The 60,048-nt window shown below is 48.7% G+C and overlaps 1 protein-coding gene across 2 annotated transcripts; it reads left to right on the top strand.

Moving 5' to 3' along the window:
* The first annotated feature begins 4,780 nt into the window (after nt 1–4,780).
* On the top strand, nt 4,781–54,451 carry EPRS1 (glutamyl-prolyl-tRNA synthetase 1). Of its 2 annotated transcripts, XM_055144310.1 has the most exons (33): nt 4,781–4,968; nt 8,827–8,911; nt 11,633–11,732; nt 12,486–12,642; nt 14,282–14,421; nt 15,836–15,930; nt 20,660–20,786; nt 21,610–21,802; nt 23,519–23,690; nt 25,339–25,572; nt 26,921–27,005; nt 27,772–27,831; nt 28,124–28,144; nt 32,219–32,329; nt 33,803–33,939; nt 34,686–34,893; nt 35,556–35,668; nt 36,333–36,450; nt 36,848–37,207; nt 38,717–38,953; nt 40,259–40,521; nt 40,615–40,666; nt 41,367–41,576; nt 42,052–42,124; nt 43,872–43,951; nt 44,556–44,657; nt 45,607–45,762; nt 46,293–46,490; nt 46,765–46,938; nt 48,128–48,288; nt 50,527–50,605; nt 53,967–54,031; nt 54,109–54,451. In XM_055144310.1, the coding sequence occupies exons 1-33, from the start codon at nt 4,923–4,925 to the stop codon at nt 54,257–54,259; spliced, it is 4,563 nt and encodes a 1,520-aa protein (XP_055000285.1). In that variant the 5' UTR covers nt 4,781–4,922; the 3' UTR covers nt 54,260–54,451. The 2 variants fall into 2 exon arrangements, with proteins under 2 accessions (XP_055000285.1, XP_004613070.2); XM_004613013.2 differs by lacking the exon at nt 28,124–28,144.
* The last annotated feature ends 5,597 nt before the right edge of the window (nt 54,452–60,048 follow it).

The following is a 60,048-nucleotide window of genomic DNA, read 5'->3' as shown; positions in this document are numbered from 1 at the left end:
AAGCCAACATAAAATAAGTGAGCGTACTGCATGTGGCGTGAATGACGCTGCAATTAACTCCGGGAGATGGAAGACTAGCAGCACACCCAGTGCCAGCCCATTGCACAGCACAGCTCTGTGGCCTCCTGTGTCAGCTCAGCTGAGTAGGGGCCAGACTCTCTGGTGAGACACTTCAGCTGAGCCCAGATGTTCTGCAGCCTTTCCTGGAAGACTCAGACATCACAGAAATCACACCTGCTTTCCCTCCTGCTTTCCCACCCCCAAAGATGATACCATTTTTAGAGCCTGGTGTCCAGAAGATCACACAAAGCAATGAGCTTTGTAGTATAAGATTTTATTTGGTACAAGTCAAGCAAGCATTGCGTTTTAAAAACACAGTATCGAGTATAGAAAGCTGACTGCTCAGGGCTCCTCTAGTAGAAGAGCGACCCCTCCTTTGTTCTTGCACCCTCTTTGTCCCTGATTTCTGCAAGGTGCCCAATCCTTGGTGGTCTGGCTAATTTTCTAGTGACTTTCACTTGATTGGCCGCCTCTTGTTTTGGGCAAGAGCCATGTCAAACTCCTATTGGTTGGTACCATGGGGGGGGGGCTTCATGACTCATGTCTTTTCGAGGACTGACTGACCGCAGGTTTCCACATCCTGCTGTGCATCAGGGTTTCTAGCTGACTCTGATCCTGAGATACGCTTCGCCCATGGGCATGGCTGTACACATTTCCCACTAAGCAAGCTTTGGGTGCAGAATGATTGCTACTTAAAGATGGGGGTGCTTGTGCTATGCTGAATAACACCTATTTTCCCTTGTAGTAGAGGGGACGGCCCCACAGTCACCAGTCTGAACTCCAGCAGTAACACTGGACCCACCCATTCCTCTCTCCCTACCTCCACCCCTCCATCAGCATCTCTTCAGTCACCCAGGCTTTCTACTCTCAAACGCATCAGCTTCCTGTGCTCAGTTCTCATGTACGTTCCACTCCCTCAGGTTAGGTGCTCATCTTTCATCTCTCACAGACTACTGCTGAAACATCTTTAGGGGCCGGGGGGAGGGCAACCTGGCAGTGCTCATGGCTTACTCTTGGCGCTGTGCTCTAGGATCACTTCTGACGGGACTCTGGGGACCCGGGGTGCCAGGACTGAACCCAGCTTGTCCACATGTAAGGTAGGTGACCTATCCACTCTACTGCCTCCAGGCCTGCTGTCACATCTTAACTGGGTTCCGGTGGTGTGGCCCACACCAATCCACCTGCTTTACCACTGGTGAAGCACTTTCCAAAATGCCATCTTGAGACCAGAGAGCTAGCTGGATAGGCTGCTAAGTAGTGTGTGAGGGCCAGCTTCAATCCCAGAACTGTCTGGTTCCTATCCCCAGCACCATCTGGATCAACCCCTGAGCAATGAGCCAGGAATAGCCCTAAATACTTCCCAGGGTAGCTCATCACCTAGAGCCCCTTTGGCCTGCTGGTTAAAAAAATATCCAAACACTTCTTGCTACCTCTTTCCTGGAAACAGGTTACTGTGTGCTGTGGTACCACAGCTTTGTTATTTTTATTGATGACTTTCATTTCCTTGATGATTCCATGCTTCTCAAAATCAACACTGATATGTATGAAGGCTGGTAAGATTAAGATCGACAAATTCTATGCAAATGGAAAGGTTGCCACCACTGCCTAGCTGTAATCACTGACCTGGACAGTAAAACCCTGTTCTGAACTCCTAAAACATGTATGTACTAAGCCAGTCAGTCACACAGCAGAAATTCTGCTTCTCCTCATTGCAAAATTCAGAATCTCCTGTATCATATGAGCTAGGCAAATGTCATTGTAATGAATGACAAAGATTAAAGGAAAAAGTTCTCAAAAGTATCACCTAGCAGCGATATTTCAAATGAGAAAATGAGCTCGATCAAATCCACTATGGAATGAGACATACTTTGTCACGGTCACTGTCATCCCGTTGCTCATCGATTTGTTCGAGTGGGCACCATTAATGTCTCTCATTGAGAGACTTATTGTTACTGTTTTTGGCATATCCAATACGCACGGGTAGCTTGCCAGCGCGGGCTTGATACTCTTGGTAGCTTGCCGGGCTCTCCGAGAGGGGCGGAGGAATCGAACTTGGGTCAGCCGCATGAAAGGCGAATGCCAAACCACTGTGCTATCTCTCCAACCCTTTATCGCTTCATTACTAAAGAGACATACTTTAGTAATGCTTATTTCCGAGTAGATAACCAGCGCTGGCCAAGTAGTTGGCCAACAGTGGAATACTTGCCTTATATCTGCAAAGCCCTGGGTCAATTCCTGGCTTGAAAATCAGTGTTCCTTGAAGTGCTCAGACCCACATGGTGCTGGGGACCAAATCTGCCTCTCCCCAGCCCTCTTAGCTAAGTCTCCAGTCTGTAGGGAGCTGCTTTACAAGTCTGGCTCTTATTTCCTAGTAAGACAGCCTGGCTCTTCTGATTCAAACAGAGGCTTGTAGCAAGGTTGCCACTATGGTCGCCATTTGTTTCTCAATAGCCTATGCCTGTAACAAAAGGACATGTCAATCTGCATTTGTATGGGGGTCGAGACACCATTTCCTCCCAGCAGGGAGGTATAAGTATTATAACTGCCAGTAGAATAAACTCTCTTCCTCCTTGCTGCCTTCTGGCTCTGTGTCTGTTCATTTGGCTGAGTCCCCTCTTCAGCCCCACTAAGGGTCCTCCCTGCTGGACAGGACGGGACCCCACACCAGTCTGAGTTTAATGGTCAAAAAGGTAGTACAGTGAATTGCTAATAATAACGTTGTTAATAATAGCATTGCGGGGGCTGGAGCGATAGCACAGCGGGTAGGGCGTTTGCCTTGCATGTGGCCAACCCAGGTTTGATTCCCAGCATCCCATATGGTCCCCTGAGCACCGCCAGGGCTAATTCCTGAGTGCAGAGCCAGGAGTAACTCCTGTGCATGGCCGGGTGTGACCCAAAAAGCAAATAATAATAATAAAAATAAAAATAATAATAATAATTGCATTGCAAGTGGGCAAAAGTAAAGAAATACTGCATTTGACTCCAGTCTGCCCTCCACACACCTCACCCAGATCATTCTGCTAGTTCTGAGGATCAGAGTTTATAAGCCACATTAACAGGAAGATGTTTGGAAGAAAGCAGAAATTAGATTTTGCAGGGTTGTTAAAAGGAAATTCAACAAGGCATTAACCTAGAGAATAAAGGCACGAGAGAGATTTTGGCGTACCAGATTATGGCAGCCTTCATACATGAGACTTTCCTGTGGGGGCCCCTAGTTCTAAACAACCATAGGAGCTAGGGACAGAGGAACAGAACAGCAGAGCTACGCTTGGTAAATCTCTGGAAACCAAGAGGTTGTAAGCTGCATTAAGTTCATCGGTGTAGGTGATAAAGCAAATCTGAATATTTACTTGCTGAATAAAATATGCCTGGATTCTCTGTATCCCTAGTGTATGACATGGCAGATAGAAGACAATATAGAGTTTTTCAAAAGAGGTCCAAGGGTGCTCAGCAAACAACAACTTTCACTCTGTACTACAGGGGATGCAATTGCTCAGTATTCTTTGAGGTCACTGTTGCAGTCTCGAAGTTTCTTAAAGGGCCTAGCACTTTCTTACACATTGTAGAAGTATGCTCACAAAATGTTACTGAGTTACTCCAAACCCACGGAACTAGCTTCTCTGGCACTGGCTGCTGCCGGTGGTGGTGATGTTGCCGGGGTAGGGGCAGGGAGGGGGACTGAATGTTTTTTTCTTCTTAAGCTCAGAAAGTGAGGGATCATCTGTGTAGCCAGTTCCATCCAAGACATGGCCAAGACCCCAGACTGGATAGCACTGGCAAATCTTCGCGCATCCTTAGGTACCCAGCACTTTGGTGTATATGTGTTTCCAGGACTTTCCCGGTAAAGACCCACTTTTAAAAATTTTTTAATTTTTTAATGACTCACCGTGAGGTAGTTACAGACTTACAAACTTCCGTGCTTACAGTACAATGATCGAGCACTCATCCCTCCACCAGTGCCTATTTTCCACCACCAATGTTCCCAGTATTCCCCCCACCCCCCACCCTGCCTCTATGGCAGGGCATTCCCTTTTACTCTCTCCTTTAGGGTGTTGTGGTTTGCAATGCAGGTATTAAGTAGCCATCATATAGTCTACTTTCAGCACACATCCCCATCCCAAGCCAGCCCTGCAATTATCCTTTGCTTGACGGTCCCTTCTCTATCCGAGCTGCCTTTTCCCGTCACATGTGAGGCCGGCTTCCAAGCCGTGGAGCAATCCTCCTGGTCCTCATCCCTACTATCCTTGGGCGTTAGTTTTCCATCCTGTTACTTCATACTCCACAAACGAGCGCATCCCTCTATGCCTGTCCCTCTCGGGAAGACCCATTTTGTGTGGAGGTTCCCAGGAGCGTCCAGGTCCGTAGGAATGCTCCTGCATGTGCCCTCCTCATAGAAGGGTGGTAGAGCCTCCTCCACTTCATCTCCATGAATGAGAACGAACCCGCAGGAGGCCCCGGGGAAGTTCGCCGGGAAATACAGGCAGCCAAAGCCCAGAAGCGCTCCCTATGCCAGGGCGACGCGCGGCGATGACGCACACGGTGTGGCCGAGCCGGCACCCACGGCTCACTGGCCCAGCGAAGGCGCCGGGGCCCTCCGGCGCGACGTGATGACGCCATCGGTGCGCGCGATGCCCCGGTCACGGGCAGGGGAGGGGCTGGGGCCCGGAAGTTGAGCGATGGGGCAGCGCCGAGTGATGACGCGCTAGGTGTGCGCGTGCGACGGCGGCCGCGGCGACAGCGGCGCAGGGGCGGGCCGAGGGCCGCGGCGGCGTCAGTGGCGCGCACACGTTGCAGCTTGTGGCTTTCGGCGTGGCTGGTGTGGAGCCGGCGCTCGGGCGGGAGCACGGACGGCCGGGTCGGCGATGGCGACGCTCTGTCTGACCGTGAACGCGGGCGACCCTCCGCTGGGTGAGGTGCCGCGGCCGTGTCAGGACGGTTGCGTCAGCCGGGCGGGGGCGGGGCGGGGCAGCGCGGGGGTCCCCGGTGCCCCTCGGGCCCCCGCTCACTCTCCTCTCGGTGGAGGCGCGGGTGCCCCCCCTCGTTAAGTTTCCCTCTCTGGGGCGGGCAGGCGGCGCCGCGCACTCCGCGCCCGCCCCGTCCCGCTCCCCCGCCTGGAGAGCGTCGTCTGGGAGCCACGTTGCGTCCGGAGCCGGGAGCCGGGGACCCGGCGGACGGGCGGGGTCGCCCCCGAAATTCCAGCGGGGGGCGCGTTTCCCTGTCCACCGAAGGCGGCGGAGTACCCCGCGTCCCGGGCCTTGGCCCGGCCGCCTCCGCGTGCAGCTGCCGTGCGGCGGGGAGCGGACTGCCAGAGTGAACTGACTTGTCACGCAGGCGGTCTAGAAAGCGACTTGGGGAGTTGCACGGGGTGGCTGAACGGCGTGCCGACTCCGTATTCCTGCGTGGGTCCGAATAGCGTCGATGCAGCAGTACTGCCTTCTCAGCCTCTGTGCTGTCGGAGACCGCGGCAGCGGCAGCTCCGGTGGGCTAGCCGTTCCGGGGATGGCACTTTTTGTTGTGTGTTTTGATTTTGGTAACATGCATCCGTTGTCACCGCCGGGAGTAACTCCGAGTGGCGTGGAAGATCGGAGCTACACCTCCCCTTGTAAATATTTCTTTAAATGACAGTGTTCTGCTAGTTTCTGGGCAGCCGCACACAATTCATTGAACTTTCATTAAAGAAACGGGTTTGGTAGGTTATAGTACTGGAAGTGTGGCCTCGTGGTGAAGAGCGAACGTAAGTGAGTTCTGGAGATCAGAAGCCAGTATATACTAGGTGCGGAATTTTTGATTGTTCCTTGTTAAGACGTTTCTTTCGCTTAGAGTTTGGTGTGAGATTTGCACTGTAGATAGTTTCTAGCTCTGTGGCTGTTACTGTATTAGAAAAATCTTCCTGAACAGGGCAGATATGTTTCCTTAATGAATTAGAGACCTCAGAACCACATTTTGCCTATGTTCTTGGGAAGGATCTTAAATTTGTTGTTACTTAGAAAATGTTGATTGGTTCACATTTTCCCCTCTTTCGCATTTCATTCTGGCTTATTTCAGTGACTTTTGTGGTCTTAATATGCAGTGCCATGAACTGTTTAGGAAAAATGTAGCACTGTAGCACCGTCATCCCGTTGTTCATCGATTTGCTCGAGCGGGCACCAGTAACGCCTCCATTGTGAGACTTGTTACTGTTTTTAGCATATGGAATATGCCAGGGGGTGCTTGCCATGCTCTGCCGTGCGGGCGGGATACTCTCAGTAGCTTGTCGGGCTCTCCGAGAGGGACGGAGGAATCGAACCTGGGTTGGCCGCGTGTAAGGCAAACGCCCTACCCGCTGCCCTATCACTCCAGCCCATTTAGGAAAAATGGCATTGCTAAATTGCCCCGTTTTATAGATTTTCTTTGTTGTTTTGGGGAGCACACCTTGAGGTGCTCAGAACCATTCCCAGGAGTGCTTTGCAGACCATGTGGTGCCCATGGAATGGGGGCTTCTAACATTCAGACTGCACTGGCCCTGATTGGTGTGTTGTTTGCTTGTTTTTGTTTATGTTAAATTAAAATTGTATTTAAAGTGGCTCAAGAACAGAACAGAACACTCTGCCCAGTGCCAGTGGACAGCATGCTTCAGATCCTGCCTTTTTGTGTTTGGGTTATTGTTTGTGATGGTTTTTGTGGGGAGGGGCCCACATTTGTTGGTGCCCAAGAACTACTCCTTGCTCTCTGTCCCTGGGGCCCTGGCAGTGCTGGGGGTCAAATTCAGACCTCTCACATGCATCATATGGATTCAGCACTTTGAGCTGTCTCTGCCCCCACCTTTTCTCCTTTTATTTATAGGGGTGCAGTGCTCAATGAGCACTAGGGACTCCCAGTGGTGCTTTGTCTGGGGGGTGTTCAGGGGCCATGTGAAGTCGGGGATTGAACTCCGACCCTGTGTGTGCTAGATTATGTGTTCCCACTGGAGCTCATCCCTGGCCTACAGTGCTCCCAGGACCATTTCTCCCAGGTCAGAATACTTACAGCTCAGTGGACCTCAACGCAGGCAGCCCACAGTGGTACACACACCTTCCCAGATGCCACCATGATGGCGGTGGTGCCTGCAGGGGGCGCTTGGGAATTGGGAATGGACAGCAGCCTGTTGGCCCCTCCTTGTGGCTCCCAGCCCGGAGACCTTTTCTCTCTTCCCTTGGCTTGGACACTTCTGACCGTGAGAGACTGCTTGGAGAATGTCTCCCAGCACGTGGTTTGCCGTTCCTTGTGCTTGCCTCAGCTGGGTCTCTGGCTGGAGTATGTTTTGCTCTCACTGCACCTAATCATTAGTGTGTGGGCTGAGTCTCCTCATGAGCATGATTCTAACCTCCATTACTTAAGGTAATGTCTGTGAGCCTTCTACGAATTTTCTTTTTGTAATTAACAGACATCTGTGGGGTGGGGCCATGTGACCATTCTCCATCCTGTCAGAATTGACCCCCTGGTTTCGTCATCCAGGGTGATCTCCTGCCTCATGAGAGATGCCAAACAGTACCCTGTGACCTTTTGGTTCTGTTACTCCTATTTATACTGGCACTTTTCTGGGGTGTGTGTTTGTGTGTGTATGTGTGTTTTAAGGCTCTTTCCCATTCAGAAATTCCTAGCCAGTGTTCTTAAGAGTAATTTTGTTGTTGTAGTGATCATGGGAAATGGCCCGCTCTCTGCAGGTAGTTGTTGCCTCCCCCACTTCCTTCTTCTGCCATGCACCCCCCTCCTGCCCACCGCTTTTGCTCTGCTTTCTGTCACTGGATTTGCTTTTCCCTAGAATGGCCTAATGGCCTCTGTGGAACCACATGGATTCCTTAGTCTCTTACTGATTCTTTGGTCTTCACCTCTTTATTGCCTCTGTCAGCCACTTATTCTTTTCATTTGCTAAAATAGAGTATATATGAATACACGAAAATGGGCCCTCTTGCCAGGGTACCTTTTTTGAGCCCAGTCTTTGTAACCTTTTAGCATTTTGCTCATTTTTCTTTGTGCGCGTCTTTGTCACCCAACAGATGTTCCAGGTTTGTCTTGCACCTACTTTCTCTGCCTTCTCTCCACCGCCTTGTTTCTCATGAAGCTAGGGACTTAGACACATCGTCTGGCTGCCATCTGAAGTCAGATTGAGGGTGGGGAGAGATAGTTCATGAGGAGGCTGCTTGGCAGGGCGTTTATCTTGCACACAGCTGACCTGGGTTCCATCACTGGTGCTGCATATGAACTCCTGAGCACTGCCAGGAGTAAACCCTGCTTACGCTGCTGCCCAAAACCAAAAAAAGAAAAATGACGAATCAATCTAGAAAACATAATGTAGTGGGAGGCAGATTGTTCTAGACCATCTGAGGCCGCAGTCAGATCCTACCTCTAATTCACACATTTTGGACTTGGACCTTCTGCCGTAGTTTTCTGTCTCTAAAATGGTGTCTACCTCTTTAGAGGATTTCAGAGATGAGTAAAGCATCTGGTAAGATGTGTGTCTACAGACACTAATAACTGTGGTGTTTGTGCCAGGAAGGGGGAGGCTAATCACAGCACCTGAAAGGGAGCTGCACATATCCAGAAGTGGTCACACTCTGCCATGGCTGCAGTCGGGGTTCCTTCTGTCACCAAGACCAGAGGGCCCTGCTGCTTACAGACCAGTGAGAACTGCTTGCTGGACTTTTTATTGGTTTGTTGACTCATCCCTACCTGTGCTTTATGATTCAGCTTTTAAATACTACGTTGTTTGCGAAGGGAAATAAGATCTTTTCATCTTACTATTTTTAGGAGCTTTGCTGGCAGTGGAGCATGTGAAAGACAATGTCAGCATTTCCATTGAAGAAGGGAAAGAGAATATTCTCCGTGTATCAGAGTAAGTCCTTTGACTTTTTCTTTCTTTTTTTTTTAGTGCTGAGCAACATTTTAAAAAATACTGAAGATAAATGATGCTCTTACTTTACTTGCTAATTAGTATAGTGTCTTGAGATTTCCTTCGCTTGTGAAAGAACTAGACTCAGATTTATGTCTGTCAACGTACTATCTGGTCCCACTTGTTTCAGAGAAACTAGCAGTGTGAAGGAAGATTTATACATACTGGGGTTTTGTTTGTGTTTGTTTTTTTTTTTTTGCTATGGTGGTCCCCACTGTCTGTCTGTATGCAACAAATCAGAGAGAAATATATGTATATGCCTGACTGGGAACACCTGTAAAGGCAATTAAAGGCTGCCTCAAAAACCTCCATCCCTCTCGGAGAGCTTGGCAAGCTACCCTTGGCATACTCGATATGCCAAAAACAGTTAACAAGGACGATCCTCATTCCCTTGACCCTGAAAGAGCCCCCAATACACCTGTAGCACACGACAGGGATGAATGGAGACGTTACTGGCGCCCACTTGAGCAAATCAATGAACAGCGGGATGACAATGATATAGTGATATGATGGACCCCAGGACCTCACCTCGGCGAAGCTGGGGCCTTGCCCCTGAGCTCCATCTCCCAACCCCTGGTTTTTGGTTTTTGTTTAATTGAATCACCATGAGATAGAGCATTACAAAGCTCTTCATGATTGGGTTTCGGTCATGCAATGATCCAACACCCATCCATCCACCAGCATCCATTTCCCACCACCAGGGTCCTCCATTTCCCTCACCATCCCCCACTGTCTCCTGGCCTGCCTCTATGGCAGGCACTTTCTTTCTTTCTCTCTCCTTTTGTGTGTTACGGTTTTCAATACAGGTACTAAGAGGTCATAATGTTTGTTCAGGGCATTCAGTATTTTTACCAGGAAGGTAATGCTGGAGTAGCTTTTTAACGGAGTGGCAGCTTTGGGGTTTGAATGTGACCGCCGAGGCTTCCAAAAGTACAGGAAGGTAGGGGGAGGTGGCACATTCTGACCCCGAGAAAGCCTAGAGATTTCAGTCACAAAATTCGCATACTCAAATTTTCAGTAGATTTGATCTTGGTGGGGTCCATCTTGAGACAGTGGAGTCCAGCCGGGGTCATGGCAGCAATTTTGGATTGTGGGAGCAAGAGTCTTGGGGGTAGTCTACTTGGGTGGCATCAAGTTGACCCACCCTCCTCTAATTTACCCGAGGCAGTTCAGCATGTGTGTGTCCAAGATTAACTGTGGCTTTTGATCTCTTGAGATTTATTTGTCTCTGAAGCAAGGTTGGTAGAAGAGATTACATGGTGGTGCTGGAGTTGGTTCGTGAGGGTGACTGCCAGTACTTCTAGGAGTGTAGGGAAGTGGGGGGAGGTAGCCCATCCCAACTCACAAGAAAGCCTGGAGATTTCAATAACAAAACCTGCCTATCTGAATTTTCAACATATTGTTGTCTCTTTGAGGTCCCTCCTGAGACAGTGGAGTCCGGCCAGGGGCAGGTGATTTGGGTTGTGGGACCAAGCGGCTACTAGGAGCTCTGCTTGGGCAAGCACCAGGCTGACCTGCCCCTGCCTCCCCTCCAATATAACCTGGTCTGTTCAGTTTTGCATGGGTCCAAGATTAACTGTGGCTTTTGATCTCTTTTGAGATTTATTTATAGGTCTCTGAAGCAAGGCCAATAAATTAGCTTGTATAGCTGAGCCAGAGATGGTTTGTGGGCATGGCTCCCACATCCCTAACTTTTGGCCATTTAATTTCTTGGGAAACTTGGTCCCAAGTTATTGGGGTGCAGCCAGAATCACAGTGGCAATTTTGAAGTATCAGGAAGCCTTGAAGGCATCTTCAGGCTGCTGATAATCCTCGCCTGGAGGCACCATACCCCTTCCCAGCTCTTGTTGGTGAGGGTTTTAGTGTTATTACAATCTGATGGCAAGTTGGAACCTGTTAAATAGGAATTTAGTGGGAATTAAATATGCTGAATCCCATGAAAAGTCCAAGCTTGGCATATTAGACACATGAAACAGGCTTCTGAAGAATTTTTAATGTTGGAAATGTATTTACCCAGTGATCATGGAAAATGAGGACATAAATGTGAAATTCTGTATTTGCCTAGAAAAAATGTGTTTGGGAAGTATGCAAGTTTTAAAGTATTTGTGTCAGGGCCATGGGCTTGTGGGTGATGATTGGTCCCTTCGGTGTCATCATTTCCTGTCCTTTTTATTGTTTGCTCTTTAGCTTGGTCATCCCGCTTTTCTCTCCCCCACACCTGTCTATATCTGCTGCTGTATAATATCTGAAAGCCTTGGTTTGGTCTGACTTGCTCTCATGCTTGAATGGGCCACACCGGGTGGAGGGGTGGGAAATGGGGTACTGAACTAGGAGTTTTTACAAAGCAGTTTTGCCATTTCATTCTCACCTGTAAACAGGCCAAACTGACCTCTGTGACATATTCTCGGCAGCTGTAATTCAACATATTTTCAGTCTGTCCTCAACACCTGACAGTTATTTCATAGATGGATGTAGAAAATTACAAAGGGATGAAATGTCAGGGTGCCTCCTGAAGTGAATTGTTAGGATTAGTTGAACACTTCTGAATAAATCAGTATTTGATCGACCTAAACACTTCTTTGGTCGACAGTTATGAAAGGCTTCTTTTGTCCCATGTGCCAGCACAGTGTCTCATTTTACGTTCATCTCATGTTTCTGTTCCAGAAACGTGGCGTTCACAGACATCAATTCCATACTTCGCTACCTGGCCAGGGTGGCCACCTCCGCTGGGCTGTACGGCTCAAACCAGCTGGAACACACCGAGGTGAGACCCATGCTCTTCTTCACTGTGCTTGAGACTTGCTTCCGCTTTTGAGAAGTTCTGTTGCTGGCTCACATACTTGGTCCTGCACAAGGGGGTTATCACCGTCAGCCAGACCTGGTGACAGGATAGTCACTGGATCTCAGTAGGGAAAACTCATGGGCACGAAGTTTGAATTTTGACTCAGGTCAGTTGTCCTGTTGGGGTCAGTGGGGGGTTGTCTTTTAGCTGAGCAGGACGGTGTTTGTATATGGACACATTTTATTGGCCTCCTAGGCCATGCTCAGGGGCTCAGGATCACTTCCGGCAACACATGACCCACCAGCCTGTCAGTTCAGCATGAGATACTGCAGATGTGGTGCTATGAGGGCCTGGCAGTGTCTGGGACTCCTGGTACCCACCCCCGGGCCAGCCAGATGGGCACCCCAAATCCTGTGCCCCCTCCCTCTTCTGCAGGTTGCTTGTGAGAACTCAGAGTCTAGAAAAAACTTTTTTTTTTTTAAAGTTTTTTTTCCCAAGGTCATGCCTGTGGTTTGGGTCCATTTTCTTTTACAACTATGTCTTAGTTCCTTAATGACAAACAGTAGATTAGCTTCCAGTACTCTGTGCAGATGATGGGAAGAGGGGGGCGCAGTGGGGAGATAACATGGTTGCATGTACCCCAAGCCTCAGAGAACTCGTTCTCTGGGTCCCTGGGTCCCTCAATTCTTAATTTTTTTTGTTTCCTTCCCTGAAGTGCTTTTCATTTCATTCTAGATTGATCACTGGTTGGAGTTCAGTGTGACAAAATTATCTTCGTGTGATTTGTTTCCTTCTGCACTCAACGAACTCAATCTTGGCCTGTCTCTGAGGACTTACTTAGTAGGAAACACCTTGAGCTTAGCAGATTTATGTGTTTGGGCCACGCTGAAAGGTAGTGGAATGTTCTGATCATACTAAAGAGTGTCTTTGGGGCTGGAGAATGCTTTTGCCTTGCATGGGCCAATCCCTAGCACCCCATATGGTCCCCTAAGTACCACCAGTTGTGATTCCTGAGTGTAGACAGGATAAACCCTGAGCACCTCCGAGTGTGGCCTCACAACAAAACAGAAAAGAATGTCCTATGAAGTGTATGCTGTTTTAGTAATTGTACATTCACTAGATTAGAATGTAGGATGACATTACTTTGTCCTCTCCCCCCCTTGCCTCTCTTCCCCCTCCCCCCCTTGTCCCGGTTTTTCCCCGGAGTTTAGGCTTACCCCAGTCTCACCCATAAAGGTGTTCCCGAATCTCTCCCATCCCTTTGTTTAGCTATAATCACTTCTCTATGCTCTCTTCCCCAAAACAGTTAATCCATGGCTTTCCCTTAATCTGACTCTGCTAATTTGTAAGGTCAGACCTTCCTAGGACACTGAATATTATAACATTGCCTTTCTCCCCTCTTTATGCCTTTTGAATAATTTACTTTAAAGCTATGTCTTTTTTGTATATACACAAGAAGACAATATTATGTTTTTGTAACTTGGGACTTAATTGGCTTCGAATATTATTCCCTCCCGGGCATCTGCTTTCTCCACTTAAGCCTCAGTTGCCCTCAGTTCCTAGCACCCTAAAAGCAGGGTCCCGACGAGGGACGGGACGGATCCAGGGCAAGCGGTGAGTTGTGTGCTACTCTGGCATCGAGATGGGCCTGGGCAAAGTGCCTAATTCTTAACTATAAGTTAAGAGCTTGATCATAGACAAATGCTCTCATGATCCAAAAGTAATGATGAGACTAGGACCCTGCTAGGGATAGGAAAGACCGATCTGGGCTGAGCACTGTAGTCTGAGATTGAGATGGCCCCAGGAGAGCAATTCCATAAGCTTTAATGCATCTCTTATTGTGTCCATACAAAATGACTAATATTATGAATTCTTATATGTTTGCTGGCTGAGGAGAAGAGAAACACACTCATGGGACTCTGCCCTTGGGTGGATCCTCCTGCTAAAAGAGAATTAAGTCCTAGGAGAAGCATCCCCTAAGGGAAAGAAACCTCAACCCTATTGATGGTGACCACACCTATGTGTACACCTCAACCCCCTCATGCTGGGGAGATTTAACTAGGCTGTAAGAGTGGGTTGGGGGGCCCAGATCCAGAGATCCAGAGAGAGATCCAGAGCTGGGAGAGAAGCAGAGAGAGAGAATGAAATAAACTGATTGAGCAACCAGTTTGGCCTTCTTCCTTCCGTCGCCTGCACACACAGCAGTTCTAGGGCACTGAACGCAGGCGGTGAGACAGAGCCGCCCGGACAGCCCGCGAGTGCACGCACCCCTTGGCGTGCTTTAGTTTTTTACATTAGAAGACCCAACTTCACATTGATGATTGTGTTTGTCTGTCTGTCACGGCAGTCACAGTGGCTGATCTTACAAAGACCCATGCTGCTTCTTGATTTCCTGTCTCATCACAGGAATTCCCTTGGAACATTTCATCACGGAGCACAGCAGTTTCATATTTATTTAAACTGCCCATAAAATAGATTTGCTTTTGAAATTGCAGGTTTGTCATACGATTTTATACTGTGTTTGCTAATAGGAAGTGCTGCATGGCAGGAGGAGTTGAGGCAGAGCAAGGCCCCAGTGCACGTGAAGCGCTGGTTTGGCTTCCTGGAAGCCCAGCAACCCTTTCGGTCAGTCGGCGCCAAGTGGAACATTTCCCCAGTGAGAGCTAAAGTGGTGAGTTACAATTTCTCAGACCCACATCTCAAATCTCAGGGTTTTTTTTTTTTTTTCTTTTTTGGGGGTTACAGCAGCTGTGCTTGGGGTGACTCTTGGCCCTGCACTCATGATCACTACTGGTGGTGCTTGGGGAACCATATGCAATGCTAGTGATGGAATCCAGGTCTACTACGTGCAAAGCAACCTGATCCATGTATAGCCAAGTAATTATTTCAAGGCTCCAAGGGTAGGCTGTGGGGTGGCGCTTGGCTGAATGTAGGTTCACTTCCTGCACTGCACTGTGGCCTCAGCACTGTGCTTAGAGTCCCCAAGGACTGCTGGAAATTACCCAGAAACAGTCAAGAAAAGACAAAGGCCCAGAGGACTGTAGTACTTTCTGTTCCAGTAGGAGCCCAGGTCTACCCCCACCCACAGAATCCCCAAGACCACCAGGAGCAGCCCTGGCACTTCTCTTATCACCAGTTCCCCCCTCCTCCCACCAGAAATGCTTATTTCCAATGACATGGGAAGTCACTCATTACTGGGTTCAGACTCGTCACTCCACTTGGTTGTTCCGGATGGAATCTTCCTCACCTTTCATTGCTCTGCTCATTGTCTCGCTCAGTGGGGTCTAGCATTCTCCTAGCTGTAGATTTTTGTTCTGTTTCCATTGTTCCAATTCATAATTGCATTCCTTAACTTCCTCCGTGTGGAAAGGTGGGGGGAGGGTTGCTGATGAGCAGGGCATGGTTGGGGCCACACAGTCTGCCGACGTTGGACCCAGCACTCCTGCTCCAGCCCTTGGAGCTTTCCCCCAACCTCTTTCGTTCTTTGTAGTTTTTGGTTGGGGTCATGCATGCCGTGCCAGGGATCTAACTCTGGGCCTTAGACATGCTGTCATTTGCTCTGACGCTTGAGCCCTGTGCCCAGCCCCAAACTTCTTGGATCTCTTTCTAGTTCCTCTCAGTGTGAATATGGCCATCAATCTTAGGAAATCCAAATAAATGGTTGCTTTATCCCTCTCTGTTGCCCAGAACACAGAAACCAAGCTTCCCGTTTCTGAGTAACCCATCTGTTTCTGCTCCCTTGCCCTTCCTGCCCTCATGCTTTTCTTGCTTTGCTTTACCTGCTCTTCCCTGCCTTTGAGGCTCACACGTGCTGTGCTCCCTGACTGAATGAACATTCTCCATCAGACACTTTCCCCCTTGGTTTTCCAAGTTCCCTGTGGCTCTCACTGCTTCTGACGGCTGTCCGCTGGATTGATCCCCGTGTGTATGTATCTCCCTCCTGCTGAGCTGATGGATATCCTTGAGGCCGCCAGTGCATAGATGTTCACCTTCCTCTCTCACAGCTCTGCCTGGCACACAGTGGGTTATGAGTAAACGTTGCTATTTAAGCATTTGACCATGTGAGTTTCTGTTCTGCATTTCAGGCGTCCGAGAAGAAGCAAGATGTTGGGAAGTTCATTGAGCTCCCAGGTGCCGAGATGGGGAAGGTTACCGTCCGCTTTCCTCCAGAAGCCAGTGGGTAAGACAGTGGGGCTCACACTTGGGCTTATTTAATGGAGAACTTTAAGGGTGGTTACGAGATGCTTTGCTTATTTGTAGGTTTTTAAATATAGAAGGAAGAATCATTGTGGGAATTAAAATTTTCACAGCATCTTGATCATTTTTTTTTTTTTTTTTGCTTTTTGCATCACACCCATCGTTGCTCAAAAATTACTCCTGATGGTGCTCTGGGGACCATATGGGATGCCAAGGATTGAACCTCGGGTCAGCTGCATGCAAGGCAAATGCCCTATTCTCTGTCCTATCACTCAAGCCCCAGTGGTTTCTTAATAATTGACTGCTTTAGAAAATTTGTGGGTTTTTTTATTAAAGTAGTAAGAAAGACATTTCAATTTTTTCCCAGAAATAACTTTATTTTTTACTTATAATTTTTCCCTCTGTATTGATTGAGATTTTGTGCTACACAGAACATCAGTTATGGTTTCACATTCCGAGAAAGAATTTCAGTTGTAGAAGAAAAGTGTTCACAAGGCCGGAGAGATAGTATAGCAGATAGGGTGCTTGCCTTGTACACAGCAGACCCAAGTTCACCACTTCTGGCATCACATATAGTCCCCCATGCACCACCAAGAGTGATTCCTGAGTGCAGAGCCGGGCGTAAATCTTGTGCATCGCCAGGTATATCCCAAAACCCGAAAGAGTTTTCGAAAGAGGGGAAAAAAAAACTTCATAAAGCAGAAGTTTTAAGTTTTATTAACCTTTTGAGATTTTTCAGACTTCTTTTTAGTAAGGATTTGTGCTTGTATCCTAGGGAATTCTTAAAATGAGCAGTAGAAATCAGGGTAGAATTGTTTTGCTATTTTTTCCTAAAGGGCAGAGAGTGATTAGCGGTTCAGTTCCTGGTGAGTTCTTTCTGTCTCTTTTTGTTGTTTTGGGCCACACCTAGCGGTGCTCAGGACCCCTGGCTCTGTGTTCAGGAATCACCCCTGTGAGGTGCCAGGGATCGATCTCGGGTCGGCCACATTTCCCTCCAGGCAGCTTCTTTCTGTTCTTAGTAGGCTTCCCCCATCCCCTCCCCCCCCCCTTTTTTTTTTTTTTTTTGATTTTTGGTTCACACCTGGCATTGAACAGGGGTTACTCCTGGCTCTGCACTCAGGAATTACCCCTGGCCGTGCTCAGGAGACCATATGGGATGCTGGGATTTGAACCCGGGTTGGCCGCGTGCAAGGCAAATGCCCTACCGGCTGTGCTATCTCTCCAGCCCCTCTTACTCTTTTCTACAGAAGGAAAAAAAAATCAGATTCGAAGGACACATTGGGGCAAAATCTTTGTAGGTTGAGGCCTCTAGCCTGGGACTGTGCTCTGCAGAACAGCCCGGACAGCCTCTTGCCCCTTCCCGCGTGCCTGTCGGGGTGGGCGTGGGATATCTGCTGCAGCCATTAGCAGATACCAGGCTGTGTTCTGAAACAATGTGGCTATTTTTGGGGGGGGGGGGGCAGTTTTACTTCAGTGTTGTCTTTTTAATTCTCAGCCAAATTCTAGCCCTTCTGTAGTATATGGGATCTGTCTGCAGGTAAAGGAAGCGCTTTTGTTTTGCCTAAGGATTCTTCTGATGGTGCCAAGAGCATCAGAGGCAGCAGTGTCAGTGTTAGTGCTCCCTGTTCTTTGCTGCTTTTAAATCCTGATTGCGGCAGTAGGCCAAGCACAGGTAGGAGTGGGAGAGATGTTTTGGGAAATGTGCAGGTGGATGCAGAAGGGCAGTTGGTACCTTATTGGGTGGAAGCATTCATACGTCTCCCTTCTCTCAGAGGGGCAGACCCCTGGGCTCCCACATACCTGACGGAGCTCTTGCCCTGTACCTCCATCACTGATTTGCTGAAAGCCACCTTAAGCCCTGGTTATTGGTGAGCCGTGTGCATACTATTACCTGCCAGCGTCACTTAGGTTAGTCTAAGTTAGCAGAGACTCTGCTTTTGGCCCACTGCAGTTAGGGGCTCAAGTTTCCTATGTTAGACTTTTGGGCCCTACGTGGTACTCAGAGCTTACTCCAGACTCTGAGCGCAGGGATCATTCTCAGGAGGACTTGTGGTATGAGGTTTCAGGGGTCAAATCCAGGTCAGCTGCATGCCAGGCAAGTGCCTTCTCTGCTGTCCTGTCTCTCCAGTCCCATGCTGTTATTTTCAGCTCTCAGCGCATTTTTATGCATCGTTTGTGTGTGTGTGGTATGTGTTACTTGCAGGCCTGCTCTGTGCCTTCCTAGTGCAGCATTGAATGGTAACAGTTCTCTGGGCAAGACACTGTCACTGTCTCCATCTGACAGGTGGTTCTGGAACGGATTCTAGCAACGTGCCCGACTTCCACATCCTCTGCAGCTCTAGGGGCCCTGGACTCCAGATAGTCATTTCTGTACAGTGTTACTAGAGCACTGACAGTGATTCTAATGTTCTTCAGCTATTTCCTTGATATACCTTGTCTCCTGAGCGGAATTATTTTTGTAATCTTGTGACTTATCTCCTGTTAGCATTCTCAAGGTTTGGCATTGTGAGGACTGACTCTCCCTCTGCCTCTTTTTTTCATTGTTGTTGTTTCAGATTTACTAAGAAAAATGTTTTAAGTCCAAGAGGTGCTAATATGGCCCCTGTATGTTGATTTCTGGGTAAGAATTGGTGGGGGCTAGTAGTCATTGATAAGTTTTCTGTTGGCAATGAATTTTGCATGTTTTCGAGGTAACAGTTTTCAGTGAAATAGACGACTAGTATTTCTGGTTCTTTCCCAGAAAGATCTCACAGTTTTTTTACAGAGAGAGAGAGAGAGAGAGAGAGAGAGAGAGAGAGAGTCTCGTGGGTGTCGGAAAGACCAGAGAGAGAGAGAGAGAGAGAGAGAGAGAGAGAGAGAGAGAGAGAGAGAGAGAGAGAGAGAGTGAGTCTCGTGGGTGTCGGAAAGACCAGAGAGAGAGAGAGAGAGAGAGAGAGAGAGAGAGAGAGAGAGAGAGAGAGAGAGTGAGTCTCGTGGGTGTCGGAAAGACCAGAGAATTTGTCTTAAAGGACAGATGTAGAGGGCACAAAACACCTTAACGAACGGTAAGTGGGACAGCCACAAATGACTAGACTGACAGCTGGACAGAGCAGACAGGCAGAGCACAAGACCAGCAGGGCCATGGCCAGGAAGGGACACTGCTAGCAGCTCAGATGCTGCGCCGCTGGGCACGGGAAAGGCATGTCTGCAGAAGCAGACATTGAAGGGGCATCTTCAAGACATGCAGAATCCAATACAGGAAAACAGCCTTTTACATTTTTACTTTTGTGAGCTGCCAGGGCAAGTCCCCAACAGGGAGCTGCACCCACAGTTTTTCGCTGATACCCACCCTTTTTCTGTTCTAGAATCTGATCTGGGAATACGGTCCTTTATTTCATGCAGAAAGTGTTTTCATTTTCTTGTTCATTTTGTTTTATTTTGGGGCCACACCTGGTGGGGTAGGGGGGGTTGCTGCTCCCTGTACTACCTAGGAGATGGTACATTGCCAATCTTGGGCTCAAACCCTAGATCCCTGCATGCCCAGTATGTGCTCAGCCCATGGAACTGTTTCTCTGGCTCCCTAAATGCATGGCTAAGTACCACCTGTGTACAGTAATGTGTGTAGGAATCCTTTAAAGTTGACTTGTTGATCTAGAGTGCTTCATAGATCTCTAAAAAAGCGGATTGAGTTCGAAAATGACAGAGACATACCCAGTGTCCTACTTTCCTTCCTTTCTTTCTGTCAGCTTGATCCCACAGGTACAGCCACACTACTCTTCCTGTGAAAGGAGTCCAGTTCTCAACTTAACTTGCTTCATGCTTGCTCCTCTCCCCCCCTCGCACCCGCTGTAGATTTTCAGGAAAAGAGGATGTTGCTTTCATTGCCACCTCATCAGTAGCGGATAATGTTGATTTATATAGTATTGTCAGCAGTATCCTAGTGTTGATTTGTGGCAGAGGGTCAAGTGGGTTGGCCCATACCCGGCAGTGCTCAGGGCTTATTCCTACCTCTGCACTCAGGGAACACTTGGGACTTTGCTGGGGAGACCATCTATAGGGTGTCGGGGATCTAATCCCAGTCAGCCACGAACAAGGCAGGTGCTCTAGGCCCTGTCCTATCTATCTGGCCTCTCCAATTGATTTTATTCCTTGTACTTGTCAACCGGCCATGGACCAGAGTCACGATGGCTGGTGGCGTGTTGGTCAGGATGAAAGCTGTAGGATTATTAACTCCTTTGGCATCGGAGAGAACAGAAGGCTAGAGGCAAGGAAGGCCCCTTCTGTGGCTCCCTGATTCTGCTCTCTCCCCTTTTCTTACTCAGCAAACTGACCATCTCAGAGTTACTTCTTTCTGGTCAGCATTAGCTGGTTCTTGGTCCTCATTAGCTTTGGGCCATAAGAAACATGCATCCAGGTGTTGGGGATAGCTTTGGTGGTTCTTTTACCTCCCACTAAATGACCTTTTTTTTTTTTAATTATATCTATAGAAACATTTCTTCCAGATCATAATACTTGTAATGACTTGCCCCTTTGTGAGATTTTGTGTATCAAGCAGTTTCTAAGGATGATTTTGTGAATGGTCTAGTTGCCTCCGCCCTTCCCTCTATCAGGTCAGATGATCTCAGTCTTTCTTGATTTACCAACTCGCAGAGTATTTAACTCTCCTCCCAGAGACTAAATGGAAGCCTTGTGCGCAACCTGTTGATGGGTCTCTGCAATGTCTCTTCTTTCAGGTACTTACACATCGGGCACGCGAAGGCCGCGCTCCTGAACCAGCACTACCAGGTTAACTTTAAAGGGAAACTGATTATGAGATTTGATGACACAAATCCCGAAAAAGAGAAGGAAGATTTTGAGAAGGTAATTAAAGATGCACTGATGACTCTTTGCCAGAAAAATGATTTGAAATTTGAGGGTCACCTACTACCTTCATGGGAGGAGCACTGACTGATGTCCGTTCTCTGTATCTGAGTCTGAGCCCTCAGCCTGAAAGTCATGTGAGTTCCCGTCCTGAAAAACTTCCTGTTTGCAGAACTGGAGTGATAGGTCAGAGGTAGGGTGTTTGCCTTACATGGGGCCAACCCGGGTTCGATCCCTGGCATTTCATATGGTTCCCCAAGCACTGCCAGGAGTAATTCCTGAGAGCAGAGCCAGGAGTAACCCCTGAGCATCACCAACTGAGACCCAGAAGGGAAGAAAAAGCTTACCATTTGCTTTTCCCTCCCCCGGTCATTGTGGATTGACCCAGATACTGTATTTTCCTATAAGAATCAATGAAATGCTTATTGGAGGTCTTAAGTTTTAAGTTTACGGAAGAAACACACTAGGCATTGAGAAGTGTGAAGGGCCCCAGCCTCTTCTCTTTATTCAGGAGGACTGCAGAAGGCATGTGGCTAGAGGACTGCTTTTAGTAGAAACAACTTTTCCACAGTTCAAGGAAAGCTCTGTCACAAAATCCACTCTTGCCGCTGAAAATGTGGAGGCAGTAAAATGATGAAGTCTTTTTTTTTTTTTTTAAGTTTCTGCTCTAATACCATCCAACTTCCACAACTATTTGCAGGCTGTCAAAGTGTTGCAATATGCTATTACGTTTGCCCAAATACGGTGCCAAGGCTTGAAAACTACTCCCATGCTTCCAAAGGCCACAAGCTCAGTAGATTCTTCTTTTGGATTCTTCCTGCAGGTTATCTTGGAAGATGTTGCTATGTTGCATATCAAGCCAGATCAATTCACCTACACCTCAGATCACTTTGAAACCATCATGAAATACGCAGAGAAACTGATTCAGGAAGGGAAAGCGTATGTGGACGACACTCCGGCTGAGCAGATGAAGGCTGAGCGAGAGCAGAGGGCAGAATCCAAGCACAGAGGAAATTGTGAGAACTGGGCCCTGCTCAGTGGGAACTGCTGCTTCTTAGTGATGCGCCTCCTGTGTCTCCTTTCGTGGAACATTTCTCTCCCTCTCTGCACGTGGAGCCATGAGGCAGTACCATCCGCATGTGAATTCATCTCTTAGGAACCCTTTATTTCTTGGTAGGGCGGCGCCGGAGGTCTACTCTCTGCTTGGCACTCGGGGGTCCAAAGGATCTAGGGGACCAGGTAGTGCTAGAAACGGAGCCCCAAGCATCGAATGTGCAATGCAAGTGCTCTGTCACCAAGCTACCCCCCCCCTCAGACCCCAATCCTTTTTCTGTGTTGTCTTTTCATGGTTGGTTGTTTCTTTGTTGGCATTATACCGCATGTGAAGTGTGTCCCTCAGCACCCCTTACCATGCCCAATCTTCCATGCTGCTTTCACACAGTTGCAGTTTTTAAACTATTTCTCTCTGTCAAATATTCCTTCCTGCAGTGAAGTGTGAACATAACATCTAAGCTTTAATCTTGCCCTGTATATCAGAAATAGCACTTGGCAAAAGCCACAGACAGCGCACACCCATCTCTGATTTATGACTTGTCACCCATCCTTCTGAGTTATGCTGCTTTCCTGCTGTAGTTATGCGCCATTTAACTACATGACTATTTAAATCTCAGGTATCACATTTGGGAACTCTAGGAAATTGAAATTGTTAGGAAGTCTTTTTACTTTTTATTTTTAATTCTTTTTTGGTTTTAGGGCCACACCAGCAGTGCTTAGGAGCTGTTCTTGACTCTGCTTAGGAGGGACCCCTGGCTGTTGCTTGGGGAATCACAGGCAGTGCCAGAGGTCAAGCTTGGGTCGGTTACATGTAAGGCAAGTGCCTTAGTCTCTCTGCATTACAGAGATTTCAACTGGACTGACTTATGTGGGGGGGAGGCGGCCACAGGACTCCCTGGCTGTGCTGTGGAGGCTATGAGTTTCCAGGGAGTTCGCCCAGGGTCCTGTGCGTGCTAAGCCTGTGTCCCAGCCTCTGAGCCAGGAGCAGGTGTTTATTGAGAGTGCTGGGATTCAGAGCTTGGAGATGGGGATTTTGTGTTTGGATTTACCATAGAGCTCTTGAGATTTGGAGCTTTCGGGGGTATTAAGCTTGTGTCACAGACTCTTCTGTCATCTTTCCTCTTGGGTGTGCAGGGTCTCCTTTTCTCCCCAGGAACGTCTGGGGGGCCTTCCGAGAGCAAAGACCTGCTCCCTGCTCAACCAGGTTTTTGCAACAGGCACAGCTGGGACCTGTTGGCTGGTACCCGGGGCCTAGGCCAACTTGTTCTGTGCCAAGGACTGAGGCAAGCCAAGGCCAGAATCTCCCGCTGCCCAGACCAGAGAGGGCAGTCGTGCCAGGACTAGAAAGCTCAGACCTTGTATTTCCTCTTCCCCTTTTATTAGTCTCCAGCAGGGAAGTGGGCTGGTTCTAGCTTTTCTCCAACATCTTGGTGACACATTTCCTAAGTGTTTTGTGAGCTTTCCAGAATGAAGCCTTGCCTTTTCTTTCTTTTTTTTTCCTTAACTTTATTAAAGTATTGAGATTTCTGACTTTGGAACTAACAGTATTTTCAGAGGGACAGAGCTTCCGAAGTAAAGCAGGAATGTGAGGAAATGTATATCCAGTTACCCAGGACTCTTATTTTGAATCCCACCTGTGAGTATTTCTTCCGATCAACTCTGACGCTCTCGTTTTATAGCTGTTGAGAAGAATCTGCAAATGTGGGAAGAAATGAAGAAGGGGAGCCCATTTGGCCAGTCCTGTTGTTTACGAGCAAAAATCGACATGAGCAGTAACAATGGATGCATGAGGGACCCCACCCTGTATCGCTGCAAAATCCAGCCACATCCACGAACTGGAACGAAGTACAAGTAAGTGCGTGTCTCTGCTCTGGAGGCTGCGAGACGCCTGTGCGGTTCCCTGGGAGTGAGGAGAAACTTCAGAATAGTCAGGAGGTTGGTGCTGAGGTTGGGGTTCCTTCGTCCACAGTCTGACTGGCCTTTCTGGAAGCATGTGTTATTTTTCTTACAGGGATTTGGGCTATACCTGGTGACGCTCGGACTATTCCTGGCTTTGTGTTCAGGTGTGACATTTGGCAGTGTTGGGGGTCCAGCCACCTCTCCTGGCCCGTGAAGTCTTATTTTCTCAGAGGTTTTTCCTTGGGGGTGTGAAATGGTCAGACTTGTTTCTGTGAAGGCTACTGCACAGTTCAAGTCCTTACACCTGCCCAGAGTTGTTCTTATGAATGGCTTGGAGTAAATCATTAGCTTACCTTTTAGATTAAGATGCTTCTTGCTGTGAACCTTGATTCTGCCATGCTTAAGTAAATTTATGAAAAATGATAAAATAAAAAATTATAGAAATGTGAAAATGATAAGAAATGGGCATGTTCCTGATAGTTTCACTTGTTTTGTTTTGGGGCCGCATCTGGCGTACTCTGGTGTTACTTGCTCTTTGTTCAGTAGCTACTTCTGGTGGGTCTCAGGTGATCATATGGGATTCCAGTGATCAAACCTGGCCTGGCCACGTGCACTGCACGAGCCCTACCCACTGTCCTTTCACACCAGCCCTCTGTGCAGGTTTTCAGGTTAGCAGGTTTTTTTTCTTCAGGGGCTATCCATCCTCCAGTTTGCAGATAATTGTAGAATGGATTTCTTTGATGGTGATATTTCTTATATTTTAAAGAGGCCTACTAAATAGAATCACTGAAGAGGTTGGTAAATGTAGCTGATTAGCCCTGTCTGGCTCATGTTGGGCTTTTGTGGGCAGATGGATATATGTCATAGTCCTGAACACCTGGACTCTGGCTCGATGAGCCCGTCATTCTAATGGGAAGGTGCTACTTTATAAGTAAGCACGTACCTTGAATACAGTTGGAGAAGAGCATTTAAATCCACATTTTCAGTATTCAGTGATGGCAGAACAGCACCCTGGAGCATCATAATGACGTTGTCGCCTTTACCAACAGTTTCTGATCACGTTCCAGTCAAGAGTTTACATGAGTTGGGCCTGATACTGTATAAAAATAAATATCTGCGAATTAGGGTGTGTGTCGTTCATTACTTCCCTACCATGATATACATGGCCATTACTGAAATAAGAGTGTAGAGTTTGCGTTCTGTAATAGTCTCTGAAATTGCAACATTTTTGATTAACTACCAAGTGGGTAATGTACTAAATGCTATATGCTTTGATTATTGTTAATCATGGTACTTGATATTTTTGGTCACACCTGGATGTGCTAAGGGCTTACTGTCATAGCTCTATACTCAGGAGTCATTCCTGATTGTGCTTGGGAGACCATATGTGGGTGGGGTTGGGGATGGAAACTGGGTGAACCATGTGCAAGGCCAGTGCCCTACCTCCTGTATTATTACTCCAACCCAGTACTTGTTGATTTTAAAGAAAATCCCAACTTGGAAAGAATTAAAATGGTATTGCTGCTTACAGACATTACTCTAAGACAGGAAAGGATAAACTGCTTCATGTTGATTTTTCAAAATAACTTTTTTCCCCTAGTGTTTACCCGACGTACGATTTTGCCTGTCCCATAGTTGACAGCATCGAAGGTGTGACACATGCCCTGCGAACAACCGAGTACCATGATCGGGACGAGCAGTTTTACTGGATCATTGAAGCCTTGGGGATCAGGAAACCGTACATCTGGGAATACAGCCGGCTCAATCTCAACAACACTGTGCTCTCCAAAAGAAAGCTCACGTGGTTTGTCGACGAGGGGCTCGTGGATGGCTGGTATGCCTAAACACTGCAATTTTTCACTGCTTTGAGGGGTGGAGGAGGTGGGATGGAGAAGGCCATTGGGGTTCTGCCCTTGTCTCTGTTCCAGTTCCCCAGCTCTGTTTGAGTGCTGAAACCGGAGCATCTGCTGTGGCCTCTGGCACAGCCTGGTAGACCCCGTGGTTTGGGAGGGGGGGTCTAGGCCGCCATAGATGTGACTGCCTTGCTCACGCTCAACGAAGGCCCTGGAAACTCATGCCTGGTGTGAATGAATAAGTCACTGGCTGCAGCCTTGGCTGGGAGGGCCCTCAAGCTGCAGAGCCCTTACCTTGAGGAGTCAGTACCGGGAAAAGGCTGGAAACTGTCAGCAGCACCCGAGTAGCCTCTGGGTTTCTGTGAGAAAGAGGAGAAAAATTCAGTTTGCAGGTGTCTGTGCAAACCGAGTCTGTTCAGATGGCTTTCCATGTTTGTAAAGCACAAAAATTATTGAAACTGATAAGTTGATCATTATAATGGAAAATAAGCTCATAATATATATATGTTTTTAATATTTATGAATACATTATATACTTTTAGAGTTTGTATTTATTGCACCTATGATTAACATTTAAATATTAGATATTTATAAAATTATGAGATTTTGTGAAAATAAGATTATAAATACAATTTGTTAACTCAAAATTTATTGAAGTTAAATATTATAAATAAAAATATTAAAGTGTAGATGTCTATATAATACATAAAATTGTACTCAGCCAACCTGAATTTGATTTTTCATATGGTTCCCTGAGCCCCAGTAGGAGTGATCCCTGAGCACAGAGCCAGGAGTAATCTCTGAACATAGCTGGGCAGCTGAGTGTGGCCCCAATACTTACATGAACAGTATACATTTTGTACTGTTTTTCTGTGGATCTAAACTGGGTACGAGGCAAGTTTGCCTTGGGGCCCCATGTATAGGGCATGGCAGACCTACTCAGTCGGATTGATAGCTCAGACATGCTTTTTTGTGAGTGCAGCTCCCTGTTGGGGACTTGCCCTGGCAGCTCACAAAAGTAAAAATGTAAAAGGCTGTTTTCCTATATTGGATTCTGCATGTCTTGAAGATGCCCCTTCAATGTCTGCTTCTGCAGACATGCCTTTCCCGTGCCCAGCGGCGCAGCATCTGAGCTGCTAGCAGTGTCCCTTCCTGGCCATGGCCCTGCTGGTCTTGTGCTCTGCCTGTCTGCTCTGTCCAGCTGTCAGTCTAGTCATTTGTGGCTGTCCCACTTACCGTTCGTTAAGGTGTTTTGTGCCCTCTGCATCTGTCCTTTAAAACAAATTCTCTGGTCTTTCCGACACCCACGAGACTCTCCCTCTCCCCCAGGGATGACCCTCGGTTTCCCACAGTGCGCGGTGTCCTGCGGAGAGGAATGACAGTGGAGGGACTGAAGCAGTTCATCGCCGCCCAGGTGAGCTCTGCTGCTCTGGCTTTCCCTTGTATCTCATTAGTCTTTACTTCCTTTTTGCAGGGGGTGGGGAATGCCTGGCACTGCGCAGGGGTTACTCCTGGCTCTGCACTCAGAATCCCTCCTGGTGGTGTTTGGGGAACCATATGGGATGCCGGGGATGGGACTTGGGTTGGCCATGTGGCGGGCAACTGCCCATCTCTCCAGCCTCCCTCCCCCACTCTTTAGTCTTCCTGTTGCCATTTCTCTTATTCTGCGTTTGTTCCTTAAACTACAAGGGCTAATGGCATTTTTTTTTTTTGCGTCACACCTAGCAATGCACAGAGGTCACTCCTGACTCATGCACTCAGAAATCACCCCTGGCGGTGCTCAGGGGACCATATGGGATGCTGGGATTTGAACCCGGGTCGGCCGCGTGCAAGGCAAACGCCCTACCCGCTGTGCTATCACTCCAGCCCCGCTAATGGCATTTTTTAAGGGTATGTGGAGCATGCCTTAGCCCTAGCCTAGGAATGAACAGAAGCAGCAGCAGTACCAGCAAAGCCTGTCTTTGCTCCCTGCTGTTCAGGGTAGCTGCATTACTTTTACATAAAATTATGGCTACATATGTATGTTAAAAATGATGCTTTAGATCCCAGTGGAAGTATACTTGCATTTATTGGGTTTATTTATTTATTTTTGCTGACTTGCTTAGCTAAATGACAGTATTCTAACTGCTTCCCCTCTTTGTGGTCGTGGGGTTGATGTGATTTCATGCTTGTTTTTCTAGGGCTCCTCACGGTCTGTTGTGAACATGGAATGGGACAAAATTTGGGCATTTAACAAAAAGGTACATACTTTGGGGTATGGGTCCTCTTTTTCCATGCCTGTCTCCTGAATGATCCATTTAGAATTAATTCATATTTCTCACAGCAAATGTTTGTGAAGGTTATTGTCATTTTGCAGTCTTTCAGGAAAATGGAATGTTTTCCTTTTTTGAACAGAGGCGGGACATTAAGCCTATTAATATTCCAAACAAGTGGCGGTGACTAAAGCAGACACACTTGGAATCATGGGGGGAAGGGTCACAGTGTTTCTGTCCATCTTTTTTGAACTCTGCATTTCATTTTTCTGCTTTCAAGCTGCGAGCGCTCTGTAAGAAGGTATTTCATGATGCTTCTCCTTGCCTTCCTAAGCACATAGCTTTGAGCATAATACATGTTACACCAGCTTTGAAGCACAATCACATTTGTCGGACTAGCCTGTCCAAATCCACTGAAAATGCATTATTCCTATTTTTGTGTGTGTGTGATTTTTTTTCAAAATTTTGTCCTCTGAACTCTTAAGAGGCAAAGGGAAGATTTGGCAAACCCCACTCCCTTGTGTCCCAAGAGGACAGTTTTCAAGTTACACACTTTTTTCCGCTGTACTCCTTCGTATTGCTAATCACGAATTGGAAGCAGATCCTTAGACACTATAATAAGGCAAACAGTTGTGTGCCTGGTTTCAGATTCAGTTTTGTGATTGTGCGCTGTTGAGTCTTGGTGTTGCTGCCGACCGTGCCAATGCCTTGCCTGAGAAATAGTTGCTTGTCTCGCATGTGTTGTGAATTTATTTGATCGAGTCTGTTAAATCTGTTTCGCTTGTCCTGCATCAAGGAATTAATAATTGGTTCTTGCTGTTGCTGCAGTTACTAATAATTGACAAAGCCAAATTCACGGGCAAAGTTAAGACTGGTGAATGTTTCAGTGATAAACATTTCAGAGCTTCCAAGTCCCAGAAAAGCTCCACAGTAAGGCTCCACAGCACTTGGTTCAGAATAATGAGATGCGCTTCACCAGCAGCCAGAGCTTTGTTGGGATGAACAGCGCTTTCTTCCTCGTTTCCTCTTACAAAGCCCCGTCTTCCCTCCTGGGGCCTCCCTGGGGCCCCCCTGTCACTATGGCGTTCCCTGAACCTTTGCATGAGATGGAACGTCTCGGATACTTGCTTTTAGGTAGTATTAGTTGTGCTCCTGTGATGGCCATTGAGACTTTGGGTCATTGTTTCCCCCTCATTTGTTGGTGTCTTGTAGAGTCTTGTCCTTCCTCTCCTCCACTTGTTTACCTTTCTAATACTGCCTCCAACTGCACACCGTGCATTTCCTTTCAATGTTCCGAAGATGTGTCTGCCAGCACCTTCCACCCTGCTCTGCTCCCCTCCACTCCGCTCCACTCCCTGCTCCCCATCCTCCTCTCTGCTCCTCTCCCTGCTCCACAGCCTCCCCTCTGCTGCACTCCCTGCTCCCCATCCTCCCCTCTGCTCCTCTCCCTGCTCCCCACCTTCCCCTCTGCTCCACTCTCTGCAGTCTGTTCTGGCATCACTCCCGGTGGGATCAGGAGACCTCGTGTACTGCAGGAATGGAACCCAGGTAGCTGCAGGGAAGGCCAGCACCTTCCCCATAGTTGTCTCTGGCCCCTGAAGCCCCTCTCTGACCAGGTAGACTGGTCAGTGTGCCACGGACGTAGAGAGGAGGCAGCTGCCTGCTCAGAAGCGAGGGTTTTCCAGCTCCCAGAATTGTGTGGCTGTTGTTTCAGCCCATGGGGTCAGTCCTTCCCATCTGTCCTTTTAAGGCAAGCAGAAGAGAATCCTTCTTGCATGCTGAGTGGCTGTGTGCGGGGTTTTCAGTTCTCTTGGCCTAGCCTGTCCAGGTTCATCACCATCAGGCACCATCCTGAGAGCAGAGTTTCTGTCAACCAGCTCTGTGGCATCGCATCTCTCTCTGTTTCTGTTGCTGGTCTTCATGCCAACTTTCCATAACTCCTTTACTTCATCTTTCCTGGGGCCTGGAGGGACAGAGGTGGTTTTTTTTTTGGGGGGGGGGTGGGGTGGGAGTGCTACAGTCTCTGCTTACTATTGCATTGTTTCGTCACTTGCTCTTGGTGGTCCTCAGGGCCCGGGGTCTGAACCTAGGCCTCCAGCATGCAGGGCATGTGCTTGGCTCATGAAATAGTCTCTCCAGCCTGCAGATGAAATCCAAGTGGAGCGTCAGTGAGCTGTGGGGTATGACGCTGTGAAGTGGGCGCTATGGACAGAGCTGAGTACCCCTGGGTACTGCCCCCAAACAGACAGAAGTCATCCTGATAGCCCTCTGAATATATCGTGATCTTTGTTTTCTCCTTTTCATCTCGATGGAAACTAGTACATGATTTCTTTTTTGTATCGTAACTGGGCTCTTTCTAGTTCCGAAGTAAAGCCTCCAAGATACTCGTAGGAGACATTTCAATTCCTTACTTAGTACTCACTTCACTGATCTTCTTGATTTCATGTACTGAGAGAATCTTCTCAGATAAGGCAGAAGCAGCTTCGAGATGTGTGCTCATTTCAGAGCTGCTGCTTGTCTGCAACTTCTTGAGCTGCGTTAGTTTAATATTCACTTTACTATTATGATGATGATGTAATAATTTCCCCAGCTCTCATCCCTTTCCCTTGTACCTGTGCTTAGTGAGGAATCAACTTCTGAGGAATCAGAAGTTCAGCCTTCTCTCTGTCCCCACCCCACAAATATGAAAGTCTCTGAAAATAAGCATGTGAGTGGCAGGGTGTTATGCTGTAGGGTGTGGGCTCTGATTTCCTTCAGTCCCAAGCCTGCCCTCACCTTCCGCTTCTTGCCTGATGGAGGCACTTTGGGGAGTCCTGAGGACTCTTAGGAATAGTTGGGAAACCACAACTCTAGAGACTTTTTTTTTTTCCTAGAAATGTGCGGTTTGGGCAATGAGAAAGACTTAATAAACTTGCCCCAAGAGTTCTCAAGCTCCTTTAATCCCTTGTAGGATGCTGTTTCTTCGGGGTGGTTAGGAGGGGGCACACCCACTGCTACTCGGGGCTTACTCCTGGCTCTGCACTCAGGAATTACTCCTGACAGTGTTCAGGGGACCATAGGGGGTGCCTGGCAAGTGCCCTTCCTGCTCTCCTGTCTCTTTGGCCCCTAGATGCTATTTCAGGGTGTTTCCAGATGACATGGGACCATGAGAATCATTCTTAGGGTGACTGGACAGGCTTCTACGATAGCCTGTCATCATTTCCCAGAGTGGGGGGGCTGCAGCTTCAGGTTCACCAGTTGGGGGTGCTTCTGTTTGTTTGCTGAGAGTGGTAGATTTTCACTCAGGTGGGATTTTTTTCCCTCCTGAAAAAGGGGCATTAGGCCAGTTAAATTTGGGAGCCTTTGCTCTAAAGAGCTCCTTATTATTGGCCAGTGGGAGAGATAGTTTTCTTTTCCCATCGGTTGTGGAAATGAAGCTGCACTGAGCAGAAATTTCTCCTTCCAGCTCTGGTAAGGAAATCACAGGCTAAAGGACTGGCCTGCTTGTCATGTTCTGTCACTCATCACTCTAGTGCAGTAGAAGCGTGAGAGCCTGCAACTAGTGAAAAACCAAAATGGCCTCAGGAAGAGGAGAGTGAAGTGGGGGGTTTGGAGAGAGGCTGGTGCCAGTTTCAGGCCAGCCAGGACAGAAGCAGATAGAGCTCGGCAGGCCCAGGCTGGGGCATCCACGTCTGTCTTGGGCTCTGAATCAGCCTCTGAGATGGCTTCTCTTGATTCCTAGAATCACTACTGACCCTAACCCTAAAATTCTCCCCAAGGAAACCAACCTGCCCACACAGCAGTGGCAACGACCAAAAACCCAAATGCCAACCAGACTGGCTGGGTCAGCGTCATTGGTCACCTTCTTGACTTGCCAATAGCGTTTGTCCGCATTTTCCTTCCCTTGGCTTTTCTTTAGCGTCCCAGCACTATTGTACGGACTGTCCCCCTTAGAGCATTTCAAATTGAATCGAGAAGTGAAACAGACCCAATAGGTACTTCTGGAGGCAGAAGAGATGAGCTGGGTGGTCCGTTCATGCAGTCGAGGGAGCTTCCTGTCACTGTGAGTCTGCAGGATTGCCTTATTATAGTGGCCTAATGCTGTTTTCCTTGCTATGGTGCCTTCCTTGCTATGGTGCCACACCGCCTGCTTGTGATTGCAGAAACATGCTGAAGCACCTTCGAAGAGACTAAATTCATACAGTCTTCATTCATGATTCTTTTTTCTTTTTTTCTGCTTGACAAATGCTAGGGAAGAGATACAACAGGTGAACCAAAACAAAAAAATTAGTAAATGCAGTAACAAAGCAAGCCAGTTAGTATTCCTGGGCTGTTGGTTTCCAGAGGAAGTGTTTAAAACTTGGACCATCTGACCATGAGGATGTGTTTGTTACAGGTCATCGACCCAGTTGCCCCCCGCTTTGTGGCCTTACTGAAGAGGGAAGTGGTCCCAGTGAACATCCCTGAGGCGCGGGAAGAGATGAAGGAAGTGGCCAAGCACCCGAAGGTTCTGGGGTTCCCCATGTCATATCTGTTATAGCAGGGACAGGAACAGGGCTCCTGTGACCCCGAGCTCTGCTTGGGAGCCTGGTTTTGAGGCCGCTTTTCCATCCAGCATTTCCTGGGATTAGCACTGTGGGAAAAAAAATACTATGGTTTCCTTGCTGCAGAACTTGTGGATGAGAAAGGTGGTGGTGGTGCGGTCACTCTGGGGTTGCTCAGGTCAGGCCCTTTCAGGGGTCATGTAGCACCATCGGTCAAACGTGGCCAGGCTCTGCCACTTGAGACAAACCCCAAGCCCCACTTAATTTTTTCCATAGCATATCATATCATCAAGAACTCAGTGCTGATTCTTTGTTCGTGCAAATGGCAGACTGGTGTATATTATGGGGCAAGAGGAATCTATGCACATATATAGTTATGGGGGGGGGGTCACACATGGTTGTGCTTGGGCTACTCCCAATGTTGCTCTTGGGGTTACTCACAGCAGGGGTCCCAGGACCCTGTGATGTTGGGGCCCGAACTCAGACCTGCATGCGGAGCATATAGGCCAGTAGCTACATCTCTGACCTTGTAGGCTGAGTCTATATGCTGATAGACTCAGCTCTGTTCTGTTCCTGTGTGAAATGCAGAATGAAGAACTGCATTGGTCAATGGTAAAGTTAGGTGAGTGGTCCTGAATTATGTATTCCTGGGTGATCTTTGTTGTTTTCTTGTAGTCTTTGTTCTCCAAAGGCAATTTTGCATCAAGAGATACAATTTTTCCATCTGCACTCCTAGATGTAAGATTAAGAAGTTAAAATATAGGAGTTAAAATATGAACTCATGAAAATATTCCAAAGTCTGTGATCACCTTTCTGTTAACAGGTCATGGCATTGACTACTTTTTTGCTTGTTTTAGGCCCCACTCAGCAATACTCAGGCCTTACTCCTGACCCCACTCAACCAGTATTCGGGCCTTACTCCTGGTTCTGCCTTCTGGACTCATTCCTGGCAGACTCAGGGGACACTATGGAATGCAGGGGTTGGAACCCAGGTTGACCGCCATACCTGCTGTACTGTCTCTGTGTTCCCAGAAGCTTGTTTTTTCTTTTGAAAATACAAACCGATCTCCTTGCACAGTGAATGCCTCAGACCTCATATGCCTCAGGTCTCACATATCTGAGCTTATAAAAATCGCTGTGGAGGTGGCAGGTCTGCAGTCCCTGGGTAGTGGGGTCTTTGCTCTCCAGCAAGAGCAAACTTGGATTGCAAAGCAGGACCTGGCTGGAGAGACACCCACAAAGTGGTTCAGCTCTGAAAACAATGATTGTAGGTCACCCATCACGTTATAGGTCAGGTGGCAGATCCAGTGACACAGGGCAGAGACGCAAATAGTGCACACGCAGCTTCCATTTGATCTTGGATGACCAAGCACATCCCTTTTTCTCTGGGCTCAGTGTGTTACTTTAGCCAATACACTTCTGTTTTTGTCCACCAGAATCCTGATGTTGGCTTGAAGCCTGTGTGGTACAGCCCTCGAGTCTTCATCGAAGGGGCCGACGCAGATACGCTGTCAGAGGGGGAGATGGTGACTTTCATCAACTGGGGCAACATCAACATCACTAAAGTACACAAGTAAGAACTCTTGGTTCATAAACACAGAGAAGAGACGTTTCAGCCTTCCTTCACTTCCTGCAGTAAAGTCCTCAGTGCAGGCCCAGTTCTGTTGCCAAAGAGGTCTGTTCAGCCAGAGATCTGAGACCTGTGTTAAATGTGCTTGCTTTTTGTTTCTGTCTTTGGGGCCTCACCTAGCAGGGCTCGGGGCACCAGTAATGCTGGGGTGGAACCTGGGTTAGCCAGCAACAAGGCAAGTGCCCTCCCTACTGTCCTGTCCTGGCCCCTACATGTGCTGTTTTGTGACTATTCCATGTTATCCGGGAGGTGTCAGCCTTTTTACTTGTAAAGGTTGATAATCACTGCATCTCAATAGAAAAATTTCTGGAAGGCTTCAGAGGGCCTTTTATCATCTGCTGCTTATCTACAGTTTTTTCGTGGAGGACTCTTGAAGACTGTGATGAGGCCGAGCAATCACAATACAGAACCCAATCAAGCATTTTTGGCACTTGAAATTCATTTGTTCATATTTTAACTCATATTTTAACTTTTTTTTTTTTTTTTTTTGCTTTTTTTTTTGGTCACACCCGGCAATGCACAGGGGTTATTCCTGGCTCTGCATTCAGGAATTACTCCTGGCGGTGCTCAGGGGACCGTATGGGATACTGGGAATCGAACCTGGGTCGGCCGAGTGCAAGGCAAACGCCCTACCTGCTGTGTGATCGCTCCAGCCCCATCATATTTTAACTTCTTAATCTTACATCTAGGAGTGCAGATGGGAAAATTGTATCTCTTGATGCGAAATTGAATTTGGAGAACAAAGACTACAAGAAAACAACGAAGATCACTTGGCTTGCAGATAGCACGCGCGCGCCTCCTGTGCCAGCTGTCTGTGTCACTTATGAGCACTTGATCACAAAGCCTGTGCTCGGGAAGGACGAGGACTTCAAGCAGTACATTAACAGGAACACGAAGGTAGCCTTCCTGCAAACCCTAGTACACGGTTTAGGGAAATTGCTTTTGAATTGGGAAAGGCGCTCCAGGGATTCTTCTCCTCAAGGTAAAAATGATACGTAGGACTGAGTCAGACTCGAAGACTAATGTCCCCATTTTGTAAGTGTTGGAAAGTGAGGCCCAGTGAGGTTCAAGAATGTGAGTGATGGGGCCAGAGAGATAACTTGCCTTGCACACCTGGGTGTGGCCCCAAAAAAAGCTAAAGGGAAAAAAAGGTGTGCAAAGCCAGCCAATGAAGCTGGGCTTCAGGCATGGCGCTCAGGCTTCAGGTCTGAGTGATGGCGGCTGCACCTTTGGCCTCTCATGCTGGCACCTGCTCACCTTGTGCCTGTGTTCCCCACATTGTGGCAGACTCATGGCTCTGCTGGCACCAGGCGTCAGTTCTCTTTAACGTTTCCTGCAGTCACTCAGTTTATGCCGTTAGCTTTAAAAATTGCCACCGTGACTGCTAATCTTTATTTGATATTTTTCACCCTTTGCTCTTAATGTGCTAAAGTGGTAAAATTTTCAACATCTTTAATATGGGAATGCTAAGTAAAAGAACATTCCAGGAATGGGGATGGAGATACTGTGTTTTCAGGTTGTTTTTGGTGTTTTGATGTTGCCTGCTTCACTCTTTGCAGCATGAAGAGCTAATGCTGGGGGATCCCTGTCTTAAAGATCTCCGAAAGGGAGACATCATACAGCTGCAGAGACGGGGCTTCTTCATCTGCGACCAGCCTTACGAGCCCGTCAGGTCAGTAAATCAACTGTCCAAGGGGGAACCAGCAAAATACTACAGCAAATATTTCAAAAATGCAGCTTCTGCTGAAGCCCTATATTGTTTTGATTTCTGTATTCAGTATTTCAGGCTTTAATAATGAGAACTCAGAATAAGTATGACCTTAGCAAGTTATGCTTTTTAAATTCTAGCCCATCTTTGAGTTTAATGTTGTTCAGAAAAAGTCTTACTTTTTCTGTGGGCAAAATGATGATATAGTCATCGGGGTATTTTGTTGTTGTGTGGTCCTGGGATCAAACTTTAGACATCCCCTTTCACTGAGCTTTCCCGGGCCCTTGGGCAAAATTATTTAATCCAACTAGGGGAGGGAACAGGCTTTCTCTCCTGGAGAGGTATGAGCCCGCCAGTGAGTTCATCGAGGATTTACATTGGAGTCACTGTCTGCGTTCTTTCTTTTTTTTGCTTTTTGGGTCACACCTGGCAGTGTTCATGTTCAGGGGTTACTCCTGGCTCTGCACTCAGGAATTACTCCTGGTGGTGCTTGGGGGACCATATGGGATGCTGAAAATCGAACCCGGGTCGGCCGCATGCAAGGCAAACGCCCTACCCTCTATGCTATCACTCCAGCCCCTGTCAGCATTCTTTCAAATGAACTTTGCTTTGCCCTTCTATTCGTCAGCCCGTATAGCTGCAAAGAAGCCCCGTGTGTCTTAATATATATTCCGGACGGACACACGAAGGAGATGCCAACAGCCGGGTCAAAGGAAAAGACCAAAGTGGAAGCCTCGAAAACTGAGGTGAGCGTGTGCTGTGTCGGTGGCTCCGCAGCCGGGCACGGGAGTGTGCTCTGCAGATGACCACTGGCTTACATGTACCGACGAGGACTTGTTAGCTTACTCATTCTTTCACATAAAACACCTTGCAAAATAAGAGTTATTGTTTGGGGGCCAAGCCTAGCAGTGTTCAGGGCTATTCCTGGCTCTGCACCCAGTTACCCCCTGGCTGGGGGACGATATGGGATGGAGGGGATTGAAATCATGCTGGCCAGGAACAAGGAAAGCACCTTCCCCTCATTGTACTACTCTCCAACACCATGTAAAGTTTTAAGTGTTTGTTTTGATCTTAAAATGTGAAATGGTTTGATCCTGCATGAGGGGAGTTGTGTAACTGTTTCCTTCTGGTTTCGCTCTGTAGACAGCTGCTGCTCTGAAGGGTCGGGCAGCTCCTGCCGTGAGTGATCCCCGTGCTGTAGTGGAAGACCCCATGGTTCTGTACAGCCGAGTGGCCACTCAGGGGGATGCTGTACGCGAGTTAAAAGCCAGGAAAGCCACCAAGGAAGAGATCGACGCAGCTGTCCGGCAGCTTCTGGCTTTGAAAGCGGAGTATAAGGAGAAAACGGGCCAGGAGTACAAGCCTGGCTGCCCTCCTGCCGCCGGGCCCCCGAAGACCACTGCCCAGGCAGCACCCAGTGCTCTGTCTGCTCAGGCTCTGTATGAGGCGGTCGCGGCCCAAGGGGAGACTGTTCGGAAGCTGAAAGCTGAGAAAGCCGCCAAGGTCAGTGCTCCATACTAGCTCAAGTCCACTGTCAGGAGCTACGAGCTCAGGATTCTGGGTCATCATGCATGTTGTGTGTTGACAGTGCCTGAAGCAGGCTGTGATCCAGGTTTGGGCTGAACTCCAGAGATCCTCAGGGCCTTTGCAGTGGGATGGATGGGGGTAACAGAGCACATGATCCCATGTTAGCTGTGAGGAGGAATGAGCGAAGTCGCAGAGCAGGGGCAAGAATCAAGCCCTTTACGAGCGAGCACACTGCAGAGGAACTGCTTTTCTCTTTCTGGCGGTGTTGGTGGCAGCGCTAAGGACCCAGTATTCCCACAGGTGGGGTGAGGGTCGGGGTGCCCTGCCTCTGAGCCTCATTCCCCAGCCCTTGAGGAGTGCTTCAGGGTAGATGACGGGCTTTATTGGATGTCAGAGTTAGTGGGGAGCTTGGTGGGCTCCGTTGCAGCTTCTGCTTCGGGACGGAGGAGACAGACCGCGTCTCTTGAAGGATGTCTGGCTGGTGCTGAGGCTGCTGGTTTGGCACCTTGTCCCGGGGCCCTGGAAGAGTAACGCTAGCACCGGCAGGCCTGAATGGCAGCCAGAGGAGTACAGGCTCTTTCCTGTGAATATGCAGATGATAGCAGCTTTGGAGCATAAATTCTGGCCTTGTGTTTAGAATCTCTTGGTGAAGATATTTAGCCAGATCGGTTGTAGTAAACCTATTCCTGGCTCTGTGCTCAGGGATCACTTCTGATGGCGCTCAGGGACCCACATGGTGCCCAGGATTACTATGGTGCACTGTCTTTCTGGGCCCTGCTGCTTTCAGATTTTCGAGTAGAAAATCCAGATGTGAGGGTTGTTTCACAAGTGAATCAGATGAGTCGTGGAAAAACTTAGCTCTGGCACAGTGTTCATGAGCCCCCAAATGGGAATTTTTGTTCTTCCTCTTCATTTACTTATTTTACTTTATTTAATAAAGCGTGGGGGCTGGAACAATAGTACAGCAGATTGGGCATTTGCCTTGCACGCAGCTGACCTGGCTTCGATTCCCAGCATCCCATGTGGTCTCTTGAGCATTGTCAGGAGTGATCACTGAGTGCAAAGTCAGGAGCAACCCCTGAGTGTTGCCAGCTGTGACCTCAAAAGATGAAAGAGAAAGAGGGGGAAGGGAAGGGAGAGAATGGGGGACGAGGGAGGGAGGGAGGGAGGGAGGGAGGGAGGAAGGGAGGGAGGGAGGAGGAATTGATTTATTTTGATTTTGGGGCCACAGCCGGGAGTGCTCAGGGGACCATGCAGTGCTGGGGACCAACCGAGAGGTTGCTACATGCAAGACAAGAGCGCCCTGTTCTGTTTTAGCACAGAGAAATGTTTGATCCATTATTTCAGACCAGTGATTCCAACTCTTGCATAGTTGGATTATTTGTGATGGATTTATTGACAACATCTCCGGTAGTCATGGCTTCTTAATATCATGGAAAAATTGGACAAGTATGAAGTATTTCTGTTTCTCCTCTTTGCACTCAGGCTAAGATCGGCGAGGCAGTGGAATGCTTACTGTCCCTGAAAGCGCAGTATAAGGAGAAGACCGGGAAGGACTATGTTCCTCCTGCACAGCCCTTGCCGCCTCAGAGCTCAGGCGCAGCCCCGGCCCAGACCTCTCAGCCCAGTGCTCCAGAAACACCGGAAGCCAAAGCTCTTTTCAACAAAGTGGCTGCTCAGGGGGATGTGGTCAGAAAGCTTAAAGCGGAGAAGGCCTCTAAGGTCAGTGCCATGTCCATGGGGGAAGAAGGAGGCTATCTTTGTCCCCTGCCAGCTGTGGCCAGTTACTATGTCTGCTCCGGGCTGCCAGGGATTTCCCAGGCTACCCCAGAGGTGCCCGAGGGATTATTTGAGCACCAGGGATGGACCTGGGGTTGGCTTTGCCTCTGATCCTGTCTCACCACTGGACTGCGTGTGTGGTCACAGTGACCTCTGCTTCCATCCTTCGCATCTCCGGCTTGCACAGTCCTGCGGTGCACCCGGGACCTGCCAGCTCCTGGCTGTTTTGTTCACCCTCAGAGCTCTTTGATTCTCTTTCCTGCAACTCACTTCTTTTCTGGTTTTTGTTGTTTTTTGGTTGTTGTTGATTTTGGACTGCACCTGGCTCTGTGCTAAGGACTCGGGCAACTCAGGCCTCTGTGTGCAAAGCATGTGCTCTGCTCATTGAGCTGTCTCTCCAGCCATTTCAAAGGGAAGTTTCATCTGGAGTATTGTGTTCTGGTTGTGCTGTCTGGAGAGCAGCAGGGGAATTTGGTGTTTGATGCTGGGTGGATGGACGCACCTGGCGGTGCTTGGGTACCGTGTCTGTTGGGGGTGGAACTGAGGCCTCTCTCCTGCGAAGCTTGTGCTCTTGTCCTTCCTCAGCAGCTGCCCCAGTCCCAGGAGTAGGACTTCTGGATCCAAGTATTTATGACTGGAGACTTAGAAGTTTCATCAGTCACAGAGAATTGATTCCTGTCATTACAGTGTGAGATGGTTGCAGTTTCTAGAAGCTTCTGTTTCTCATCTCCCACTAGGGTTCCCAGTGAAACTTTCTGTCCTGGTAGAAACGACCTTGACTAATTCTTTCAGTACCAGCAGCACAGCTGTAGAGACCCAGCACTGAGTTGGGGGCCAGAGGTATAGGGGACTCCCAAACATTGCTCAGGGGATCGGGGCTGAACTGATGTGTGCTCAGGCCCAGCAGTGAGGTGCTACTCGGGCTGCTGGTGCTCGGAGGCTGGGCGTGTTGGGAATTGAAAACTCGGGGCCTGACACGGGCCAGGCACACACTCCCGCCCCGAGGGACTGTTTCTGTTTTTAATTTAATTTCAGTAGCCCCATGTGCCTAGTGACTGCTGTTTTACAGTCCAGTTCTACACTTGCTCTCTGCACAGTCTTGTCCCTGCAGTCACCTTTTACTAGTATCCCCACCCCTGCATCCGTGCCCTTGGCTTGTTGCTGTGTCCTCATGTGCTGAGTGAGCTCTGGGTGTGGGGTTGGTGGACAGTGGTGGCAGCTGAGCCCACTCTGAGTCCCCTGGCCCAGGACCAGGTTGATGGGGCCGTGCAGGAGCTCCTCCAGCTGAAGGCGCAGTACAAGGCCCTGACGGGAGTGGAGTACAAACCGGTCACTGCTACGGGGTCTGAGGACAAGGACAAGAAGAAGAAAGAAAAAGAAAATAAGTCGGAGAAGCAGAATAAGCCTCAGAAACAGAATGATGGCCCGAAGAAGGAGCCCTCCAAGAGCCCGGGCAGTGGCCTGTCCTCTGGCGGGGCCGGAGAGGGCCAGGGACCTAAAAAGCAGACCAGGTAAGGGGGCACGGGGCCTGGCCAGGGCTCTGACAGTTCGTGTCCCTACAGCAGGGGAACTAAGAGCTGTATATCTGTCTTTCGCGTCTGTAGATTGGGTCTGGAGGCAAAGAAAGAAGAGAATCTTGCGGATTGGTATTCTCAGGTGAGTGTGCCTGGGGTTGGTTTTTAGCTTTCAGGTTCCTCAGAAACTGGTTTGTTTTAGCAGTCTGAAACCTGGAAAGCAGAGTGGGGGCACGGGTGGTCGGGATGCCCTCGTACCTTTGTCACCTTCAGAGCGAGTTTCCGTAAAGTCCAGGATCAAGAGAAGTAGCCGGATGATGGTCATATTGAATCAGAGGAAGTCATTTGAGGATCGTTTTGTTAGGGGGCTACGTTCACCTGTACTCGGGAACCCCACCTCCCGCATGCTCCGTGGGCTCTGTCCGGGCCCCCAATGTGATCTTCACTATACAGGAGAGGGATTTGTCTCAAAGTCTTGAGGCCTGAAGAAGCGGAAGCAAGTGTGGCTAGGCCCTTTGTGCATCGCAGTCTAGAAAAGTCCTTTTCCTGCCCAGGATTAAAAAGGAACAGCAGTGGGAGTCTCTGGAGTTGGTGCTTGTTTGTCCAGTTCTGAACTCCAGTTTAGGCTGTAAAGACAGTGTTGTTGTTGTTGTACCTTTGTGGCCACACCTGAAGACATAAGTGCTCAGGCCTAATGTCTTGACTCTGCACTCTGGGGTCTCTCTCTGCAGGGCTGGGAGGACCATATGTGGTGCCGGGGTCAAACCTCGCGTGGCCGCGTGCAGGACAAGCCCCATGCCCACTGTGGTGGCTCACTGACCTGTTTGTTTTCTCTTCTAAAGGTCATCACAAAGGCAGAAATGATCGAGTACTATGATGTCAGTGGCTGCTATATTCTTCGGCCCTGGGCCTTTTCCATTTGGGAAGCCATCAAGGACTTTTTTGACTCTGAGATCAAGAAGCTGGGTGTCGAGAACTGCTACTTCCCAATGTTCGTGTCTCAGAGCGCGCTGGAGACAGAGAAGACACACGTGGCTGACTTTGCCCCGGAGGTGGGTCTCTGAGCTCTGCTGGCACTTGCGTGGCTGCTTAAAGTTCCTGTCAAAGCAGCAGCTGGTTTAGAGGACTTTGGGTGGTGGTGGTGGTGGTTGTGTTTGGGGCCATACCCGTCAGTGCTCAGGGCTGACTCCTGGCTCTGCATTCAGGAATCATGCCTGGCTGGGCTCAAGGGACCATATGGGGTGTTGGGGACTGAATTCGGGTCAGCTGCGTGCAGGACAGACACTTACCCTCCGTGCTGTCTCCAGCCCCAAGAGCTGTGAAGCTACTGAAAATGTGTCCCACCTCCAGGCGTGCTATGGTTGTGTTTGTCACAGTAACCAAATGGCTTTCAGCTGCAGTCAATAGCAGGTTCTTGCGCTTGCCTACATGGGTAGGTCAGAAGTTGAATAGAACAAGTTGTCTTTACTTGTCGTCCTTCTGAAATATTCTTCAAAGGTGTCTGAAAGAGGATTTTTCTCCCTCTAGGTTGCATGGGTTACGAGGTCTGGCAAAACCGAATTGGCAGAACCAATTGCAGTCCGCCCAACGAGTGAGACAGGTAATGCCGCGGGCACAGCTCAGAGCTCCTGGGACTGAGTCTGCTTTTATCTGTTCAGAATCCTGTGGTCCATGTCATTTTCATAAACATTGACAAACTTAAGGCGGGCTTGATTGAACAGCATTCCATGTCCGGGCCAGGTGGCAGGAGTCCTGGTTTCCAGTCCTGGCACCGGGTTCTTCCTGCACACAGGCTGGGCTAGCCTTGGCCTCACCAGGAGTGGCCCAAGAGCGAACAGGAAGATTCATCACACTGGTTTTTACCAGGTATTAAGGCTGGTTGGATCCCCAGCTCTGCATCTCCCTGAGCACAAAGCCAGGAGTAATCCATGAGCACCGCCAAGTGTGGCTCAAGGCCCACTGCCTCCACAACCCCCACCCCCCGGCCAAGCAAAACAAAATATATTTATGGTTTTCTCTAACATGCTCCAGTGGTGTTCCAGTGGATCCCTGTGTTGTGATTGATAACATTGTAAGCACTAATGTTCAATGCCATAGTCCCACACAGATTTTGTCAGTCAATTTAATATCATAACTATTGTCATGTAGGGTTTTTACATGTTCCGAAGTGGTATGTGTAAGTTGGTTTGTGCTTTCCGTGGCTGTGCAGCGAGGAAGGAAGGTAGAGGAAGCTGCTGTTAGCTCTGCTTAGAGAGGTCTCCTCATCCTCACTTAGGTGGAGTGACTGGATGCCACTTGGATGTTTTGAGCCTTTTAGCTTGTTAATGTCTTCCAAAGTAATTATTTGTCTTTGAGAATTAGGATTGCTTTCTCTTAATTTAATTCTTTTAGTGGCAAGCATAGAAAATACAATGATACACTGGTTGTGGCAGCTTTTTTCTACAGCCAGATTCACTAGAGCTTGTCTTGCTTTGCTGAGCATCAGTGCCCTGAGGAGGCTAAGCTAACATGGGCTCCTTCCCCTGAACTAGCTTCTACCTCCAGCAGAAGCCTCAGTTCTTCCCATCTGTAATGTGGAACTGTGCTGGGCTCAGGAAGTCAGTTAACTTCTCTAAGCTCAGTTTTCATAGCTTCAGTATTACAGTTACATTGCTTTATGGGTTGAGTGAGATTTTTTACAGGATAAAATAAACTTAGGATACAGCATGGTATATACTGTATATGATCTTCATTGATTTGTTTGCTTTTTGTTTGGGGGCCTACTGGTGATAAGGGCTTACTCCTAGTTCTGTGCTTAGGGGTCATTCCTGGTGGGGTTCTGGGGACCATATACGGTACAAGGATCACACCTGTTTTAGTCTTGTGCAGGGCAAGTGCCTTACCTGCTAAACAGTCTTTTCAGCCCCTGGTTCTTGCTTCTGAGAGTCCCAGGGATTGAATCTGAGTCTCGGGCACTCTTTTTGCTGGGTGTTTTTAGGGAGATAGATGACTGAGTGGAGACCACATCCTTTGCATGCTGGGACCTTGGCTTTGATCCCTATCTATCAGTGTTTTCCCATCCCAACCACCAGGAGCGATCCCCTCAGACTGTGAAGAGCAGTCAAGTTCACTGTTAAAGGGAAATAACCGTGTCTAGGATATAAAGTGTGTCCAGTGTGAGCAGACATGTGTAAAGTCGTCTGCTCCGTGAGCCAGTAATGCCCACCACTTACCATCACCACAGGAAGCCCGTGAGCCTGACCTCCGTGCTTAAATTCTTAGGAGTCAGTTTGTGCTCTAACTGACCAGTGTCTGCAGAGAAGCCAGAGACCTGCTAACTAATTCGCCTTGTCTGTCTCGCCCTTCAGTGATGTATCCTGCCTACGCAAAGTGGGTGCAGTCACACCGGGACCTGCCCATCCGGCTCAATCAATGGTGCAATGTGGTGGTAGGTACACGTCTCCCCCAGGCTGGTCACAGGCTCTTCTGTTTGGCCAGAGGCTACCTCCGGTCTTCCTGTATTATTATATTGAAAGGATTGATAGTATGGACACTTTTAAATCTTTTTTTTTTTTTAATTAGACACTGTGGTTTACAGTTGTGTCCATACTAGATTTTTAGGAACACACATTCCAACCCAGCCCCACCCACCAGTGTCTGCTTCCCTCCAACCCCCAGCCTGCCTCTTTAATAGGCACATTTTTTTATGTGCACCCCAGGCTTCAGGGCTGGTGGCTCTGTGATGTAGACACATCTACACCTCACTTCCACCCCACCAGTGTGTCCATGGCCCTTCCCCCCCCCTTGCCTCCGTACACATGCACACCCATTTCTCTCCTTTCTTTCCTGGCCTTTTTATTGCAGTTATCTAGGGCATGGGTTTGCCTGGCTTGGGTACCTTGCATTGCGTTCCCTTTGGCAGGTGAGAGCACATGGTGTCTGCCCCTTTTGAAGCATTACAGACCTCAGCCAGGCCTTCCCATTGGGCCCCCCCGAGGTTATCGGTGCAGCTGTCCCCCTTGGGTGACGTGTTTGCTGCTGGTCTCTTACAGCGCTGGGAGTTCAAGCACCCTCAACCTTTCCTGCGCACACGCGAGTTCCTGTGGCAGGAGGGCCACAGCGCATTTGCCACGTTTGAGGAAGCTTCAGAGGAGGTATGAAGTAAATCAGCCCCGGCATGGTTTCTGTGCCCTGACAACAGATAGGGTACTCAGGAAGTCATTTAGGTCAGATTTGATCTGATCTCAAAAGAACATCAAAAGTTGGTTTGCTGGGATAAGTTGTTTTGTTACTTCAAAATATGTTTCACCTGGTAAAAGTCAAATCATTTTTTAAAAAATTAATTTGACAGTATTATAATTCATGGTGCCTCAGATGCACTTAGAAAAGTTACCCAAATATTTGGATTTTAGAAAAGAATGAAATGTTATTAAGTGCTTTCCTTTGGTTTGGGGGCCACTCGTGGTTGTGCTGGGGGCACTACTCCCAGTTCAGTGCTTGAGCACTGTGTCGTGCTGGAGCTCACAGCATGCGTGCACAGCTTGCACACAGCCTCTTTCTCTGGTTGAGAAAGCTATTTTAAATTTCCGTAGTAAGATATTTTTGACTTTAATATATGAAACAATTACTGTTACATGGGCAGATTCTGCAGGAGATTTTCACCCTATCTATCATAAGCATTTATGGTCTCTTTCATTGTAAAATTCTGTACCTTTTACAGTGCCTTTCAGCCTTTCACTCTGCCGTTGGAATGTCATTCCTGCTCGCCCCCTCACTGACTGCTATAACTTTTATTTAAAAGAGTGTGTATGTGCATGTGTGTGGGGGGGGAGGGGGGTGTTTGTTTGTTTGCTTTGGATTTGGGGCCACAACTGGCAGTACTCAGGGGTTACTCCTGGTGCTACCTGCAGGAGTCATTCCTGGCGGTGCGCAGGGGACCACATGGGATACCAGAGACTGAACCCAGGTTGACTGTGCAGGGCAACCCTACTTGCTGTACTGTCACTCCAGCCCCTTAAAAATGTTTGCTTGTTCCAGGTGTTTTTCCATCACAGTTGGTTTTCAGTTACCAGAAATGTGGATGCATTCTGTCTGTTGTTCCAGGTCCTGCAGATCCTCGACCTGTACGCACAGGTGTATGAAGACCTCCTGGCAATTCCTGTCGTCAAAGGGAGGAAAACAGAGAAGGAGAAGTTTGCAGGTGGCGACTATACCACAACCGTGGAGGCCTTCATTTCGGCCAGCGGCAGGGCCATCCAGGTCAGGGCAGGCCCCACACAGGGCTCGGGGCCCGAGGGGTAGTCGGCCCAGCTGTGCTGGGGATCAGCAGCGCCCCCAGAGAGGTGCTCAGAGGACCAGGTGGTGCGGGATTGGGGCCTAGGGCCTCTGCATGCCAGCCATGTGCTCCAGTCCTTGGCTGGTGTCGATTCCACGTGCTTGTGCGCCATGCTGAGCCTTCTGCCCGTGCCCAGTGCCCTGTTCCTTAAATGTTTCTGGGCCAGTCATGTCACAGCTGGGATCTTACATATATATGAGCAGAGGAGAGTTTCCTTCCTAACCTGTGTGGTTCCCATTGCTCCTGCAGAAGAGCATCTCAGAGCACTACTTGTCTGTCTTATTTCCAACTGACTGTTGTCTCTTCTGTCAGCTGTTCTCCGAATGTGTATCAAATAATAAAATTCCAAGGAAAATGAAGCAGATTTAGTGCCACTTTGAAATGTGACCTAGTAATCACTGTCAAGGACATCATAATTTAGTTTAAAATTCAAGCTACCGTTTCTCTGTTTTAGGGGGCCACATCCCATCATTTGGGACAGAACTTTTCCAAAATGTTCGAAATCATTTTTGAAGATCCAAAGATGCCAGGAGAAAAGCAGTTTGCCTATCAGAACTCGTGGGGCCTGACAACACGAACGATCGGCGTCATGACCATGGTTCATGGGGACAACATGGGCTTAGTCTTGCCACCCCGGGTGGCCTGCGTCCAGGTAAGACAGGGGCCTGTTATCTGACAACACAGACAGTATTTACCCAAGGAAATTTGCACCTGTGTCTTACTTGTATCCCTCAGGTATTTTTAGCTATGTCTTGTAAAAACCTCAGGATCCCTGGGGAATGACTCCTACATTGTGCATTTCGAAAGAACAGCAGCCTGTAGATTTGTATCTCTCAGCCTGACTCCCGGGCATCAGGAGGTGACCTGGCAGAGGCTTCTGTGTGCTATGTCTTCGTCCAAAAGTGTGATTCTGTGCTGGGTTTCAGGTGGTGGTTATTCCTTGTGGCATTACAAATGCACTTTCTGAAGAAGACAAAGAAGCTCTGATTGCAAAATGCAACGACTATCGGAGGCGATTACTGGGTGCGAACATTCGAGTTCGAGTTGATTTGAGAGATAACTACTCTCCGGGGTGGAAGTTCAACCACTGGGAGCTCAAGGTGAGGCCATCAAGGCAGCATCTGAGGAATGACTCATACATTTATTTTTCTCTTTTGGGGGTGTCCCTAGCAGTGCCCACTGTGCAGGGAGACTCTGCTGTTCTGGGGACCAGACTTGGAGCCTCACACAAGCACAGTCCAGGTGTGCTCCAGCCCTCCGAGCTGTCTCCGGTCCAGTGAGCAGAATGCTCTGTGCTCATGGCACCAACGGCTTATGTAGTTGTTAAAGCCCCCGCCCCCCACCCCCTATTTTTTCCATGATCCCTTAACCCTATAGATTAGAATATTGAAGTGTTCAGATAGCAAAATTCTGGGCTGCTGGCCACGGGTTACTGCTGGGCATCATGAGAGCTCATCAGGAAGACTTAACTCGCTTTTCAGTTTGATGTTTGATGCCAGCCTGCTGGTTTGCAGGCAGTGGGCATATCTCCCAGGGGTGCTCAGGAGGCCTGGGACCGTTACCAGTGATCCTCGGCCAACTTGTAAGGATGCAGGGCTGCTTGGGCCTGGCTGTGCCGGGGACCACAGGGCCAGCCTGACAGTGTTTGGGGGTGAAACACATCAATTCAAGGCCCGTGGATTTTGCATGAATTTGTGATTGTTACACATAGCCCAAATTTTGCCACCTCCGCATTCATTTGGGTCACATCTGCATTGAAGAAACTTGTCTCTAGATTGAGAACAATGTACTTCGAAATCAGATTATGACTTATCGTACATGTTTGACTTTCATGCCTTATTTTATATACTTGGGGGTAGATAAAAATTTAGGGGGAAGAAAAATGTTCTGAGTGAAAACAGTTTCGGAAGCCCTGAGCTGATTTGGCGTTGCACTCCTCACTTTGCCCTCTGACCAGGCGCCCTTCCCGTGGCTGCCCACTAGTCTCCTACCGTGGCACCCCCACCCCCGCCCCACACCTTATAGTTATCACCTGTTTCTCTGGGAGTATTCTGGAGCCCACGAGAAACACAGTGTAGATAGCACCTTGGCGCAGACCCAGCCGAGCAGTTTCTCACTTCCTGGGTCCTGGTGTGGGTTCGTGTCATCCCAGGACCAGGTGCTTTTCTCCTCCCCTGTTTGTTGCTGGTTTTGCTTCTGCCTGTTTTGGGTTCAAAGTCAGTAGGGCCGTGGTCAGGCCGCTGGTCACTGGACACGTGCACAGAGCTCTGATGCCTCGCTGTTTTCCAGGGCGTTCCTATTAGGCTGGAGGTGGGGCCCCGAGACATGAAGAACTGTCAGTTTGTGGCAGTTCGGCGGGATACGGGAGAGAAGCTGACGGTTGCTGAGGCAGAGGCAGAGACAAGGCTGCGTGTTCTTCTGGAGGACATCCACGCTAGCCTCTTCGCCAGGTGAGTTCCCCTGTCTGCCCCACCTGCACAACTGGGCAGTCTCGGCTCCCCTGGGATTCAGCTCCCCTCTGTTTGGTTTCATTTCACATATGTACTTTGGGGGCCACACCTGTCTGTGCTCAGGGCTTACTCCTGGTTCTGTGTTCAAGGGTCACTCCGGGTTGGGCTCGGAGGACCATGGATGCATGGTGCCAGGGATCAAACCCGAGTTGGCCATATACAAGGCAAGCACCCTGTCCACTATACTAGCTCTCCGACCCAAAGATTGTTTAGAGTTTTATTTTTTTAATGTAATCTCTTTATTTAAAAATGGATTCATTGGCTCTCTCTCAGCTGGTGTTCTGCCTTAAACTTACCTTTTCTCTCAGCTGGTATTCTGCCTTAAACGTACCTTTTCGGGGCTGGAGCGGTAGCACAGCGGAGAGGGGTTTGCCTTCATGCAGCCGACCCGGGTTTGATTCCCAGCATCCTATATGGTCCCCTGAGCACCTCCAGGAGTAATTCCTGAGTGTAGGAGCCAGGAGTGACCCCTGTGCATCGCTGGATGTGACCCAAAAAGAAAAAAAAACTCAAAGAAACAAAAAAACCATATCTTTGCTCACTTACTTTCCCCCAGTCTGGAAAGCCCATTTTCTTTCTTGGACCTGTGTCCCTTTTCCCCTCTCCTCCCACGTCTTTCTGGGTATATTTTAGTCAATAAAAACGATCTTACTTCACAAGAATTAAAGTGGATTTATTTGTTATCTTCTGCAGTAATAAAACATCAGAGTGTGTAGGAAGGTAGTCTTTGCCAGATGAATTTATAAGTGAAGGTGATTGTCATTGTTGTTTTTAGTTTCTGCACCTCACTGGCAGTGCTTGGGAGTCACTCCCGGCTGCACTTGGAGAACTGGGGTTTTGGGACTCAGACCCCTGCCCTCTGACCCCTGTCCCCTTTAGAGGGCTCGTTCTTACTGCTTACACACAAGTTCTCTGTTCTTTCTTAGCTCTGAGAAAATACTGAATGTCTTGTGCAGCATTTACTTCTACCAGTGACCTTTGTTCTGTACTTTCTACTGGAATGTATATACCTAATGTAGAGAAATTGTGAAATACTGAAAAAGGGAAAATGCCTGTAAGCCACATTCTGGATATAGTTAATAATGGCATTTGGCACGTTTCCTTCACATTTCTATCTGGGCTGGAGCCAAGTTCAATCTGGAGGTTTTCATCTACTGTAGGCTTGTCTTCTCATTAAATTCTTTTATTCTTAAATTTCCCACATTTCAGCAACTTTCTGAGATACAGGTCTTTGTATTAGGTTTACGTTTCTAACGGTTCAGATTTAGTTGGCTTGTGCTAAGGTTCTTGTACAGAGAAGTTAATAACAGAATGTTACCATGTCTCAGGTGTGTTGCCATGATCTCTGAAGGTTTGTAAGATGTTCCATCCACGGCAGACTGCCTTGACTTTGAGGGTCAGGCACTGGGTGGTTCCTTGAGTCCAAGGGCATCTCTTCGGACAGTATCCTAAGCTTTAGATGGGCTCCCTGTGCCTGCATGTGACATGTTGCCACTCTGAGGTAGCCCTGCTTCCCCTGAGGACTTGGGACATCCCTCCCCGCCCCCCCCCCACACATACACCTGGGCCCACGTCTTCAGTCATAACTGGACTATGGGAGGAAGAGGGGCTGAGCCCTGCCCGTGGTGGATATGTGCTGTGTGCCTGGCCCGTTCTGTCCCTCTCCTAGGGCCCACTCTCTGTAGATAGGCCAGAGGGTGGCAGACTGATTTGGGACAGCCTGTGGGTGCAGCCAAGGACCACATGGTTTTAGCTCGGAGAGTCTAAGAGAAGCACCTTTCCCCCCGGCCAGCATCCAGGACGAGGCCTCCTGTCAGGTGTGGTTTTAGATACAGGTGCCACTAATGTTTCTGATGAAAAACTTAAGCAACGTCAGTAGGAGCTTTTAGACCCCGTTAGGCCATTATGGGTGAGGCAGCGTGACCTGAGTGGTCGGCATTGCCAAGGAAGAGAGAGACCTGAGTGGTCTGAGGGGTAACCCAGGTGCTCCCAGGCCTGGAATCTGGGCTGGTCAGCAGAAATTAAAGGGCAGTTAGAGAGGCGCCCTCCCTGCTGTGTGCTGAGGTGAGGGCAGACGGGCTCTTCACTGCCCGGGGATGTCCCATTCCTCTGCCAGCAGTCTCGGCTCTAGCACAGTCGTGAGCGAAGTGTTCATTCCCTCTACTGGTTTGTTGCCAGGGCTTCTGAAGACCTCAGGACCCACATGGTTGTCTCGGATACAATGGAAGACTTCCAGAAGGCACTCGATTCGGGAAAGGTAAGAGACCTGAGAGAGAAGCAGGAACTGTAGCCTGGCCTGGTGGCCTGGGAGTTGGCTGGCTCTGGGGGCGGAGTGTGGGCCTGTAAGAGACCTAGTACCACTGTGTGGTTGCAAACCCCCCCCCCCCACCACACACACACACACACACAAATAATGCACTAAGTATATGACACTCTAAGAACTCAGTAAACTCATTCGTGATATTTATTTTTTTTTTCAAGGCCAGTCACAGAAAGATCATAGACTAAGCATTCTGTGCTCGTTTCCCAGACTGCTAACGCTTGGCAGTGTGCTTGCATTGGGGCGGCCCTGTGACTCGATTATGTAAACGCTGCTCCTCCTGCTCAGTGTGTTGGCTGGGCAGCGTTCATTCCCGTGAGCCCTTGTGTTTTCATTATTGCCAGTTTGCATTTTGTTTTTTCAGCTTGATGAAAGTGCCTGGACTGTTTGCTTTAGCTTTAGAAATATAATTTGTAGATTCCTAAAATAACAAGTCTTTCTTACAGTTCTCTAGACCAGAGAATATACTTACCGAGATCTTAGCTTACTAAACTTCCTGTAGAGTTAAGGGAAAAGTGTTACTTGTGGTATAAGTCTAATTTTCAGAGAGTGGGGGATTTTGGCTTCTTAGACTACGCAGGTTTTGGTGCTAGAGCAGTAGTGTAGTCTGGAGGGCATTTGCCTTGCACGTGCCCAGCACAGGTTTGATCCTCAGCGCCCATATGGTGCCCAGGTCATGGGTCACCACAAGTGATTCCTGAGCATAGAGAAGTAAGCCCTCAGCACTGCTGAGTGTGACTCCAGAACCTTAAAAAAAAAGAGAGAGAGAGAAATTAAAGAAAAATTTTAAAAGTATAGTTTTTTTTTTTTTGTCACTCTCTGTGTTGTTTGGATGCAGATGTTCCTAGCCAAAGTGTTTAATTTTCTTAAAGAGGAGACCCTGATAGTCAAAGTTCTGAACTACTGGGATGAATCACTAATGTTAATAACGTGTTTGATTACATGAGACAGCCACAGGTCTGAGTCTGGGTGGAGTTACCCCAAGTGACAGCAGATCTGGGACAGAATGTAAAGTCTTACCCTGTCCTCTATGTTCTTTTTTTTAAGTTATGTTGAGGATATTCGGCAATGTTTTAGCTGTGTGTTTGTAACTACCTAGTAGTTCTCTTGTTAATAATAACTGGCGAAATGTTAGTATCTTTCCAGTTAGTAACTGTAAAAATAGTATAAAATGATTAGCATTCAAAGTCCCCTCTGGATCCACCATTCTCTCTTCTCATTCTTGGGGTGCTATCTTTGTAATTTTTTTATCGTGGCTTTCTGTTTGTCCCAGGAATGGCCACTTTTATTCTCAGTACGCCTTTACTATATTCACTACATTTGCCTTTTTCACAGAGTTACACTTTTGTACCAGGGCCTAAAATACCACATTGCCTCCGAGTTAATAAATCAATAGCGTAACTTGTTTAATCCATTGCTTTTTCAAAGAAATGACTCTCAGCACATTAGTGGAATCTTATCTTTTAGACTAATAGTAGATAAGCTACTGGAGAATTTGCAACACCACTTCTTCAGTAGCCTCAAGTGTCCAAAGAGCACCGGGACCCGCCGGCTCAGTTCAGCCCGCTCTGTCCGCTTACCTCCTGCTGGGGCCTGGCTGCAGCACGCTGGGCGGCCTCTGAGGCCTTGTCAGTGATGGTGTGTTTGCTCGGGGGCAAGGCAGAAGGGGATCTTTGAAACTTGGATGTGGGTGAGAGTTTGGGTTTCGACTCTGTCCTGTTCATATGAATGGAAAAATAAACCTGACATACAGGTCTCACTGTTAGCAGATTTTCCCAGTGTGAAATCTCTGCAGATGAACATGAAGCTAGCTACGAGTTACTGTTGACAGACCTCCCTGCAATTCTCCAATATTGATACTTCCTATATTTGTGCAAAGGAATTCTGTATACTGTCTTTTGCAAGATTGTGTTTTTTAAGCATAAACATGAAGGTAAAGGAGTTAAAATCCTTCCCGTGACTAGATTGTTTGCAGATAGTTGGCAATTTCAAGGCTTGTCACTTCTAAGTGTCCCTCAGGTTTTGCTGTGTTTTTTTTTCTTTTTGGGTCACACCCAGCGATGCTCAGGGGTTACTCCTGGCTTTGCACTCAGGAATTACTCCTGGCAGTGCTTGGGGGACCATATGGGATGCCAGGGATCGAACCCGGGTCGGCCGCGTGCAAGGCAAATGCCCTATCCTCTGTGCTATCGCTCCGGCCCCAGGTTTTGCTGGTTTGTAGTGTGTTCATGGAGAAGCTTTTTCCCTAGGCCTTGAGAGCTCTGAGGGGTAAGCTTGGCAAGCACCTCCCCCACTCCAAGTTCTCCAGATCCACCCAGTAGCTTTGGAAAGAGCTTTTTTTACATTGCCTATGTAAGGCAGGATTTGTGGGAAGGATTCCATTTGAAATATGTGACGGGATGATTGAACAGAAGCTGGTGACAAACTTTCTGGCAACTGCATTTCAGAATTTATTTCTTCAATTGTGGTGGTGGGAACTGAACCCAGGGAAAAGCATGAGCTCTACCACAAAGTCACAGCACATCCCCTGGGTCCTTTGGAATGGGCATTTTCCCCTGTGGAGAATGGCCACACTTGAGATGCCCCTGTCACCGAGCAAGTGCCCAAAACATTCCATAGGATTACTACAGAATTAGTCATTGCAAATGGACCTCAGTTTGAATCGAACATGCTTGGGAAAACGTAGGATTCACAATCAGGAGAAATTTCCGAACTTGTCTAGAATACCTTCCACGTTTTATGAAAGAAAACTTGGAGCTCGAGATCTTCAGAGAGGTTAGGGCCTAGTCCCAGGCCTTTTGATTCTGAGCCAATACTCTGTGGATTGGGGAAGAAAAATTTTCGATGCAAAATTTTTATTTGACTTTCATACCTTGCAGTGTAATAAAAATGATTCACTTCCCTGTAGCATGTTAAAAATGGGGATGTGTACTTGATTGTCCATTGTCGCTGCTAACGCCTGGAATAGCATTTGCTGTCTGCCCTGTAGCTCCTGTCCTGTCTGCTGAGCTGAGCCGCTCTCATTAGGATTCAAAATAAAGGAGGGACTCAGCAGCTCGCTCCCATGGGGCCCATCTTTGCAATTTTAGTGTCTCTCAAAGATGTCGCTGTAGTGTCCTGATGTATTTACTTTCTAATCATTTGTGCACCTTTGAGCAAAGTTGTTGGCGCGCTTGCAGAGGGCTGAGAGGCTGAACGACTGGCCTGTTTGCTTGTCATTTGTGGACAGTTCTCCAGGTGCCCCTTTTCCTAGTTGAGGAGGAGCCATCAGATCCTCACCACTGTTCTTTTCCGGCAGATTGTGCAGATTCCGTTCTGCGGGGAAATAGACTGTGAGGACTGGATCAAGAAGACCACAGCAAGGTAAGTGCAGCCCTGGGGCTCGGCGAGCAGCTCGTCTTGCTGACGTTGACACACTGTGCCTTTGTTTCTCTTTTCAGGGATCAGGATCTGGAGCCTGGGGCTCCGTCCATGGGCGCAAAAAGCCTGTGCATCCCCTTCCAGCCCCTCAGACAGCTGCAGCCCGGAGCTCGGTGCATCTGCGGCAAGAACCCTGCCAAGTACTACACCTTGTTTGGCCGGAGCTACTAGGGAGCCGCCTGACGCCGCGCTTCCTGAACAGTGGTCCCACGCCTTGCCAGATGGAGACCGTTTTACGATTTTTTACAAATAGAAATTCTAAAAGGAAGTTGCATGGGACAGATACCTGTTCTCATGTCTAAATTAATAATGGGTAAAAGGCTTTTCTGTAAACAACCTGGTAATAAATATCATGAACTGTGACTGTTCTGTGCACTCGTTTCTCCAGTACCTGCATTTGGGGCCGAGGGAAGTTGTCCGAAAGCCAACTCAGGAACTGTTCTGACCCACTTGGCGCCCCGCCCGTGTGTGCTAGTCCACAGCAGGCTGTTTCTTTTCCTGCCCATCCCTTTGCCCAGGTGTGCGGGGCAGCAGGGAGAGGGGTCTCATGCCTCATTTCTAGTCGGCTTAATTACAGGGCCCTGTCCAGCATGCTTTCAGCCTCATGGACGGCAGTGGATGCCATTTGTGCTGTTTGGTTTTGTCTTTTGGGGGGAGCGGGGATTGTATTTTGGGCCATACCAAGTGGTGCACAGGGATCATATCATTCCTGATGGGTTCAGGGGACTACATGGGATGCTGAGGACTGAACCCAACCACCCTCTTGCGAGGCAGGTGCCTTACCCACTGTGCTATTGCTCTGGCCCAAGGACACCTGATTTAAACGCTGAAGGGTAAGCGGGTTTTTGTAAGAGAAGCCAGGACCGTCCCCACTGGGTCTATGGCATCTCAAGCTCAGCAGCCATTTTTCGGGAATACTGCCCTAGGAACGGGATGGTTTGTGCCGGCAGAAGCAGCATGGACTGACACTCGCTCATGCAGAAAGACAGACCCCAGGCCATCCTGGGCGGGGGCGGGGCATCCATTGCTCAGTGCTCTGAGGTCACGCAGCTCAGTGCTGGGGGCCACTCCTGCTGGCACTCATGGGACCATGTGTGTGAGGGCTGGCACCCAGACCTCATGCAGGGCGTGCACTCAGCGCTCTGAGTTCTGTGCAGCCTGCAGTAGGCATTCTGTAGTCTCTAAAGCCTGTCACCCGAACTCGGTGTGCTAATGAGAAACGCCTCTGAGGGGCTGGGGAGACGGCCAGCACTGGGGCTGCAGGGGCCAGAGGGAACCCCCAGCACGCAATATATCAAAGAAGGACTTTGCCATGGGCTCCCCGGGGGTCCTGGTGGCCCAGCAACACTCGGCACTGAACCATGAAGCCTGGTTGCCCCAGTACCACTGGGAGAGGCCCCCGGCCCCTGAGCACCCCCGGAGTCGCTCCCTGCCAGAAGGAAACCTCAGTAAAGGCGGACTGGGTGGAGCCTCAGCCTCACTCAGCTCCGACTGCCCTGAACCTCCACTTGATCCCAGGTTTCTACCACTCGTAGGGTGTTTGCAAGCTCCAGCCGTAGTCCTGCCCCGGGCTGTTCCTCCTGAGGTGAGATGAGATGCATGAGTGGAGTCGGGAACCAGATCTGCCCACCTGAAAGACTTGCTTTGAATTGTGCACACGTGCTGAAGGGTGCCCGCTGGCCAGCCTGGCTCCGGCTCCGGAACAGAGACGGCTGAGCTGCTGCAGACGGGGCTCAGGAGCAGAGCACAGGCCTAGCTCCCTGGACTCGGTCTGGAGGCTCCTGAGCACTGCCAGGAGGGGTTGCTATATATATGTGTATGTTGTTTATCTTAAAAAAGGAAGAAAGCCATGTCTCAGCTATTCAGCTATTCATTCTTTTCTGTTTTTCTCTCTTTTTGAGCCAGAGCCTCCAAGTAGTGCTCCTGGGCCAGGGCCGGCAGTGGTTACTCAGTTGTCTGTAGGCTTCAGTGATAGGGTCCTACTTGGACCCAGGGTACTGGGGTCACCAGCGCCCCCATGTGCTCAGGGGACCATGTGGTGCTGAGGAGCAAACTCCGGGCCTTATTTATGCAAAAGTGCTCCAACCACTCACGCCCTCTGATTCTTGGTAGGAAGGGGGAGGTGGTTGATAGGGAATCTCTGAACCCCTGACTCCGCTGCATTAGTCTTTTTTGTTCTTTGCCTTTTGGGTCACACCGGGTGGTGCTCAGGGGTTACTCCTGACTGCACTTGGGAATTACTCCTGTCAGTGCTCAAGGAACCATATGAGATGCTGGGGATCAAACCCAGGTTGGCCCTTCACAAGGCAAACACCCTACCCAGAGTACTACTTGAGCACTGCAGGCACTGGTCTGTCTGACACGGCAGGTGGGTGCCAGGACTGCCTTGGGGACTACTGCTCTGCCTCCCCCCCCAACATCTGTAAAGGTCCTTGGCACAGCAGTGAGCCAGTAAGTACTGTGAGTTTGCCTAAGTTTAGTCAAGGAGAGAGATTCAGTCTCATGCTCGCTTTCAGATGTTTGTACACTGTGTGTCTGAGCATGGTTGGTTTTGGCAACATTAGTTACTAATTTTTAAGATTTTTTTCATTGATTTTTTTTTGGGACCATACCTGGCTGCACTCAGGTATCCTGGCGGGGCTCAGGTGGACCACATCGGGTGCCAGGGATTGAGCCTGGTGAGCCGCATGCCAGGCGAGCTCCCTGCCCTGTACTGTCTCCAGTCCCCGCCAAGCAGCTGGTCTTGATCTAGTGTTCAGAACTCAGCCTGAAGGTGGTTCTTTGATGGGGGTGGGCAGGGTTGCTGAAGGCATGAAGAAATCAAGGTGGGTTGTTGGCAGGTGAGGCTTCCCGCTGTGCTCCTTTGGCTGTGTTCAGGCCATAGGTCAAGAGTGGCCCCTGGAGGGAACTTTCCCTGGCGCTTATTCATTAGCCATGAGGCCCGAGCCTGGAGCCCTCCCTGGCCACTGCACCCGTTTGGGAGCAGATATTGTCTGGGGGTTCCAGGCCTATGCAGGCGGCACTCCTGCGGCCTTGAACCCTATGTTCTCACTCGCAAGGACAGATTGCTCTCTGCATTGGCAAAGTTGGAGCCCCTACATGGAACAGGGAGAGGCTGTGGGGTAGGGTGGGGTATGGTGTGTGTACAGACCCGGTGCATCTGGCAGGAAGCTGTGCGGTGCAGTGAGGTGTGTGTGCAGACCCCGTTGTTCATCTAGTAGCACTTGTGAGACAGGGCAGGTGGGGGAGGCCATCTGGAAAATCCTCCAAGAACTGGTCTTAGAGGCTGGAGAGACAGAACAGGAATGAGGTGCAGGACTGGTCCAGGTTTGATGCCGAGTGCCACTTGGCATCCGTAGAGCCAACCAGGAGTTATTCCTGAGCACAGAGCCAGGAATGAGCCCTTAGTGACCCAAACACTACACTTAGTGACCCAAACACTACATTCCTACGCCCCTCTCCCCAGAAAACAAACTTGCCAAGGTCAGGCATTGCTCAGGCATCGCTCAGCCTTCCCAGCCACAGGGTGAGTTCATCTGTCTAGAACCCCTTGGGTGCTACTAGCTGGCCTGGAAGCTCCTGGGAAAACGGTCCTTTAGCACTCAGGTCTCGGCCAGGGGACCACTAGTACCACCTCCACCTTGGTCCAGCAGCCAAGAGCCAGGATTTCCTTCAGAACCTTTTCTTCCCTTCACCCCCCTTTACTGCCAAGAATATGCTACATAAAGTATTTAACATCCACAACGTGTTCATTGGCTGTTTTCTGAAAGACTTCTGTGTAACTTGGGGGAGGCAGAATTTTATCTGTGGGAATTTAACTCCAGAATTTCAACAACTTTGCAGGGGCTCACTGCCACTCCTCCCCCACCCCCCATTATTTAGGGTCTAGTGTACTGACCATCTCTCCTCTTTTCTGCATTTTCTTGGTGACCTCAACTAGTTTTTGTTTTATGGTGGTGGGGGAATGGGGGGAAGGTAGGGCACACCCAAGCCCATGTGTCTGCTGAGGTGCTCAGGGCTGACTCCTGGCTCTGTGCTTAGGGATCACTCCTGGCAGTGCTCTGGAAACCATATGTGGTGCAAGGGACTGAACTGGGGTCAGCCTCATGCAAGGCAAGTGCCTTGACCCATATTAGCTCTTCGGCCCCTAATACTATACTCTCCCAACCCCAAGTTCATTACTCCCAGCCTGTCCTTCCTGGACTCAAGATGCTTCCTTGTTCTGCCCACTTGGCACTTCTCTGAAGGTTCCTAATAGAGACTCCCGACTTCATTCCCACCCCTGAGCCCCCCACAGTTCTGTGTTTTCATCTCAGTGGCATCATCCCCTTCCCAGACCCAAGCCCCATGTGGCCTGGCTGGTTCCTTCTCTCACCTCCGTCAGAGCTTGTTGGTTCCAAACTCCGAATGCAGCGGGGTTGAGCCATCTCCGGGCCGTGTATCCGTGGTCAGAAGAGCCTTTGCACGAGGTAGAGTTTGCTTCTGTGGCTCTCTTGGAATTCTAGTGAAAAGGACACATGATGGGGATTAAACACCCCAACATCAATGGCTGTAAGCATTACCAAATATACACTTGAGTATGAGTCTGTTCTCATACTCAAGTATGAGTATACTTGAGTATACTCAATCCCAGAACCTTTTCTTTGCTTCTTTTCTTTCTTTCCCTTTCTTCTCCTACTCTTTTATTTATTTATTGTCACTGTGAACTTAGAAGAGCTAGAGTGATAGCACAGCGAGTAGGGCATTTGCCTTGCACGTGGCCAACCTGGGTTCGATTCCTCTGTCCCTCTCGGAGAGCCCCACAAGCTACCAAGGGTATCCCTCCCGCACGGCAGAGCCTGGCAAGCTACCCGTGGCTTATTCAATATGCCAAAAACAGTAACAACAAGTCTCACAATGGAGATGTTACTGGTGCCCGCTTGGGCAAATCGATGAACAACAGGATGACAGTGAACTTAGAAAGTAATTCATGATTGGGTATTCATGATTGCATGCATTGAAGCATGCAATGTTTCAACACCCATCCCTTCTCCAGAGTCCGCTTCTCTCCACCACTGTCCTTTGCTTCCCACCCTGATTTTAGGAGATTTTGGATAACAGCGGTTTGTCCTTTCTCCATCCCTCGCCCCCAGCCCCCACCCTTGCAGGGAACTTGAGCCAGAGGCACACCCAGTTCCATTAGGGACTCCCAATCCTCCATGTTGTGTTTATCAGTAGCCTCTCCTCCCCCGTTAATCACTAACATCCCCAAATCAGACCCTGTCACTTGTAAAATCAAATTCTTCTGAGGACTCTGAATTTTTTATATGTAAGCAAATTTCCTTTATGTCCTTTGCATAGTTTCCTTTTTGTATCGACACAGGAAGACAGTTAATGCCAGGCTTTTATAAATTGGGAGTTAACTGATTTTGAGTAATAATAATTCCTGGGTGTCTGTCATACTTAATTAACTTAAACCTCAATTGTCCTTAGTTTCTAACACCCCAACAGAAAGGTCCTGGCGAGGGATTTGGATAGGCCCAGGGCAAGCCATAAGCTACCCTGGCACTGAAAACGGACAGCCTGAGCACCACAAAACATATTAATAAGAGCACGGTCATAGAACAAACTCTGTCATGGCCCAAAAAGAAACAACTGAACAAGGACCCTGATAGGAAAGACTAACCTGGCCTGAGCACTGTAGGCTCCATCTCAAATATATAGCAAGTTGTCCCCAGGAAGAGCCACCCTTTAAGATTAGTATATCTCTAACTGTGTCCATATACAGAATGACCAGAAATATTAAGAAGTAAATTTAAGATGACTGTTTACATGGATATGGGCTAAGGAAAGGAGAAACTAATACTCCCTTAGATGGAATTCCATCCTTGGGTAGATCTCCTGGCAGGATGCAATTTTGTCCTTGAATATCTCCTAAAGCTTCCCTTGAGGGAAGGGCTTTACATCTGTTCATTGTTCAT

The sequence above is a fragment of the Sorex araneus genome, chromosome 7 (assembly GCF_027595985.1).
Source record: "Sorex araneus isolate mSorAra2 chromosome 7, mSorAra2.pri, whole genome shotgun sequence".
NCBI classification, from domain to species: domain Eukaryota; kingdom Metazoa; phylum Chordata; class Mammalia; order Eulipotyphla; family Soricidae; genus Sorex; species Sorex araneus.
This window is presented reverse-complemented; position numbering and strand designations above follow the sequence as displayed.

What these genes read in the sequence shown, in the direction of transcription:
- EPRS1 (XM_055144310.1), top strand. Translation starts at nt 4,923, where the DNA reads ATGGCGACGCTCTGTCTGACCGTGAACGCGGGCGACCCTCCGCTGG. An exon ending in GAGGGGCTCGTGGATGGCTG is followed by an intron (nt 25,573 to 26,920) that starts GTATGCCTAAAC and finishes CCTCTCCCCCAG; the next exon opens with GGATGACCCTCGGTTTCCCA. An exon ending in ACATTAACAGGAACACGAAG is followed by an intron (nt 34,894 to 35,555) that starts GTAGCCTTCCTG and finishes CACTCTTTGCAG; the next exon opens with CATGAAGAGCTAATGCTGGG.